The sequence below is a fragment of the Brachyistius frenatus genome, unplaced genomic scaffold (genome assembly GCF_029030835.1).
Source record: "Brachyistius frenatus isolate BFR_SWC_R1_liver_20210118 unplaced genomic scaffold, ASM2903083v1 Contig_22, whole genome shotgun sequence".
NCBI lineage: Eukaryota > Metazoa > Chordata > Actinopteri > Embiotocidae > Brachyistius > Brachyistius frenatus.
Window position 1 is genome coordinate 5,352,894 of NW_027210621.1, and position 70,866 is coordinate 5,423,759.

General features: G+C 44.0%; 4 protein-coding genes across 7 annotated transcripts in view; all 4 read right to left on the reverse strand.

Annotated features, from left to right (window-relative positions):
• Positions 1-6,533, reverse strand: part of reep2 (receptor accessory protein 2) — a 12,283-nt gene extending 5,750 nt beyond the window's left edge. The window contains exons 1-5 of the mRNA XM_069697090.1: positions 6,349-6,533; positions 4,087-4,159; positions 616-692; positions 240-360; positions 1-82 (exon numbers count right to left, since the gene is read on the reverse strand). The exon at positions 1-82 is cut by the window's left edge and continues 32 nt beyond it. Of these exons, the coding sequence (XP_069553191.1) occupies positions 1-82; positions 240-360; positions 616-692; positions 4,087-4,159; positions 6,349-6,380 (385 nt within the window). The 5' untranslated portion in view covers positions 6,381-6,533. The remainder of the gene's footprint in view (positions 83-239; positions 361-615; positions 693-4,086; positions 4,160-6,348) is intronic.
• Positions 6,534-8,418: 1,885 nt separating this feature from the next.
• kdm3b (lysine (K)-specific demethylase 3B) lies at positions 8,419-32,234 on the reverse strand. Of its 2 annotated transcripts, XM_069697091.1 has the most exons (25): positions 31,696-32,234; positions 26,252-26,416; positions 25,049-25,162; positions 24,780-24,885; positions 22,840-22,964; positions 22,693-22,752; positions 21,873-22,574; positions 20,575-21,772; positions 20,282-20,498; positions 19,960-20,174; positions 19,659-19,811; positions 19,354-19,461; positions 19,096-19,223; positions 18,701-19,007; positions 18,325-18,578; positions 17,589-17,861; positions 17,298-17,469; positions 17,070-17,160; positions 15,991-16,121; positions 15,765-15,884; positions 15,304-15,327; positions 12,444-12,583; positions 11,046-11,222; positions 10,801-10,935; positions 8,419-9,462 (listed from the first exon to the last, which is right to left on the reverse strand). In XM_069697091.1, exons 1-25 carry the CDS (start codon positions 31,900-31,902, stop codon positions 9,382-9,384), a joined length of 5,403 nt encoding a protein of 1,800 aa, XP_069553192.1. In that variant the 5' UTR covers positions 31,903-32,234; the 3' UTR covers positions 8,419-9,381. The 2 variants fall into 2 exon arrangements, with proteins under 2 accessions (XP_069553192.1, XP_069553193.1); XM_069697092.1 differs by lacking the exon at positions 15,304-15,327.
• A 1,997-nt stretch (positions 32,235-34,231) lies between these two features.
• Positions 34,232-49,143, reverse strand: spon2a (spondin 2a, extracellular matrix protein). The gene is made up of 6 exons (XM_069696729.1): positions 49,042-49,143; positions 44,349-44,577; positions 42,103-42,323; positions 35,583-35,774; positions 35,090-35,261; positions 34,232-34,716 (listed from the first exon to the last, which is right to left on the reverse strand). The coding sequence occupies exons 2-6, from the start codon at positions 44,575-44,577 to the stop codon at positions 34,529-34,531; spliced, it is 1,002 nt and encodes a 333-aa protein (XP_069552830.1). The 5' UTR covers positions 49,042-49,143; the 3' UTR covers positions 34,232-34,528.
• Positions 49,144-57,422: 8,279 nt separating this feature from the next.
• Positions 57,423-70,866, reverse strand: part of ctbp1 (C-terminal binding protein 1) — a 13,742-nt gene continuing 298 nt past the window's right edge. Inside the window, exons 1-11 of one of the 3 annotated variants that reach the window (XM_069697095.1) lie at positions 70,567-70,636; positions 69,203-69,251; positions 68,425-68,568; positions 64,916-65,070; positions 64,622-64,766; positions 64,297-64,503; positions 63,875-64,089; positions 60,214-60,344; positions 59,979-60,106; positions 59,223-59,340; positions 57,423-59,105 (exon numbers count right to left, since the gene is read on the reverse strand). In XM_069697095.1, coding sequence (XP_069553196.1) covers positions 58,919-59,105; positions 59,223-59,340; positions 59,979-60,106; positions 60,214-60,344; positions 63,875-64,089; positions 64,297-64,503; positions 64,622-64,766; positions 64,916-65,070; positions 68,425-68,485 — 1,347 coding nt within the window. In that variant the 5' untranslated portion in view covers positions 68,486-68,568; positions 69,203-69,251; positions 70,567-70,636 and the 3' untranslated portion in view covers positions 57,423-58,918. Of the gene's footprint in view, positions 59,106-59,222; positions 59,341-59,978; positions 60,107-60,213; positions 60,345-63,874; positions 64,090-64,296; positions 64,504-64,621; positions 64,767-64,915; positions 65,071-67,353; positions 67,967-68,424; positions 68,569-69,202; positions 69,252-70,566; positions 70,637-70,866 lie in introns of those variants that run through there. The other 2 variants (XM_069697094.1, XM_069697093.1) reach the window with 2 other exon arrangements.

Here is a 70,866-nt window from a genome sequence, read left to right on the forward strand (position 1 = left end):
CCAGGTTAAGACCCCGTTTTCCGAACCTCATCATGGTGTCATAGCTCCTGTCTTTGGCCTGTGCGATGTACTCGTCTATCTCCTACAGCACACAAGGTCAGGTCGCAGGAGGAAGAGTGACAGACAACAATGTAGGTCATCAGAACAAGGAACAAAAATGAGCACAGGAGGATAAGGAACTTTGACTTAATGACCTAAAAAAAATTAAAACAATTTTTTTTAAAAAGTCCTATTGTTACCTTCTCTTTGTTGGACAGGGTTGGGTGGACAAACTTGCGGTAGAGGACACTGGAGCCCTTGGTGTACGGGGACAGGAGCCAGATCACAAACGCGATCTTTAACTCAAAGTAAAATGGAAACCTGGAGAACGAAATAGAAAGGAAAAGGAAACATAAACGCTTTAAGAAAGGCGTGAACACCGGGAGTTCTGAAGAGAAAGACACCATGACAGAAGATGCAACTGTGCGAGGAGCCTTCATCGTGCATAAAGCGAACACAAGATACTTGAAGAGATTAGTGTACTAAAAATATTAAGAGCACAAGATGCCCACATGACTGTGTCTATTGATTTGAAGTCAAATGCTTATTTCTTTTTTACAGCAGCTCCCGACTCACCATGATAGCAGCAGGTCTGTGACTGTCTCTGCTGTAGTGAACAATGCAAATACTATCCAGTACATCATCCACTTTACCTGGGGACACACACATAAACACAGAGGTGAGGAGAGAGGACATCGTACAAGATGGCACATGAGAACCCACAGCGTCCCGTGCACACGTGCTGAGCCACGTGGAGCTACACGCACACGCACACATGTGCGCGCGCAACATATGTCTCAGTCCGCTCACATCATGTCAGCGTGCACGGGTAACCTCGGAGACAAAAGGAAATTGTGGGGGATCACCCAATGTTACCACCAAGTCGGGCCCGTGTAGGCAATTTCGCTCGGGAGCTTATGTTAAGCAGCAAAGATGTGGAAACATCATCTATAATCAAACATATTGGCACATAACACGTAAGCGCTGAATGGTAATGTTTGTTTAAAGGCATTAACAGGCCACAGGCACGCAGCTGTGTGAGGACACTGAATAGAAAACATCAGCTCCAAAAATGCCCCCCCCCCCTCCTCCACCACCAACACCACCACACTCTCTCTCTCCCCTCCCTTCATTAGCTCCCTCTGTGGCCGTCTGCTTCAGCAGCAACTGAGAGGGTGGGTTGCCATAGTAACTTGCCAGAAGGAGGCTGTTCTCAAGTGCAAAACTAGGCTGAGGGCCAGCGTGCTGCTGATGCCTCCTTCTCTTTCTCCTTCTCCTTCTCTTTCTCCTTCTCCTCCTCTTTTTATATTGGTCTTACTGGCAACACTGGCGAACCCATCTTGAACTACTCACCACTTTATTTGAAGACATTCAAGGTTTATATTCAACAACCGCTCCTCGCTTTGTGTGGACTGTGTTGGCTTTTAAGTTTTATAAATGCTGCTGGACATTAAGATAGGAGTGTACATTGGAACTATGAATCCTTACGGTATCAAGGGATTGGGTAGTTTCATGCAATTAACATGTTTGGATGTTAGTCTCGGACCAAACGCCACATGAGACTGGTTGATTGGGTCCCAACCTTTTTGGCTCGATTCCCTTTAAAACAAAGCAATGCCTCGTCGCATATTTAATATGTTTGAGTCGTTAGCAGTTCCAATAAAAGAGGTTTCCCCTTTGAAATTGTTCATGTGAATATTTTTAGAGACCTGAACAGGTAAACCATTTACAATTTCTAAAGTATGAAAAAATTACCAACATTTTGAATTAAAGGAATACAGTGGGGTCCAAAAGTCTGAGAACACAGTGAAAATCTATCATATTTTCACACAAACCTGGTAATAATCAGAAAGTTTAATGATTTATAGACATTTAAAATAAACACCATCACCTCAGTAGATTCAATCAAAAATATGAACGCAACACTTTTGTGATCTCAGATTTTTTTTTTTTTTAATCAGTTTAAGTGAAAGATCAAAGTTGTTTTTTTTAATGCACACAAAAGGTTTATTTCTGTCAAATTTTGTTCACAACTTTGTTCAAATCTGTGTTACTGAGCACTTCACCTTTTGCCAAAATAATCCATTCACATGACAGGTGTGACATTAAAATTAAACAGCAGGCTTATTGCACATTATCGCCTTGGACTGGTCACAATAAAAGGCCACTCTAAAATGTGCAGTTTTATCACGCAACACAATGCCACAGACATTTCCACCCACCAAGAAAAAAAATGCATATCTGTTGTCCCGTGAAATAGTGCCAAGAAAGTTTTCGTTACGATAACCACACCTGTCAGGACGCCATCAGAACTAAGTGTTAAAAGATTGTTATTCTAAGCTGAGGATGGTTTTCCTGGCGTCAAATCAAGGCCAGACTGAAGGTTTCTAAGGGGGCATTGCATATTGGAAACTGGATCAGTTGTATCCAAAGACTAAACTGATCACACCATTAGAAGATCAATACATCAAGCTTTGCACACTCAAAGACAGGAAGCGAGCTGCATCACAGATGCAGAATTTATTAAATTATTTGCAAGACTCCAAAGAGTGAAAGTCCTGTCAAAATAAGGCTGTGTAGCAGGTTAGGTTAGGTTATACCAGCATTTCACAATGGATGATGGAAAGAAAAAAAAAAGTTAAATTTACTGATGAATCCTAGTCTGAGATTTGTGGCAGTAACAGAAAGGTGATGAACAAAGGAGAGAAAGATACCGCAGTGGATCAAACCCACAGCGAACCGAGTCGACCTGCAACAAATACACTCCACCCTGACCGAGGAGACGTGGAACGCCACTCCAGCCTCTGGTTTGATCTTTGAGGGAGATAGGAGTCATTCTGCAGCAGAATAATGAGCCCAAACAAACCTCAAAGCTTTCAAGAACTACTTGAAGACCAAAGACGAACAAGCAGCGCTGACTGACTTGTACTTCCCTCCACTGTCACCTGACCTCAACCTCATTAAACATTTAGGTGCCCCACCTTAAGAGAGACAAAGACAAACATTCCCGACATCACAGGAAAAGAGATTTTTCAGCAGTTCAACTTTTCACTCATATTGTTTAGTTAATATTATCATTTGTAATGATTTTATTTTATTTTATTTTTTTCATTCAATTCAAAATAAATGCAAGTATCTTTACTAATGGTCTCAGACTTTTGGACACCACTGTATGGTCTCATTTTTTTTTATTATTCTCTACTGACCAGCTAATCCTCTAGTGACCGATCACACTGATGTTGCAACGACTCACGAGAAGACGCAGACGGGTTTTCTGAGTGTTCAGTCGTCACGAGGTGCATGCAAACTCATATTTTCTTTGCAGACGCTGGATGAAATTCATCTGCTCAAACAAATGAAGGGGATGCGCGCACACTCGTGTCCTGTTTCAGGTCAACGTTTGGATCTTAAGGTTACAACACTCTCCCGTCCACGTAGAATGAGATAATGTGCTGGAGCTTTTTCATCTTTTAGTCATCGTGACGCCTTACTGGCCTTCATACATGAAAAATTGTGTTGCCTGCCCTGCTAACGCTTCTGACCCGTCCCGGAAACCCCGATCATTTAAAGAGTGAAGAATGAGACCAAAAATGTCTGCACATCTGAATGTTGCAACGGACAGACCAAAGAAATATTAGGACAAATATTTCAGCAGAAAGCGAGACGGTGTGCGGGACTTCTTTTCATTGCATCATGTGATCGTCAAATATGCTTCACATTTTTAGTCATCAGTCTTAAAGTGACAGTATTCAAAGAAACAGAAGAGTCGATTTGGCCGATGTTACAACAGAAATTTCTCCCAAGTAATTAATGTCTCCTTTGATATAAAAAACAATGTCATGCGCTTCTCTGACCTAAATTCAATCAATGGGCTTCGTATTACCCTCCATCTCAGGGCGTACATTTAAAACCTGGTACATTAGAGTATAAATAGCTGACACCAGCCCAGGGCGAAACATCCCCAAAAAGTCACACAAAAAAAAAAAAGAACACGCAGGCGTTCAAAAACGGTCTGCTGAGATTTAAGTAACCAGAGGTGATACTCACATATTCCTTCACATTCTTCGTTTTGACAGCCTTGTATGAGGAGTACGCTGGGTAGAGTGTCCCGAAGGCTAGGCTGCAAAAAGCAGAGGAACAGAGGAGTTGGGGTCAGAGGAAGGGGATCCAGCGAGAGAGAACATGGCCTCCGGGCGATCGCCCAGACACCCAACAAACTGCAGATTAGCCATGCTTGATCTGAGCTTATGTAAACATGTTATCGGGCTACGTATGCTTGAACAAAGTCGGTTTCTACGTGGTTTTGATCCGAGAGGTGATGAGAACTGACGGGCGGCGACCTGTCAAAACATACCGGCTTGATAATCAGTGCGCACAACATAATGGAAATCACATGGAGTCACTTCCTGACTGCAGCGAGATAAAGTGGAACAACACACAAAGGGCTGCCAAGGGGGGGGCGGGTCACCATGTGTCGGTCTACGTGCACGTTGGGGTACTGCGCACACAGCGGCGTGTCTTTGATGTGCGTTTGGTTGCCTCCTCTGCCACGGCGGCGATTTGTGCCGACGCGACAGGATGCCGAGTGAGATCGACAGCAGTTCAGAAAGTCACCATCATCCCGTAATGCTTACAGTATTTGGGACTTTATTGGGACACCCGATCTAAACTGAGGTCTGAATGTGTGTCACACCGAGACGTTCCAAGAGGCTCGCGCAGCTCTCGGTACCCCGAGCATATCTATTTTTATTTCTCAGCATTTAAGTGGGTCCTCCGTCCCAGCGAGTGCCCGGGGTGCTCAGTCGTGTGCGCAGCGCCTCTCAGCTCTGTACAGTCAGATGAGACGACTCGCAGCAGCGGGCCTGTAGGCCGGTCGGCTCCCGCAGCAGACGCCTCGTGCCTCCCCGTGCTCAAATCTCAGCTTCACTTTCTGAGTTTAACAGCAGCCAGTCCTCTCGCCCAGACTCGGGAGATACTGAAAATACAGCGATCCGAGTGCTTATTTGACTGTGCGTTGTTTTAGATTAGGTAAAACAGTCTGATTAGCATTTCAGAAAAAAAAAAGAAGCAGCTGCGTGTTCAAAGCGTTCGAGCTGGGAAATGACGGATCTTGCGTTGGATATGCAGCGGCCATTATGATGCACATCCTGTCATATTGTTTGTCTCCAATGGGCCCATGATTACCTGAGGTGCGGTGAAGTGAAAGAGCCAGCTGGAGGCTGCTAAAAGTATCAAGTTTTCCAACGTTACCCTCTGCTTATGTAATCCAGGCAAGCAAGAGTATTTACAGGGATGAAACACCAACGACATTTCTGCACCTGGGCCCTTCAGTAGTCGTAGTCGTGTTTGAGGATTATACTATAGTCTGTTTACGTCCATTAGAAATTGACTGCGTCACTGACAGACAGGTGCATCCAGTGGTCATCCAGTGACACAATATCCTGTTTAAATTTTTTTTTTTTTAAACTCAGAGCTGCCACTAGCCGGGGGACAACACTGACGCAGCAATGTAAAAGTGTCCGTGTTGGGGACGAGGGGGACGATGACGGCTGCTGGCTTTAGTCGAGTCATCCACACGGTCAGGATATGTACAGGTGGAAGATGAGGCCTTGAGCTGCTGATACATGCTCGTCTAATCACAGCAGGAAATCCATCTGCAGAGTCACTGCAACGTGTTTGGAAATATACCACATGAATCAGTCCAGTAGGAAGGATGGAAGGAAGGAAGGAAGGAAGGATGGATGGATGGATGGATGGATGGATGGATGGACATACATCTCAGGCTGGGTGATCACATTTTAACCACACACGTTACAATGTGGTGCAGAAATACTCAGCAGCAGCATTAAGGCTGTGATATCTTTAAAAAAAAAATTAAAGGCCACGGCAGGCAGTGCGGAATCCGTGTACTCGTCTGCAGCGAGGTTTGCATATTAAGCAGGTTGCACTTGAATAACGGGGCCAGCTAGCTGCTCCGCCTGCCAACACATTATCCGTCAGGTGGTTACTAGTTCCTGGCTAGCCAGCGTATGTTAGCCACCAGCGGCTAACCAGCGCCTGGACGCAGAGAGAGCTGCATCGCTGCGTTGAACAGAGAAACAGACAGGCGGGTTCACGGAGTCGCTTAACTCGGTGTCTTAAACGCCGCTTCATCCACGGCGCCTTTCTACTCCACCGACGCGTAATTATTTTTGCAGATAAGAAAATGGATGACGGGCGCACGCCGCCAGACAGCTGATGAACGGAGGAAGCCTCTCATCAGGGTCAGGGGTTTGAAACAACAACAGATGCAGCCCATCCCGTACTCACACCACCATCCTCGAAATGATCCAGGACACCATCTTTGCTGGACCGCCGGCCGGGAGCCTTTCCACCGCTTCTGCGAAATTCTAGTTGACCGGTGAGCGGGCTAGGTGCTGCCCCCCATCCCCCCACTTCTTCTTTTTCTTTTGCAGGACACGCGTGTGTGTGTGTGTGTGTGACCCGGGCGGCTGTCCCGCTGCTGCTGTCCCGCTGCTGTCCTGTCCGGCTGTCAGATGGAGGCTAAAGGCAGCTGGATGTGATGCTGCAGTCTGCGGCTCCGAGCCGCTCCGCTCTCCACCGCTGCTGAACACACTGCTTCTTAAAGGGCCAGGGTCCCGCTGCGAAATGTGTCATTTTACCTCGGAAAAAATACGTGACTCGCGTTGCTCTTCCTTGGTTCGCCGACAGGGACACGCACGGTCCAATGAGCTCGGTTAACTGGGGCAATAATGGGAGTAGCCAGGGACACCGGGCTTAAACAACCGCACAAGACGATCAACACTGCGACTGCATTAAAAGACGGTTGACGTGAATATCCTTGACCCTTGTTTCATGAGGATGAACTGGATTTATGCTTTTATTCTCCTCTTTTGTTGGGTGATCTTATTCAAATCTCCCTGCCTCTTTTCTGTAATCTACTAATTTAGACAAGAGCAATGGAAGTCAGGCCTCACGGGACAGATACCAGAGTTTGTTGCATCACTAAAACACATCTTAAATGCTGTGTTAACATTGACGAGAAAATCTGCAATGTGTTTGTGAAGGTGCTCGGTCATCCAGGTCGTGGTTCTACGTTTCAGCCGAAGGTGTCTGGACTTCTTTTTAGTTTCTAGACGACATGTTGCCTCTCATCCGAAAGCTCTCTTCAGTTCTGATCAACTGGAGGAAGAAAAAAAAAAGCTTTTCAGACAAGAGGCAGAGCATCTTCAAGAAACTAAGACGTCCAGTTGTCTTTGGATGAAACGTAAATTAAACAAATCTGCAACAGCAACCACTAGATATATTTACAACTGTGGCGATGTAACAATTGTACTGTTGTCCCCTCTGGAACCGGTGTTATTGAGTTCTCCACAATAGTGGACCGGCCTGGTGGCACATTGCAGGGCTGCCTGATCATCAAAAAAACCATCAAGTGTTTACCAGCCCTCTCTGGTGCAGGCGAGAATGTGCCTGTGTTTTTGTCACTATTGAATTTTACTGCCACCGACTGGATTTTGAGATGTCTGGTATTTAGTAGGCCGCGTGCCCTTTTCTCAGTGACAATAAAAGTGGAAAATATTGTGAGGATTTCCCCCTGGTGATTTTGGATCCATTTCCACCAAGGATCATGGAAAATTGGCCCATAGTTTTTCCATAATACTGGTGACAAAGAGCACCAAAAAAACACAACCTCCTTGACAAAGTAAGAAACTCTTTGAGACACATCGGATGAGAAGACACGCGGTACTCGTCGGGTGGCCTGTAATTTTAAAATGGTCATTTGTCACTTCTTTCATGCCGTTTAGGAGTATTGCAATGAAAATGAGAACATTTGTCAGAATAAATAGTTTAATAGTGGGACTTTAACTGTTTGTTTGTTTTAAATACTTAAAAGATTTTACACAATGTATTTGTCAATCGGCAAAAAACTGTCAACTACTTCAATAATCAAGTGACGGTTGACGTCATATATCAAGAGGCTCAGGGAAGTTGATGAAATAAAAATGGATTAGCCCTAATATTTTTGATTTTGATTTTATACACTTTATTAATCCCCGAGGGGAAATTTCTTCACTACAGCAGGGGGGCTCTCAGGGGGGAGATGCTGCAGCAGGCTGCCACTAGCGCGGCGCCAGGTAACCTGACCTGAGGTGCATGTTTTTGGATGATGGGAGGAAGCCGGAGAACCCGGAGAGAACCCACGCAAGCACAGGGAGAACATGCAAACTCCGCACAGAAAGGCCCAGGACCGGATTCAAACCCGGAACCTTTTTTGCTGTGAGGTGACATGCATTTTAATACATTTCTCTATCTTAAAGACTTTGTTTGTGCTCGCGTGGAGGTTTTTGTTGGTAAAAAAAAATAAACAGTGAACAGTAGTTTTTGTAAACTTTATTGTGAAAAATCAAACAGACTGCTAAGATCAATATATATATTGATACAATGTTAATGGCCAGTAGTTCTGTTCAGCTGCAATTGTGATTCTTGAACAATGTTGTCGGAAGTCTGCAGTTCATTCAGCCCACAGGACAAAGACAGGTGAAAAAGGACTGCTCTCTCTGAAGCCCTCCTGATCCTTATCTTGAGGTGTATAAAAAGAAAAGACTTCTTACTCTAAAAGTGAAATAAGAAAACTAAAAATACAAAACTTTGGTCTGCTTCCCTTGACTGGCTGCTTCGCAAATTCATTTCAGCCACAGAGGGCAGAAACAATCAGATGTTTAAAAACTTCAACAACAAAAATCTACAAAAACAGGTTAACCTTGCTCCTATTGAAGAAAAATAATATCAATGTCATCAAAATAGGAAAGTTAGCCCAGTACTCACATTTTGTCAGTTGCTTATATTGTAGCTGAACCTCTGCTCCAAAGGCACGGCAGCTTTCACCTCCCTTACGCTCACATCTTACATGTACAATGAAAAACAACAGAACGAACACACTGACCTTAAATACAGAGTTAATCAAAAAAAAAAAAAAAAAAAAAATTAAAAAAAATTGGAAAACAACTAGACAAGTTTGAGCTTACTGTGTAACAGTGATAAAGGACTTCCTTCATCAAGCGCTGATTAGCCCCTCCCCCATCTAATACCCTCCCCCAAATCAAATGTTCACTTTCCCCAAAGCTAAACCTTCAACTGCCCCAAAAACCTAGACTATCTTTGTACTCTGCACTCTGCAGCTTGTACTCGTGTGTGTGTGTGTGTGTGTATGTCATGTATGCTCTGTGTGTGTGTGTGTGTGTGTGTGTGTGTGTGTGTGCGTGTGTACACGTGCGTGTGTGTGTGTGTGTGTGTACGTAGTGCAGTGGGCTTCAGAGGCTGGTAGTTTGGGAACAGGAACTAGGGGCGTGCTAGTTTAGGTTCATGGGCCTTCAGTGTCCCGACAGCATCCTTCACTGCGTGATAGATGATGTTCTTCACCTGAGGAAAAGCAACAGGGCGCATTTGTTACGACAATGACGAGACACGGAAACTATATCCTGCCACGTAACGCTACCTCACACTGACTAGGGTCGGGTATTGTTTGAAATGTCTCAACACTGGTGTAAACATGATGCCCCAACAGACAAACAATACTTTTTGAATATCATCTTTTTTTTAAATTATTATTTAATTAAAAAAAAAAAAAAAACTCTCAAATGTTGATTTGACAGAAGCAGTTGTTGCTTTGTCTATAAAACTGAGACACAAGTGGAAAATTATATTATAGATCACAAACAGCCTGATCAAAGAAAATAGTAGAAATCTCAGTATCAATAAGCTTTCCCAGTGAAAACTCGCTGACATACTGCTGCATCATACTGGAGTACATGTGGGGATTGTGATTAACTTTGTCACTAAAAACATCTTCCTTTTTTTTAATCTTTTTAATAAGATATCCAAAGAAACCTGTTCTGCTTTTTTTTTTTTTTTTGTGAATTAACATTTATAATACAGCTGGACAATATATTGATATTACATCAATATTGTGACCTATTGAGACCAGATATTATCTTTTGATCTGATTTTTAATATAGTGATGAGAATTATTTCCTGATTTAAAACGCTGCATTACAGCAGTGTGATGACGTTTATTTTATCAGACTGTTCTAGCTGTTCTATTATTAATAATTTGTACTTTGATGTTTTATTATCAACAATTTCATTGTGTAAATAAGACCAAGAGTTATCTTTAACATATTGTCGCAATATCAAGATATTTGGTCAAAAATATTATGATGTTTGATTTTGCCCCAACTAATACTAATACTACAAATAATTTAGCAGAAGTCTTCCACCAGTGTGCACACATTTGAGACACATACACTTGCAGCATCATGGCAGTTGAAAAACTAGTGCTCTTAATGACACCTCCAACTGCTGTAGTGTCGTAGAAATACTTTAAATAAAAGGAAAGATTAATCCTGAACACCTGAATTCAAATTGTTAAAGAAAACCGATTTTTAAATAATAAAAAAAAACACAAGATAACATCCGATAATGAGTTGTATTGTACTGCCATTTTATTTTACCGACGATGAGTATTATATAACTTAAGACAATCCTTGCAATTGAACTAGATTTTGTAGATTTCAATTACTCTAAGCAACCACTAAACCTCCTCTGAACTGTAATAATGAGCAGATTATAAAAGGTGTGAACACAGTTGCATCAACTCTGGAATCCTACTTTGAAACAACACGAAACAAAGATCATTCTGTCGATGAAGGTGTTCAAATGTGACATGAAAACTACATGTAGAGAGAAAAGCACGCCGACCTGTAGCTTGTCTTCGTGGTTGGTGTGAGTGGTGGACAGGTGCCTGAACTCCTGGGTCAGTCTGAAGCAGTGCCTCACATGCTCAGGAGACACAAAGTCCTCTGCCACCTTGATGCAGCTGTACAGGTTGTGCACCTGAGAGGGGGAAACATGTAACGTGTGCAGACATGCGTGTTGAATCGCGGGGCGCTCATAAGTGGCACATAAAGAAAAAGATTCTCTTCTGCGAACACAACTAGTCTGACCTGGTGTGGAGCTCCAGCGGGGATGAATACAGCATCTCCTAAGAACTGTACAATGGCCCAGCCCTGGACGCCATATTCTTCATAGAGCCTGCGGCGGAGCACCTGGTCCAGGTACCAGCTCTGGTCGTGAATGGGGTCGTGATCTGGAGGGTTCTCTTGACCTTGCTCTTCTCCCACCTGACACGGGGACGAATAAACGAAGGCTTAGAAAGGTTAAAGTGCTACGACGATTCTCCGCTGGATTCAAACTGGGGACAAAGCTGACTTTTATTCGTGCTTCACAATGACCTGCTGTTGACATCGAGATGTAGCTTCTCCCCCTTTTCTACTTACTCAATGACAATTTTGCCATCTGTACAAGTGAGGCTGTTTTCCATTTGGCCATTTCAGCCCAGACATCTGGCCTGGCCGTGAGGCGGATCAAATAGTGGCCAGCTTTAGGCTGAGAGTTTCCACCTCGCATCAACATGCTCCCTGGCTGACCACCTGAGGTTGCATTTCAACCCCCTCCGCTGTTTATGCAAAGCGACACGTGGGCTACGTGATGAAAAATAACAAGTGAATAAGCACAAGAACAGGAACCTGAGGGCCATGACGTATTTCACGTTTGTAAATGTCTGAACACTGGAGTTTATAAGTAATCACAGCCTGAAATGTTCGGCTCCTTCGATGAATTCATTATTCATTAATAATTGATTCACAGCGCGTCTCCGCCGCGTCTCTCCCACTGTTACGAATGATGCGGGTCGAAAATAACACGAGATTAACGAAAAGGAAAAAAGCTTAACCCAGAGGAGGCTTTGGTGAAACAAGCGTCACGTGTTTTAATTCACTAATCAGCTGATTCATGACGTCAGCTTGCAGTAAGTTTCTCCTGCTGTCGGTCGGCTACAGTTCAGCTGATCAGCCGAATCACACAAGACATTAATTAAGAATAAAAGAAGAGCAGAAAGAGATCGGATCGGGTGAAAGACTGAATGGAGAAAAAAATAAAATAATGAAAAACGAATGGACCTGCTATAACGTGACGGTAACACACCGGAGCTCCGGGTCAGATACCGACACAGGAACGCAGAGCTGCAATTATTTTAATTGATATTCAGGGGACGTCATGCTGAGTAGGCGGTCTTACAATGCGTCCTCGGGATGGACTGTGTTTCCGCTACTAAACCAATGTGGACACATGCGTGCCAGACCACCTCCGGACACGTGTTTCCACCTGTACTTTTGCGGCCCACTTGTGGTCAACATCGCACATGTCCGGATTGAAATAGCCAAATGGAAACGGGGCCAGTGACCCTCACAACATGTGGTTGAATATGTCACAATCACAGCTAACGACCGAACAGATTGTGGAATCTTTTGCTCGAGACACAAATCTACTGCTTGATTGCTGACCTTGCGGAGCAACTCTCTGATCTTCTCGGCGTCCTTGGCAGCATAGATGTGCCAGAGAGCTCCGGGTTTCTCCTTCCCCTCGTACACCCTCCTCTTCGTCATTTCATCCACGTCGCCCTCCTCAATGGTGGTCATGACCTCTGGAGACCGAACACAAGCAACGACACACACACACATGCAGGGCACCAAAGAAGTCATCAGCAGTGTCTCCATGACGACAAGAAGTTACAGTTGACATTCTTCAAGCGGCCTCGTATAAACAGGTTTTGAGCTGTGATCGTTGATGAGTCAACATCACTCGAACACTACCGTCTCTTCTTTTCTTAATTCCTATTTCGTGAATGACTAAACATATAATGCCTCAGATTTGGGACGGCAATTAGGATCTGTTAAATGTAAACTTCCTGTCTATCAGAGCATAAATGTTAAACAATGTACAGCCATCACACCGTTTGACAATAATACTACAAAGCTGTAGTTCTCAACTGGTAGCTCGTGACCTAGTTGTGAGGACGGCGGGATTTTGCGACGTAACAAGATTTATTCTGACGTGCACTAATTTTCTTGAGCTGCTCTTAAAATTACTATTTGCAAGTGCATGATGTGATATGCCACAAGCCTCCCAAACAGCAGTCCTTTGTGCTCATCGTTTTCTCCCAAACAACTGTGACTAATTAATGCAGCCTTTGGCAAAGCATGAAAATGCCAGAGCAGGACTAGTACATAAAAGCCTCGTAGGTAACAGAACTGTTAATTCTAACAAATCATGAAAATTGTTTACATCTTAAATGTTTGGGCTGTGACTGAGGACAAATGTGGATCTGTAGCCAGACCAGTTGAGAACCACTGGGGCAAAGAGGAGGACAAGTTACAGACTACACAATCACATTTACTGACACAACGTCCACATCCACAGCGTACTAATGATTTATAGAGCAGCTAAAACTACGACCTTCGAGTCCGCTGACCTCTCATTTTAGTGCTGATTGATCAGTGATTCACAAAGAGAAGTGGAAAGAAACACACGTTCAGGACTACTACGGAGGCTTTTAGTGGATCTTTGTCTTCCACCAACCCGAAGCTATTTTCTGCCCGTTTTCTCTTCGCAACCTAACCTGTGTGACCAGCGAGTTAACTCATTAACAGTGTGTGTGTGTGTGTGTGTGTGTGTGTGTGTGTGTGTGTGTGTGTGTGTGTGTGTGTGTGTGTGTGTGTGTGTGTGTGTGTGTGTGTGTGTGTGTAAACTGGCACAGTCATTCTTTTTTGGTCACTCATCCATGAATCCTTCACAGCTCTAAGTTTATTTGCCTACCGTTAGATACATTTTCTCCCTACATCCAACCAACCACAAATGGTGAAACACTCTTTTAGGGTCATCATGTTTACATGTAGTCACACTGAACATGTTAAAATGAAAAGGAGGTTAAAGGCAACAGAGAAAAGAAACCCCGAAGTTGGGGCGATCCGATAGTCGAGAGGTTAAAGCAGCAGTCATTCTGCTCTATGTGTATCGACCGCTCCAATAAAGACAAAATGCAAAAAGAATCCCGAGTGGTCAAGTGGCCCCTACTGGCCGGATTCGTAGCCACTTCAGTAAAGTCAAGCTAAACTTATATCAGGTGAGGCAACTCGACAGTATTAAGAGAGTTACAGCACCAGTTCTAGTTGCCGGTTTTAGAAAGAGATCCCGCAATACTGCTGTAAAGAAGATCGCAACATACGCTGACTTTTCTTTTTTTTACAGTGAACCAAACAAAGTTGGTATTAATACGGCTCCGGTGTCTGGTTTTCGGTAGCACGTCGGCGCCCCGTAATGAAAGGTGTGACATGTCGGCATCTAGTCCTGCGCCATGCCCGACTCCCTTTCACACAAACGTCAGTCCGGCTCTGTGACTACCTCCGGTGGCGGCTTAATTGCAGAATAATAACATCCCCCCCGTTCTGTGTTTGTACCTTTTGTGCTAAACGGCGAGGCGGAATAATGGTGCACCATTCCTGCCTTGAACAGGCTGTTTCAAAGGGGCTACTATAAACTTCAGCACAGATGGCTGTGGTGGTGCCGTTCTCTTCCCGCTGTCAACATTTGTCAGCTCTCTGCTCTGAAATGTAACCCGTGTGTTTCCTCTACCGACCAACGGACAGGCCGTCTTCACTACATCGCGTACACCAAAAAAACCCGACAACAACCATAAATCAGCCCGAGGATGAAGGGCACAGTGAGCTCTGGTGCCCGTAGACCATTTCAATTTGAATACCATTAAATTACAGAAGAATATTAGATAAGGGGTATTTGTCTCGATGAAATCCTGACGATACCCATCCCTAGTTGTGTGTGCATGCGTGCGTGCGTGCGTGCGTGCGTGCGTGCGTGCGTGTGTGTGTGTGTGTGTGTGTGTGTGTGTGTGTGCGTGTGCGTGTGCGTGTGTGCGTGCTACAGTGATGAGTGAAAAGAAGCCAGCAGGGGAGTAGGGGTGTCTGTTCTAGATGTCCCTCATTCAAACTTTTCTCCACAGTTTAAGGACCAGAGCACTACACACCCACAACTAGCAGGAACTGAACTCCCAGTGTAGGAACTACAGAACCCAACAGCCCAACAGAACACATTTTCCAACACAACCCCGAACACCACATAGGAGGAGGACAGCGGATTTACAATACCATCTGTCAGTCAGTAAATTAAAGCTTTCGTTCGCATGGAGGGTTAAAAGAACATGCAACAACAGCAACCAAGGGATGCGTCTCAGTGCTCGGGCCCCTACTGCACAGATAATAACAAGAATGGAGTGGAGGAGTGAAGAAGGGGAGTTAGTCAGTAAGAGGAAGGACATGCTATTCGAGTGATACAACAAAGTCTACAGACCTGTGCGTCCAGACATAGCTGCCTCTGTGAATGAGAAATTTGACCACAATGTAAATGAGTGAGACCGACTAAAGGGTCTTTTCAGGGTCCTGTCTAAGCCAATCAAACCTGTAACTACTAAAACAGTCTTACCATGATGTTTGGGATTAAGTTGGGAGATATTGATTAGATTGTTCCGAGAGGCATCAGATAAACGAGGGGAGTGACATCAAGTGTCTAAAACTCTTCCCTTCATGTAGAACTTAGATTTTATACAGTGTCTCGGATTTGGTCGATCAACTTGGAAGTAAAATTGCAAATAAAATATTTTTACATTATGAAATTGTGTCTTTTGGGAAGCAATTATTTCAACTACATTTAGTTGCTCAATTAATGGTGAGACGCATTGTAATAAACGTATTTTCAATGTGTGAGAGAGAGAGAAAGCAAGACAGAAAGAGAGCGTGTTTTAGTCTACCGACCTTGCTCCTGGTTTCCGTCTCCACGAGGGATGCCGACATACACCATGACGTTGACAGCATCAGACACATCCAGATGGAGGTTAGTGGTTCCCACCTTCCTGTCTTCAGACGAGATTAAGCCTAAAGATAAAAGAGTACGCGTGGAAGGGAGAGAGAGAAAGAAAATGAAGGCCAATATATATATATTAGAAAAGAAATGAAGTCAGACCCAAACAATCCTTCTTACCATAGGCATTGTACATCTTGGGTCCAAGGTCAGGACGTACAAAAAAGTTGGGCAGGCGGGCTGCAAGGTTCAGACGACCATCTCTTTTTGTGTACTCAGGCAAAGGGAGGTTTTCCATTAAATCATCAAATCTGGAAAAAATATGAGACCATCAATTAAATGACTGACCTTACTCAAGTATGAATGAAAAATGTGTTTATACCTTGCAAATAATTCATTGTTTTGCAAAAAAATAAATCCTAAAGCTAAAATAAAATGGAAACAAAACAAAAAAAAATGTATATAGTTTACAAGGAAAATAACTGGTTCAAAAAATGGTTTGGCATTTACGGTATGTGTGGGATTTCTGAAACCTTGAAGTCAAAATACTCAAAAATATGGTGTTATACCACAGGTGCTTTCCCTGCATGCCTCTACAAAGTGCAAACGTTACACAGCCAATGACCAACTTTAAACGATCCTGGTCCAAACATGCTGCATGCTTATTACAGTGTTACTCGCAGGTTGAAAATTGACTTGTAGTGGTGGAGGGTGTGTGCATTCAGAGACTAATGCAGTTTAAAGTGGTGAGTGTAAGCCAGGTGATTTTCTGTACCAACAATTTACAGATGTCTCTTAACGCCTCACAGGTAGGCTATTGGTTGATGCTAGCGAGCTGGCCGCGTAAAGACACGCCTCTCGTCCCTGACTCAGACAGGTGTGTAGCCAAAAGTCTGTTTGGAGGGAGAAAATTGACCCACGCTGAAGCGAAGTGAGTTTATCTAGCTCGACTGGTCGCCCAAGTAAAACCAAAATTGGAAACGCAGTACTGGCTCACACTGCTGATGATGAGATTTACTCCTGAGGTATCGCAATTGGGTTCAGAAGGAGTTTCTGATAATCGAGACAACTCCTTCGGTGCCATAAAAGTACCAAAGTTCAGTACCCAGTCCTATGTGAGGTATGTTTACAGATATATGGTGTGAATACAATGATTGATGCACATGAGACGGCACAACTGAAAAACGTGGCTGAAACACTTTCTGTATAGATACAGCTTGGGACACACAAAAAAAGCAACACAATTTTGTGTTCCTCACCGTGTGGGCATCATGTCCCTGAAGTCTTCACCTGGCGGCCAATCCTTTAATTTTAATACCATGGGATTGCCATCACTGTCTTGCAGTCGCTCTGTGCATTCACAGGAAATAAGTTAATGACATTTGACTTGCATCAGAAAAACACATGCTCGAAATAATACAGTTGGGGTGCACATGAATGTAAAAACACTAGTAGATGGATTTAGGGAAACCGGGTTGGGTACTCACTGGAGATGACCTGAAAGCCGTCCCAGAAGTCTCGCACCTTCACATCAGAGATGATAGCGCAATTTCTGCAGTTGACCAGGTCGACGTCCTGGTCTCCAAACTCCTCACTGAAGGCCTCAGGCAGCCACAATTCACCTTTCAGACGTTTATGTATCCCCGACACCAACACAGGCTGGGCACAAAAGAGAGCAGATTAAATAAATCACAGCATAACATAATTCAGTGCAGTCAAATTTCAACCCATTCTTTCGTTCATGTGAAGAATTGAATTTTACTCATTGTGATTCTTACTTGTCCCTGCTTCCAGCACTCTCTGAAGATCTTCCAGTTGTTGCCGTTGCTGGGATCCTGTAGGCAAAGGAGTCGCCCATCACACAGCCAGGAGTGTGAGGTATGCGGTTCCAAAACACTAAGGCCCATTACTCCATCTTTGCGACCCCCCAACACACCGAGTTCGCCACCTTCAGAGGCCCCAGTGCGACGGCCCTCTGCCTTCTTGGTCTCAACAACCGAGGCGATGATGTGATCCAGGAAGTTCGGCAGGCTGCTCTTCAGCTTGTCACCCTGACAGACCAAAGAGGAGTTTTGAGTTACCACTTATGTACTTGTACAGTAAAAGCTTAATCTTTCATTTTGTGGAAGAGGTCCTTTTTTTTTTTTTAGCAGTTTACGCACTGGCATTTACAAAATATAACAAAATACAATTTTGGATCAGTTCGGTTACCCCTAATCTTTGTATTCTTAATATTCAAATTAAAAGAACTGTGGATTTGCAGGGGAAATGTGATTTGACTTTATATTCTTATTCTTGCTGAAATGCAGCAGAATTAATTAGGTCTTTAGCGTTACACTTTTCATGTGTGAAAAGACTGCATTGAAGTGCGAGTTGAACTAATAATATTTCGGCACAATAACTTGGCAAGTTCAGAAACTGATCTATGCTGATAAAATGTTTAGTCTAGTATATCTATCGACATTTTAAAAGACTTCGTAAAACTACATGGAATAATGAAAACTTAATACTTACGCCTGATGAGGTAAAAACAGAGGGGAATGGTACCCCACTGTCTCCAGGGCCCTGGGGCAGTTTGCCCGGTCCGGAGTTGAGCAGGTCCCGCAGACTGGACCCCTCAGGTTTAGACTGGACTATGCTGGAACCCAGTAACAGGCTGTTAAATAGCTTAGGGCTGGAAGCAGAAGGCTTTGACAGGGCACTGAGTGAGTCCAGGCCAAAGGGAGGCCGACTGTCTCGACTCATCATAGAGCGAAGTGAACCGGATTCTGGAAGATGGTAACAAGAGCATGGTGAGTGACTAAAAATCTCATACTGATTTAGACTTCTTCTTCTTTTTTTTTTATGCACCGAGATTATTCTGGCTCAACGTTTTCTATTTCTTTCTTACCTTTTGTTTCATCCTTGGCTTTTTGTGTGGCCAAGTCTGCCAGCCAGTGCAGAGCAGAGCTGTTGCCCTCTCCTGATGAGCGTGACTCCTTGGCAGAGGACTGAGTGAGGTTACAGGGGGAGGACGTACCACTGGTGGAGTTACTGGTACTACCTACACTTTCCCCACCCCCACTGTCTGCCGGTGCAGCTGTTTGTGTAGGTTCCGTTTTGATCGTTGACGTCTCTGCCTCAGATTTCTCTGATTTTGGGGCGGTGCCAATACCAGAGGCTGCGGCTATAAGGCCGCCCCCACTGCTTGTTGTAGACTGCCAAGACGAGCAAAAAGCAGAACATTAAAGTTAAACCGTTTTCAAAATGCACAAATATAAAAAGACTGATGTGACACAACTGTACCTGTGAAATCCCATTGGGGGCAGTAGGGCGCACCAGAGGCTTGGTGTGTCGACTTGCACAAGGACAATTGGCTTTAATACCCCACTTGCCTCTTGCAGAGTGCACCATGTCACCTATGTTATAAAGAGCTAAAGGAGAAAGGCAATAAAAGTCAATCATTACACCTCTTATTCTACCGACACAAGAACATATTGAATACTTGAAGTTCATAAGGTGGAGATTCATGAGTTTATTTTAAAATCATAATGTATACGTTACCTGTTCCAGGTATAATCTGTGTCGGCATGAGATTCTGTGGCTCATGAGGTTGCCCTTTGGCACACTTCAACCAGGAGAAAACATCATCCTCCGGAGATTCATCCACATCTGAAGGAAAGAATACACTGACCTGTGTGTCTTCAACACACTCAACACCTCTGGAAGTATTAACCTCACATACATGTATTTCTATTAATATATATATATATATATATAAATGCAATCAAATTAAACAAATTAGGTTACCACAATAACGCTGTATAAAGATGATAACTAGCTCCTTAAATGTGACTGTAATGACTCACCCTCCCTTGGCCTGTTCCTGCGGAGCCGATAGCAGTCCAGACACACTCCAAAGCCACACTTGCGACAAACCCAATGGATGTTGAACAGGGTGGTCTCACACACGTCACACATTTCTCTGACACCTCGCACAGCGCGTTTCCACGCCACTTTCTCTGAGGGGCGGCACCAAAAATAACAGGTTATAAGCATGGTGGACGCTTCGGAGTGTTGATTAAAATGTAGAACAAATAAACACAGGACACGACTAAATGTGAAAAAACATGGACTCCGTTGAAATCTGTGAAATGTCTCTCTACTCACGGTGAGGTTCCACCATCATCATGGCCTCCTTCTCAGACATGACCAACTGACAGAACTGGTCTCCCACGTTGGCCAGGATGTACTTGGAGGTATCGAGGTCGAGGCCCTCTTGGACAGCAGGTGCAGGCAGCCAAAGACCCATGGCCATGGAATCACTCTGCTGAGGACTCAGGAAGCCTTCCACACGCAGTACACCCTTACGAGTGAAAGCCAACCTGGTCGCCGGCAAAAATGAGGTTAGTTTGATAACAAAGCATGATTCTGATAATTGCACAGCAAGACACTGTTGCACCCATTAGACAGAACGACATTTAATCTGCACCTTCTGAAGTGGAAGAAACGACAGGCCACGTTTGGGTCGTCGTCGTCATCGCTGTCGTCGTCTGTATTTCGATATTTACGGTAACGCTCCAGACGGCACTCGCGGCACTTGTGCAAGTGAGGGGCCACGTTGATGCAGGAACCATCTTGGAGGAAGGACTCACCAGACTGCTTCAGACGGCGCACTTTGCTCTGATCTTTTAGAACAGACTGGCCCACTGGAAGAGACAAGCTAGTGTTAATGCTGTTGTTGAACTAGTTTAAAATTCAGAGTTTGAAGTGGACAAGACTTACCTTTGAAAGGCTTGTTCCGTGGACGGCTCTTGGCAGCCCCTTGGACTTTTGTTTTCTGCAGAATGGCCCCATCTTTGGCAGGATGAGATGGCCCTCCTAGGACTTGGCCTTTCTCCAGACCCTCCTCATTCTCGCTCAGGTCCGACAGGTCACTGTTGCTGCTGGAGTCAGAGTCACGTTTAGACGATTGGCCTCTTTCTTCGAGGCTAAACTTTTGAGACTGGCTCTGGTCAAAGGACACGGGCACTTCCTCCATTTCACCCGGGCCAATGCTTCCAAACATGGGGCAGCCTGAGGTGGAAGTAGGCATCTCTCCAACTTCTTGTTCCTCCTTTGTCACAGTCCCTTCACTCTGTAACCTCTGAGAGGAGGCTGGTGCCGGAGAAGAAGAAGGGCTGCCTGAAGCAGCTGCTGAGAGTGCTGGGAAAGAGGAAGACAGAATCCCCTTAGGTGGTTCTGCCATAGTGAACAGGTTTGGCTTGCTGTCCAAGGTTGGACCAGAGGTCTGCGTCTCAGTCCCACTGAGGCCAGCAAAAGATCTGTGAGAGGTTTTATCCCCATATGCCAGAAATGGATTAGCAGGCTCATTGGAGGCCTGTAGAAAAAGGTTCTTGTGGCTATCGGAAGAATTAAACCCAGACTGTAGCCCCAATCCCCCGACAGAAGTTCCATTATTACCGTTCTTCTTAGAAGCACTTTGGGCTCCAGAGGCTACAGCAAGACCACCAACGCCTAAGCCAGAGCTCTGTCCTCCTGCAGAGACCCCCATGGTCTGGAAGGCCGATGATGATTTGTTGAACACACCATTTCCCGTTGGATGGGCCTCAGGCACTTTGGGCTGCTCAGGCTTTTTCAGCCCTTCAGTGGAGGCTGCTGGCTTGAAAAGGCTTGGGGGCTCTTTACTCAGGCTCTCAGACACTGCAGTAAAGTAATTGGTGTCCTTGGACTGGGTCTGACCAGCAGTTAGGCTTGAGCTGGAGCCAGAATTCTGGGTCATGCACTGGAAAAACAGGTTTTGGTCTTGCTGAGACTGATTCTCATTCTTGGCTCCTCCAAAGCCGAAGCCAAAAGGCCTGGGAGTGTCCTGGGAGGCTGTGGTAGTGGTCGGAGCTCCATTGGTCTGAGAGGTAACATCTCCAAATACGGGAGCAGAGGGCACAGCTTGGGACAAACGAAAACCTGATGCTGTTTTGGAGCCCTGGGAAACAAAAGAATTTGGTAAAGTAAAATGATATTAAATACAGACTGCGATTAGTTTCAAAGGCATCATGTAAGGTTCGAGATATGTATCGTCTTACCTCGGTCTGGCTTCCCCAGGTAGGAGCTTTAGGACTAAAACCCACAGAGGCAGAGAGTGCCACACTGGGACCGCTGTCTTGCGACCAAGAAATGGTGACAGGCCCCGGGGAAACAAGAGCAGCTGTTTTAGAATAAGCTGACTGACAAGCCTCCTCTCGGTCTGGCTGGGGGGATGGGGAGGCCTTGGGGGCTGGAGCTCCAGGGACCAGGATTGGCATCTGGCCTAGTGAGGGAAAAGATGTGGTGGAGAAGGGGGAAGGGGCTGGTTTGAGGGGAGGAGGGGTGGGTGTGTGAGCGATGGTGGTGGTGGAGTCTGCTGCTCCCTGTGTGGGGAGGGAGCGACCATTTTCTTTGACGTTTGCAGGGTAGCGAGGAGGAGTAGCATTTGATTGATCCATCTGGAGTGAGGAGTTGGTGTTGGGGGACGACACTCTGCCCTGAGGAAAGGTTCCTTCTGAGGAGCTTCCGTTTTTGGTAGTGCTGCTTACTCTTTCACCAGCGTCTCCAGCCCAGATCCCCATCCCTTCCACTGGAGTTTTGTTGGAGTCACCACAGCTTTGTCCATCCGCTCCCACATCTCCTGCTCCTTTAAAACGTTTTAGGTTCAAGTCATCCTCACTTTCTGAAGCAGTCCTACGTCTGCGTCCACTATCTCCCTTCATTGTTTCACTGTCCTTCCTTCGCCGCCCATTCTTGCCAAGCTAAAAGGTGGAAAATATGAGAGAATAATCGGATTAGCACGTTTAAAAAAAATTTAACCAGTTCAACAAAATGTACAATTATTTAAATAGTATAGTTAGATTTATATGACAAGCCTACCTCCTCCTCTGTCAGCATGACATGTATCACACGGGGATCTACGATCTGATTTTCTTCTCCCTGCAGCAACAAAGTCTCATCGTGAAGCAGAACTCTTCCACACCATGACCACCAGAATATAATTATTAAAAACTAAATGTTATTTACCTTATCCAAGGTAATCTCCATGATGTGTGAGATAGGGTCGTGCTGTGAGACGAGCCCTGAGGCCCAGCACTCTTCAAACTCTGGCTGGTACACACGAACCCGGCGTCCTTGAATCGTGTATGAACCTAAGAACAGGAACAACGAAGAAAGGACCCGTTAGATTTTCACAGATTTAAGTGACAGTCAGGGGATGTAGAATAAATTGCCTAATTATTTTCAAAACACATTTTCCTCCTTGGTTACATCAAACGCAGGCACTTCTCATTGTGAAGTGGATACTACGGAGACGTCCCCCCCCCCCCCCCCCCCCCCATACAGCCCAACAACTCCTCTGATCTCTTCTGTCTGGATAAGTGTTTAACTGACAAGAAGCTAACTGGATGTCTGAAACATTTCTTCACTTAAATTCTGACAAAACAAAGATTCTTGTCAGTGGCTCAGAAAGCCTGCATACACAGACTAAGTCATTTCTCTGTGCCATCACAAAAAAATATTTTGCCAGTTCATTGCTTTAAAGATGCAGAAGCTGTACTTGTATGCCTTTGTCTAATTGTATCCGATTGTGTGATTGTCTCCACAGGCTCCAGCTAGCGCAGAATGTGGCTGCTGGACTCTTGACTAAAACCAGGAAAGGAAATCACTTTGTGCTTTTAGCGTCAATACACTGGCCACCATTTTCTTTTAGAATTGATTTTAAAGCTCTTTAGGTGCTTTGGCCTTATGTTTAGGATTCTTTACCAGCTGAATGATAAATGATTGCCTATGTGAACAGCAATTCTCCACTGGCAGCCACACATGCTGAAGCTAAACCACCTCCATGTTTAAACAGATGAGGCGGTTTGCTTTGGGTCATAAGCTGATCCTTTTTTCTCCATACTTTGCTCTTTCCATCATTTTAATAGAGGTTGATATACAGTATCTCTGGTAGCTTGTTGCTTCATAGATGGTCTGTATCTATTATTTTTATTCGAAGTGAACCAAAGCATATATAACTGGGGTCTGGACTGTATGAAACTCAGAAGTTATAAAAGTACACTTGATTTGTGGATGCATGTGTTGCAAAAGTAGACCTGCAAATGATACTACAGAGGATGAACGTCTACCATGCAGTTCAAATAGGCGGTGGACATCAAATCTGTCTTTAATCCAGTTCACAGAACAAGTCTACAAGAATGCAACAAATCTGTCAGTGAATTGTTACTTCAGCATTAAATGACCTTCATGGTATCTGATTATCAGTCAGCGTAGGAAACTTAATGGGGTAAAGGGCAAAAATGCCTCAAGAAATCTCAGAATGCCTCTAAAAACTGTGATGAACAGACAAAAATTATTATATTTACAAGTTTAGACCAGTATCCTCATACTACATTAAGTCATCTTTTTATTGTCATTTAAGTTTGATTTCCGTCTCTAACCCACACTCACTCAGACAGCGCTATTGTTCACACTACATACGATCATAACTGTTTGATATTGGGCCGAGATCAGGCAGGCCTGCACCAGCAGTGATAACGTTTTATGACACATAAATTCATAACACATAATAATAACACTCATAATACAAAAATTAAACAGTAATTTCTCGTTTCATAATTTGAACTAGCCTGGTGTTTCCCAGCGTGAAAATACGGCACTAGGCACGCTCCATAGAGAATTGTTTCCAGTCGTTGCATCCAGCTGGACGCAGACTTCTGGTTAATTTCAAAACTATTGGAGCAGCCTTTAACTAATCGGCTTTTACCACCATTTGCAGCAAAACTCGACCACCGCCGCAATTACATTCACAAAAAAAAACGCTCGACTTCAACGTCATCACACTTAGCCACCAACACTGGTCGCTGATTGGTCCGCCCTTCAAAATGGCTCCAAACTCCTTTCAACGTTACGCAGGAAACAGTGTTAAGCCAAAACACCCCGGAGAAAACATGGTTGAGTCGTACCCTTCCTGAAGATCTCCTGCAGTTCAAAGTCAGTACGCCAGCTGGAGATGGCAGCCTGAAGAGAGGGTTGCTCCAAAAGCAAAGGATGTCTTGCATCTTTATCGACCTGCATAAGGATACAAACAAAACTGTCCTGAAATTGTTCCGAGAAATACCCTCAACAATTTGACCTTTATAAAAAAAATATTTTTATTAGTTTTCTGTCAATTAACTGGTTAACTTAACCACAGTATTAAATCAACAAACACTGCAAAAATAAACTAACATACCTCAAACTTCTGAATAGTTTTATTATCAGGCAGGAACTCAAAATTCTTGTTTCCAAAATACTCAACAGGAACCAATGATCCCAAACCCACTCTGTCCACTAGTGAGCGGAAGACCTGCAGAAAAACACACCACCATGTTGTTATTTGAATTTAGGCATAGATGTTTATAAAGACTTCATTCAGCTGAACAACAAAGGAGTAACAGGAAAACATAAATTTAAAAGCTCAAAAATATGCATGTATTTGGATTGGAAAAATCTATTTTCCTACAAATTTGGCTTTTTTTTTTTTTTTTTTTTGCACTTGATGATAGCTGGATGTATTGCAAGCCTCGAGTCATGATATTCCCGTAAACTGTCACATGGAAAGTTAACAGTCCGCAGACCTCAGGATGGTTAGCTGACTGATTATATAGAAATTCCCTCCACGAGTGGGATAGGCTGAAAAAAAAAAAAAAGACTCACTGCACATTTGATCTGACCGCCATCATTTCTGCCTACACGGTATGAAACCGTGGAACTTGAGTGAACAATGTGTGGACCCTATATTCAGACTGTACTTGCCATCGCTGTAAGGGAGGGGCATTTCTTTTTTTAAGAAGACATCATTATGATGCCTTGCAAATACTATATATATATTAAAAACATAGTTATGTCTTGTTTGATGTAACTGAACCATCAAGAACTTAACTGAACACAGTAAAAATTGAACTGATTTTTATTAATGAAATTGAATCAATCTTGAAATCAGAAGATCAGTGCCAATATTTAGCCCTCAGTGTTCACCATTTTAAGTAAGTCATAAGTGATTGTTCACAGCATCTACAAGGTCATCTTAACTGACTTCAGACATGAGCCTTACCTACAAGCCCTCACAAATCACTATCAAAAAGGCCACAGACAAGACTGAAATAATTATAGCTCGAAGTTTAGCTGGGGTTGTGACTATGGTTTTGAGAGATGAAGTGTTGCAGGCCATACAAATATTTTTCCAATTTATCTCAATAACTCCGAAATAATGTTCATTTAGATACAAGTCAGATAAGATATTCACATATCAATTTGACCCAAAGTATGTGCACCACATTGTAAAGCCAAATGGGCACCCTATTTCCCATATACGGAGGTAGCCCGGACCATTTCAATGGTTAATTTGTGTGCATAATTTAATAATTTTACTCCTGCTGTGCAGCTGGGCACTCACCAGAGCAGGCCAAGGCGTGGCTGATCCTGCAGCTCCCGTTGTCCCGGTACCCTCGCTACGACTGGCCCAAACGATAGAGTCTTCTATCAGCACAGCTTTCACCCCGTCATCGTACACCTGCACCCAAGAACACCTCTGCGAAGCATTCTCAAACTCCACAAATACCTGCAGTCGGTGAACACAAAGAAACACGAGATAAGCAAGAGGACTGGAAATAGATAAAAGACGACACAACTTCCACTTTTCCAACTCATGCTACAGCTCTACTGTAACTGGTTAAGTTGCGGACGGTAGCCAGTAGTTTTTACAATATCACCTCCAAAAGGTGTCGTGAAAACCCTGCAGAACTCTGATTGGTCAGAGAGAACGGTCACAAGTCGTCTCTCCCTGTTTAGCAGCCAAGCTAAAATAGTGGCTGCATTTTGTGTTATGCTGAAGGTGATAAATTTGCTCGCCAAAATCCACAAAAGTACCAAAGTACCAGAAGCGAAAGAAGTCAAGTTGCGTAGAGCCAACATCATGTTAAAGCAAATATAGCAAATCAAATAGATCAAACAGGCAGACCAACATGGAAAAAATATATTATTGTATATTACCATCACTGTTTATTCTACAGTCTATACATAACACATAGTATAGTCAATTTATTGTTCCAATATTAGTCTTCTCAGCTTTATTTCATTTAGCCTTTTTAGTTACTGTACCCTCCACGTGTATTTGGTTTCTACCTCATTGTTTTTGTGATTTTTGTGAAGTGGGTGGTGTAACACTGTAATCGCTCTTAGCTAACATTTTAAGGTTAAAATAACACAACACTAAAAAAGAAGACCAGATTGCTGCTGTTGTTGGACAGGCAAACTATTCTCTGCCAGTGCAGACAGTAACACCGATCCTCCTCAGCGGCCAAGAGGTCAGTAGACGCGTCCCTCAAATGTAGTCAACGTGCAAAGCAATGCCTGAGAGCACCAGAAACCCCCTCTGAAAGAGCATTTCGTAACTATAATAATATTTAGTCTCATTGCAGTACTACCAGATAAGGAAACTTTCCAGTCTGCGCTGTTTATGTCATCGTTTTGCTTGTAAACCTTTCACCCCGTTATCGTACCATTTATAACATTGTGACAGAATCTGTCTACAAATACAGTAAAGTTTGTGTTGCTGGCGCGATCATAAATCATACAAAAATTTGCATTGTGCACATTAAATGCAACCCAAGCTTTAGAGTGGCCCAGGACTGCTAGAGGATAAAACTTTGAACTGGGATGAGTGACTGACTTACATTAAACTATCTTAAGAAGAGTGCCCGTTAATCATTTGTCACCAAGCTTGTTTGGTTTCAAGGAAAAAGTTGATGATTAGTTTAGTCAAAATAATACAACACTCTAAAAGAACATTTGGCTGATGGCATCAAACACGAGTCTATTGTTGCTGACTTTAGGCAAATTATATCAATTTAATACAGTATGCATACAGCTCAGACGTGTTTAAACTCGGGGTGGGAATTTCATGGCATGTTATTGATTAACACCATCCATGAAAGTGGGCAACAAATAACCCTCCTGCTTCACTTAATAAGGACAAAAAAAATAGCTCGCGAGGAAATGAGAAATACATGAAATCAAAGTAAAAACGTACATTTCGTTGTTAGTTATCTTACTACGGTTACTCGCTTAGGCAAACAAGCAAACTATTCTACGGGGAACAAACTTGCTGAGGTAAGATCAAGGAGGATGCTCAGACTTCAGGTGCTGATGTACTCCCACAGTTCAGGAGGATTCCCTAAACTTTGCAGTCAAAACGTGTTCGAGATGCACCGACAGTTAGATGTGGTGGTATCTGATCATTACCTCCCCAAAAAAAAAGGGCCCTTAAGATTTAGATTTTATACACTTTATTAATCCCCGAGGGGAAATTTCTTCACTACAGCAGGGAGGCTCTCAGGGGGGAGATGCTGCAGCAGGCTGCCACGACCGCGGCGCCAGGTAACCTGACCTGAAGTGCATGTTTGTGGATGATGGGAGGAAGCCGGAGAACCCTGAGAGAACCCACGCAAGCACAGGGAGAACATGCAAACTCCGCACAGAAAGGCCCAGGACCATACTCGATAATCCACAGATCTCCATGTGCATAGTTCTAATAGGGACTATATCTTCAGCAAAATACTTACAAGGAAAACTGTGCAAGTGGATCATTACTTACAGACAATTTGTCGCCCATGTCTTTTTTCAGGGTTGTGGGAGCCACAACTGACTGCATGAGTAGACTGCATTTGGATCTCAAGCGTATAAAACACAAAATATCTGCTGGGCTAAACAACTTTGCAGGTAAATGAAAATATACATTCTTCTTTTTCTTCTTTTTCTTCAGGGGAAGACTACGCAAAGCACCCGTTTCAAGCAAGTAGTGTTTGGCGAGCTGGCTTTAAATGATTAATCAATTAAAAAGCCCTCTCCCTGGTCCAAAGTAAAGCGTTTTGTGAACTGATATGATATTTCCATTTTCCACAATTCATATTTCCCAAGGCAACAGTAAAAGTTAACCAATGAACAGTCATTTCAATTCTCTTCATATCTCCATCAGGTATTACTGCATTTTGCTGTATATGTTTACAGAGTTAAGTACCATAAGGTGGTTGCATAGTGTTAAGTCGGGGTTGGGTAAAATTGACAGAATTATTCTTACCCCATAATTCAATAATATTTAAGGGTTCATCACAACATGTCACGTTAAAAATTGTTATGATTCACTCTGAAAACTGAAAAACTCTTAACACCATTCAATTTTAATCAACAAAGTCACAAACAGGAAGTGTTAGTGGTGCAGAGATAAATCAAAACAGTGTTATTTTGCCCGAAACGTAAACCGATTTTTTTTTTTTTGGAAAGCCATTGAGTCCACGTCCTTATTGATCCACAGTGGTGCTCGGTCCCACAACAAAACTGTTATCAGATGCCGCGTGCAGGGAATTCTCCTTTTGATTGGAGCATTTTGCCCTGATTTGTTTCGGGCCAAACCAGCAAAGAGATGGGATTCCCCCACCTGACATAACATTTCCTGTAAAAGCAGTCAGCGGCTGTTCGTGACAGCTTTATATCCATGCAAAGGAATTAAATAAAAGAATCTTAATATTAAAAGGTGCTGCAATTAGTCAATGTATCGATTAGTTGATTTATGTTTATACAAAAGCACCAGATATTAAGACTGAACTGGAAACGGTCTAAAGAGCAGAAAATGTTTCTACTTTCTTTAAAATGGTATAATACGGTGTGAATGCACTAAGGACACGTTGAGATGTGATCAGAGCACATTCAGAGGAGCTCCTGGATGCATATGGCAGCATTCTCGTAGCAGTGTGTACGCAAATGTGTCCTCTGCCACACAATTGATGCACTCGACGTAAACAGAAGTACGTACTTAAGACCAAAAGTGTCATATCTAGCTAGAAGAAGCCAATTGTTTTGATTACTTCTTCTAATTTTCAGCAGAAGCCGCACGCAAACGCATTTCTGCCTATTGTCGCTTAAAAAAACAACAACAAAAATACACATTTGGTTTTCGCAAACAGAAATGACGTGAGTGGGTTTTTTTGCATACAGAATGGCGAAGGGGGATCCAATCCAAAGCGACCACTTGAAACACATGTGGAGAACGATTTTTATGTCCACTTGTGATCGCATCACCCAAGACGCATGTTCGTGACCGGTGTGAAGACAGCCAAAGACGCTGGGAAGCAAGAATCGAGATGATACCTACAAACGCATTATTTTATTGATATAACTGGATTATGACCCGGCAGTATTCAATACACGCGTACAATCTTCCAACCACAAATATCCACCGCCTTCCTCTTTATTAACCACTGAGTCGAGCCTCCTTGCAAAGTTTCTTTAAAAGTTTTAGCACATAAGGATTTTTTTTTTTTAATTTTTCTTAATGCAGCCAGTTGTCACAAATTATTTTTCAAGCTCTTTAAAGTGTGAAAATTGCCATTTGTCCCAATAGTTTGAGATCAGTCAGTCAGTTATGTAGGGTGGTGGGAATCACAAGAGTAAACACAGACCCAACTGAATGACCCCTGGTGGCCCATGACATGCTGTATACATTGAACAAATGAAATGATTGACAAATGAACTGGTGTGTAGTCATGCATGTCCTTTGGTTGTATTGTTTGTTATTGTGAGTATAGGCTGGGAGAGAAGCCGTTTCTGACTCTCTACCTTTGTCAAAGTAAACCTAAAACCTAACTATGATCACACTGATCATGTTGTCAATCGAAAACGAGGGCAGGGCAGAACAATAATCTGTTGCACAGATAAGAGTTTCTTAAGCCCTATTCCCACATTCATATTCATGTTTATCGCACCTGGCAAATATCAGTTTTGAAGGGTGAACACCTTCTTAACTATATAAAAGGTGAATCATTTCTGTTTGACTTTTGCTATTTCCAACAAATAAAAAGTGCAATTCTGCAACAACACTCAACGGTTTGACTCATTGTTTTCCTAAAATTATACAAAAGCAAAGTGGACATTTACAATTATTGTATTTATCACTTTAGATTATTTTCCAAAAAAGGGCACGTTTAGTTCAATTCAGCAAAATGCTGTAAATCACTGTTTAATCATTTGTATATTTAAGCCCTATACAACTTTTGAAAAGTGCTGGACAAATAAAGCGTTTTTTGTTAGTTTAAATAAATATTTGTTGAACTTTCCAGCTGTCTGCTGTTCTAATAGTACCCTGCTGTTCGGCTATTGAGTGTAACTGTCATGTAGGTCAACCACCACCCCATTTTTTTTGTGTGTTTTTTTTTTTACAAATCTCGCTCAATTGTCTCCGCAATGGAGCAGCCCTGCACAGTGCGGACTCGACATGCATTGCATATTACTTTCACTCATTCAAAGTTTTATTTAGATTACCACCTCGTCCGATAGTCTGAACATTAAAGATGTGGACCCTATATTAAAGTCGAAGGGATTCCCGGTTCGCCCTCATATGAACTTATAAGCCTTTAACTGGTCTAACTGCGATGGTTCCCATCACCGAGCACCTATTTCTGTTATTCACTAGTTGCCGGCGATTTGTTACAATATCGTGAAAGCTTAGTTAGCTCTGACACAGCTGTGCTTCTCAAATGATTGATACAGCTCAAGGTAGATGTCATGAAGCTACAAAAAAAAAAAAAAAAAAAAAAAAAAAAAAGGCGAACAAAGCGAAGGCCGGAAAAATCCCCGGCCTCGAGTTTAGCTTCGACCTCACCGCCTGGCGACTTGCGGCGCTGCGTGAGCTTAGCGTTGACTAACGGCAAATGTACCAACGCTGACGGTTAAAAACGAGTTAAGTGGGGTAGAAAGCACACGGAGCAGCAAGTACACGTTGATTATAGATTAACTGGCGGGTTATTTAACGACGCAGTACGACACCAGCTGTATGTAAACACTGACCGTCAGCCCTGCAGCAGCGGTTGTTGTTGTCGACTCCCCTCCGCTAACCTCCGGGGCGGCCAGGCCGATGACGCTCACTGCCCGCACAGTTCCGCGTAGCCAGTCCCGGGCCCAGGCAGCCTGCTCCGGCTCGGATCCGTTCGCGGACCTGCCATCGTCTAGAAGCAAAAGCAGACGCTTACCTATCAATTCGAGAGAGTCCCCCATGGTTTGCTCACAAGGCTAGCCGCTGTGGTGAGAGCAGCCACCATGAACGGCGTGAACTTCTCCGCTCGGGATGGGGACTCGAGCGGCCGCTAACGTCAGCGGACGAGCCGCGGACACACGCAAAACCGCCTCGGATTCAACGTCGGTGCTCGAGGGAGTTCGTTTGGGCCGCTTTTGCACGCGGCGGACACACGGCGGCGGACCCGAGTCCACGCCAGGAATTCACCCCCGTCGAAATGTTATTGTCCTCGGCGTTAACGCGACTATCCTGCTCCGTCCGCCATTGAGCGCTGCAACAATCAAACGCACTCCTCGTAGACAAGCAGCACTGCGGAGACGCGGAGAAAGAGTGCGGAAACAGCGACCTCTGTTGGCCGAGTGGCGGAGCCGCGCGGTGAGCGCGGCTTTATCTCTGGGTTTTCCGCAGTGTTCACCAGAGGTGGACCACTACGCCTGAAATAAAGACATATGGTGAAGTCAATTCAATGGAATAATGTATTTCCGTTCAAGTCGATCCAGGAGCCTACTGGGCTTTTGAGACGGATCCACATGTTGATATTTACTAATTACAGAGATCAGTATGAAACAACATATCGATTTTTTTTTTTTTTTTTTTTTTTTTAATTAATTCTAGGGATAAACGTATAACTTATATCTAACCACGTAAAAAAAACAAAAAAAAAACAGTTTGGATCAAATCTCTTTTTCAATGCTGACCTTGATAAGAAGGCAGCAAAGTTACATATCAAAGGCACGCCAATTACGTACTTACATTAAAATACAAATCAGGACATTATACGAGGAACTAAGCAATAGCTCGCGTTTACACATCACAGAAGAGGATAAATTCATACTAAAAGTGTGGCAAAATAAATTTGATTTTAAAGCAAGATCATTTTGTGGTAAAAAAAAACAAAAACAATGGTTAGCTTTGGTCTAATACTGGTTAAAGAGGTGATAGTTTATCCTGCGGGTTATTCATTCCAAGATCAGTCTCAGTTCCCAGAAGTGGCCCCTTTTTGTTAATGATTCTTTGAAATTACCTGAGTATCTATTATTAATTTAATAATTTGATCTAGTAATGTGTGGGAAGCCACAGGTTTGCAGTCACATTAAACAACGCCAAAGAAAAGAAAACAATAAACGTATCATTTGTTTGCCTTTTCTATGTCCTCTAAGATTTTGTGTCATTATTATCATTTATATCATTACTATTAGTTGTAGTAGTAATAGCAGTACTAGTACCGCTTGCTGCAGCAGCATGATGGTATTAATATTGTTGTTGTTGATTGTGACCACTAGGAGGTGCTACAGCGCCACAAACTCTTCGTTGAAGTGCAGTGGGCAGTCAGTATTTCAAGGGTTCTTGTGCCATAGCAAATACCAGAAGCTTAGGGCCAAAAGGCACCGAGTTATCACAGTTTTAAGAGGGAATATATATACATATATATTTATTTCATCATTTTCATCTATAAACATGTCAATTTGTGACCTCTTTTTTAGAAAATGTAAGGCACTGTAACCTTTTCACCTGTGATATTAATGGCTGTATATTTTTGCATTTTGGCTGCGAGTTCTTTGGATATAAATAAAGAAGTGTCAATACTGATCAAATTAAGCTCTGGCATACATAAAGAAGTTGACATTGTCACGTATTACGGGAACAGTGCAAATTAAGAATGGCCTTTGGTCTCAAGAGGTTTAAATGTAGACGTTGCTTTTACAAAGTAACACCAGCCAACTGGAAAACCATACAAAGTACCAAATGTTTTCTATTTGAAAAACACACCTCCAAATTTATTCAAGTTATACAAGATAAGATACATCAAACAGTATATACAAAATCTCAACAGTGAAATATCAAAAGTGATAATAATACAAATATTTAGACTTTCTTTCTATAAAAACCTGCATCTTTGTATTAAAATTGGCCATCTTCTTCTTTGGACTGGCTCGAAGCATCAAGTCAGCAATACGGTTTTTTTTTTTTATGAAAGGTGATATTTATAAATTGGGGTGTGAGGTTATTTCGAAAGAGCCTCATGTGCCGAGCATATATAGGTTATCTATGTAAACTAATGCCCCGACCGTCGGGGTATGCAGTATGTGCAAGGACCTTTGTGTATGTGTGCATACATGTAAGAGTGTGAGCGTGTGTTGGAGATGTGACTCTGGTGTGACTCTGGTGTGACACTGTCAGCATACACTTTAAATGCAAATCTTGCTGAACAATCTGTAAAAAGGCTTGTATGGGTGTTCGAGGGGACACGGTTGTCATGGATCTTTTTCTAATCTGCAACTACAGTTTTTTTTTTTTTTTAAACACTTTTTAACCCAAAACATTTACGCTATCGCTCCAAACATTAATACCTCGTTCAGTCCATTAAAAAACTAGGCATCAAGTTTTCCTTTCTTGACATTAAAATACACCCAAAGGAGCATTTACTTTAAAACTAATGGCCTTCACCATCTTAACTTTGCTCTATTTGGCTGTAAAGGAGACAAAGCGATCCTTGGCATTATCAAAGAGATGTTTAAGATGCAGCAACATTTCTCAGTCCATCACTAAATAACACGAGTCCCAGTGTTGAATACTGGCAGCATTTGAGTTTGTGCACTCTGCGGGCTACTGGAGTTTCATACAGCTGTGTGGTATACATTCGGCCTGTTCCTCCATCTCGGGGCACGGGGTGCCAGCATTGGCCGGCCGCAGGAGGATGTAGCGTGTGCGGTGGCGAACACCACCCCTGGAGCAGGGACCCAGACACAAACCCCAAGATGACCAGAGGGACACTTCGCAGTCCAGTGGTGTCTCTGTATTGAGTTGAGAAAGAGAGATGAGAAAAGGATGTGAGTGAAAGGCAAAGAATGTAGACGTACTGAAATTCACTGCAGACCTGAAGCAAAGTCAGTTTATCCACTAAAACCTTTGATTTACCCTGCTAAATGATGTTTGTCATTTCAGAATAAAAGTACTTTCTCTTATCCAATAAAAGGAGTGTAAATCGGTAGATTTGATCACCACAGGAAGTAGAAACTCATAAATTTAAAGTAGTATAAGACACCATGTTACTGTATGTGTTTGTCTTTTCCTTTGCGCTCCTCCATCCATTCTAAATCATCTACTTTCATTCCTCCGAGGTGAAATGTTTGGGTGCCACTGATGAAGGGAGCACTGCGATCTTACCTGAGAAGCGCTGGGGACTGATAGAGTTGGGCAGAATATGATTAGACATCAGGGTTTGACGCCCGGATGATCTGCTCTGCTGAGTCAGCTTTATGCTGGCAATCGGTGGAAGCTCCTTTAAGCGTGGATAGTAGAAGGAATTGGCCGGGTGGTTCGGCATCTGAGACATGATCTGAACGAGTCAGCAAGAACAGCATAATTCATCAGGGGAGCAAGCAGATTCTCTACAGAACTTCAAATACCCAATAGCCCACTTGAAAACCCATTCTGGGAAAGGATAGATGGCCTATTATGTAAGGGGGGCCCTTTTTACTCAAATCACCTCAGGTCAGGCATGAGAGCTGCCGAGCAATCATTTAAGTGGAGACAGCTAAGAACGATGACTCATGCTGCTAACTTATTTTAAGAATAAGACTAGGGCCATCCACCTTGTTGTGTCCCACCCACAACTAAATCTAGGTGTCAGTGTATGAACACATGATAGGTTTTGTACCTTTGTGATGCCTTCTGGGGGGTTGGTGGGAAAGTTGGGAGAGGAGAAGGTGAATCCACTGTCTGTTCCTGAGTCATAAGGATGGAGGTCAAGGGTCACTTCTTGTTTCCACTGGTTGCCCTCGCAAAGATTTAGGCTATCCACACCAACGAACCAGTCGGGGCTGGGGATAATTTTTACCATCAGAGACAACTGTTGATCCAAGAGAGACAATACATTGGGGTTTACAATTTACTAACATGTATACTCATCGGCCTAAAGGCCGTGATAAGATCAGTTATTTATTAAGCACCAAAGTCGCATAAACAAACTGGTGTTTGAAAGTTTGTTTATTTTCTATATTTCTGCCAAAATATGACCTAAAACATCATCAGATGTTCACACAGGCCTTTAAAATAGATTTTTTTTAAAAGAAAAAAAAGAAGCCAATTAAACAAGGGGGCACACCAAATACTGACCGCATTTAGGTTTACAGCTTCACACACACCTTTGTCACTCACAGGAATCAATTTTCTCAACCAATTAATAAAGTGTAATATTTTGGCCTTCTTTGTTTATTTGGGTTCCCTTTGTCTACTTTAAGGACATGAATAAAAATGTGATGATGTTTCAGGTCATATTTTTGCAAAAATTTTGGAAATTCCTCAAACTTTCAAGCACGACTGTTGCAAGCAAGACTAAATTAAACCGAGAAGCAATTGAGAAGCTTTAAGTTCTTTAGAACTGAGAGGGTGGAGGTCCTTGTAGTCGGGCTAACAGTCTGGCCGTAGGTTCGGTAATGTTGATCTGTCTGTTAGTCAGTCCACTTTGGTCTCGACTTTTTGTTCTCTTTGCCAACCATGTGGTTGACATTTTTAGCGCTGAGTAGAAAATCTCAACAACTGTTTGATGGATTGTCTTGATATTTGCTACACACAGTATGTATTACATTAACTTTGATGATCCACTAACTTTAAAAAAAAAATTACAATATTATACATAAAGCTACATTTATTTGTATGGCATCTTTCATACCTCCAGCCAACACAAATTGCTTTACAGAATTTAAGGAAAACCACTTATAAAAACTATAAAAGCCAGACACATTTACAAGCACACAATGAAAACAATTACAATAAAAAAAAAAAATTAAAAAAAAAGTATATTAAAAGCAATGGTAAACAGATAGGTCTTTAGTTTAGATTTCAAAGTGGTCAACATCGTCTCAACTCCTCTGGTAGTTTGTTTTCTAGCAGCGCAGAAGGTAAAAGCAGCTTCACCATTTTTAGATTTCACTCTGAGAACAACCAGTGATCCGGAGCCAAATGACCTCAGTGGTCCGGAGGGTTCGTACTGGATTAGGAGAGCTGACAAAAATGTTGGACCTAAACCTTTCAGGGATTTCTCAGAAAGCAGTAGGATTTTGAAGAAGAGAAATTGTTATCATTTTCACTTGCATTGTGTTCTCATTTTTACTTCACAATACAAGTTAAAATGATAACAGTTGGGTACAGTAAGTTAATTTTGTTCATATTTTGGTTTATGGAAAAATACACGTCTCACGAACTTCACAAAAGCCTCCACTGAACTTTGTGTTGACTAAAAATCTGTATGCTATTCTGCTGAGCTGATGGAGAACATGGAAAACCTGTAAGTGCAACAAAACTACAAACAAAATGCAATTACATACATCACTAACCACACAACAGGAAGAAGTTACAATTAATCGTTTGTGATTATGTTTGTGTTGTTACTGCAGCTGCAGTGCTGGGTGAGAACAGACTGACCAACCGGTCTTTAGGGAAGAAAAAAATATATATATATAGTCCAGACTGTAAGTATGTGGACAGTTGCACTTTTTTTGTTGTTCTTCCAGCTCTGTGCTTCAGCACATTCGGACTGGTATAAAATAATGGATACTACATTTAAGTGCAAAGTCCCAGCATTAATTTGAGAAGGTTTCCATCACAACTGAAAGAAATGTGACTATCAAACACACGGTGACAAAACTGCAAGAATTCAAAACTAATTGGACACTTGCTTGCTGTGTTTCATGAGCAGCATTATTTAATGCATAAAAGAGTTAAAAGTTTAGATTGAGGTGAAGTGTCTGTCAATACAAGGAGACACAAGTGAGTATGATAAGAATGGGGGGGGGGGAATCTACCAGAGAAATTTCAAAGTTGGTTTGCTTAAATCAAGTGTTGCTTGTTTACATGTAAAACACAAGCAGGTATGCAGAGGAAAACTAGAAAATGGCAAATGCCCTGGTACACCAAGAACAAATCCTGTGGATGAGCAAAAAATAATTTACACGCTGAAGAAAAACCTGACAAAGTAAGTAATGGTCTCAAGGATGTAGGTGAACATGTTATCTTGTCAACAATCAGAGTAAACTTCATGCAGAGAACCTCAGGACTCACAACAAGATGCAAACCCCTAATAAGCCTCAAAACAGAAAGGTCAGGCCGTAATTCACGAAATCAATGAAAAACTAACGAGTTGCAGAAATCAGGCTGATGGAGGGAGGACGGTGCAGAGAGAAAAGAAACAGCTCACAACCCAAAGCAAATCACCTCCTTATGGTACAGATTCTGTTATTGCGTGTGCATGTGTGGCTTATTAATTAAACTTCCAGACTTGATGATTTCACTGCTTACGGCATCAACAGATTCAGGCACACAAATCTAAACTCAACAGATGAAATTACATCATTCAGGAGGGCAAAGTAATCAAAGAGCCATCAAAGAAATGAGGTATATCCTCAAATGGCCAAGTCAGTCACCTGATCTCTATCAAGTGAGCTGTATTCTTGCAGAAGACTTCACTAAATGCACAGAGGGCTCACAATAAAAGAAGGTTTCTGCAGTGAGGGTGAGAGAACATCACCTAGTTTTCTGCAAACTATTAAATATGATTTTGTTTGACTTTACGTGTATCTGTGAAATAACTTTTGAACTCTTAAATTTTGTGCACTATGTGTTAAAATGGCCACAACACAGTTGTTCCTACACTGATGCACACCCACTCAAACTACAGCTGAGACTTGGCTTTTGAAGGTAGTATTCATTATTTTATTTCAAACTTAATGTGCGGAAGCAAAAAGTCTGAAGAACAAAAAAAAAAGTAACTGTCCAAATACTAATAGTGCAGACTGTGTGTAGAATAAATTAAGTTACAGGAATCATAGGTAGATAGCCAGGGCAATAAATGGAGAAAGCATGACATCACATACACAAACACAGTGGATGTCAAGATTCATAAATCAATAACTTGTAAATGTGGAGACTGGGATCTGGTGTGTGTGCACATGCATGCACCTACTCAGTTTCCTGTGCAGGGTTACACTGTGTCTCCTGTGTGATGGATGTTTCCTGAGAGCTCGTGACCTCATACAGGAAGTGGCCTGGGGGTCAGAAGACACTGAGGTGGCAGCTGACCAGAAACAGCACATTTGAACACGCCTCCTCACTTACAGAGTGATATTTGAGGATGTAGGCCCGGCTGCTAAGTCTCAGGGTGGGATGGGTGGGCTTAGAGCGCTTTGGTTGGATTCGAAAGGGTGGTCGTTGGATAGAGCAGTAAATGGAAGAGTGGTGGAACAGAGATCGAACCAGGCAGAGGACACCACCTGGGACGGGGGGCAGGTGGTGTCAGCATGACACACGAGGCCTTGCCTGTGACGCACGGCACAGAATCTGTCCTGTGCCCTGAGAAAGCAAATCAGAAGTCACTGTGTTGCTTTGCAGAATCTTCCACTGATCCCCTCCTTCCTTCCTCCCTTTTCTGCAAACAATCCTCCTCCTCTTATCCTTTTCAGCCTCCTCTGAAACAGCGGTTATAACCATTGGTTGTCTTCTCAGGGGTATTCCTCGCCACTAGCTTCATCAGTCCACGGTGGTTTGCAATATATGAGCCGGGAAGTATCTCAAGAGCACAGACGTTTATGATCCCTTTCCTTTTTTCTCCATCACTGGGGAATGCAAGTCATCCCAGAAAGCATGTAGCCCGGCCCATGCAGGAGCACTTTAATGCTCGATCGCTGTTGTCACATTTTCTGCTCTGGTTTGTCTGCTCTGACAAAATACAGAATCTCTATATGGTGTCACCTGTCTTTTTTGAATTACACATGTAACAACAATAACAAAAGGCATGTGGATACGCAGATAGGAACAATACGTGTTTGGGATATTTGGAGCATTGCATATGGATTTTTTTTGGATGTGTGGAAGAGAGAAAAGGGGGATGGCATTTCTAAACAAGCATGCAAGATAGAAACAGACAGCGAAAGGAGCTGAATAACAGATTGAACGCTGTCAACAGATTCACATCATCCAGTCACATTCAAGACAAACACACAATAGTCGTGCTTTTGTCGCCGTTCTGCCCGCTGATCTAAAAACAGACAGGCCCATTTAAAAGCAGCCACAGACATCACGTACCTAGATGACAAGCTGTTAAGCTGCTGTCCATGACTAGTACTTACCAACGATGCCCTTCGACAGGGTTGTTTATGATTTTTAAGGGCCCACGGGTTCATGCAGTGGAACAACTAATAAACAAATGTAGGTCACCAGACTTCCAGGCAGACACACACCTTTTTCTTAAAAACGCCACTAAATATCCGCCCTTCCTCTTCACCTTTTTTCCCCTCTCATTCATCAGCCTCATATGCTTGACACATAAAGGGATACTTTATTTCTGGTTATAACTCTGTGAATAGTATGACACATTTTTCCACTGTGCCATACCTCAAATCCTTCGCCTTTGTCTAAGCCCTATCCCCAAATTTAGCCTAAGCCTCAGAAACGAGTCCGACCATGACCTTTGCCCTCAGACTCACTCACCATCCAGCAGCAGAGCTGTCCTCTGGGCCAAGCACTGAGCAATGCCATAACCTTACATACTGTATGGCTTAACATGGGGCTTTAGCAAGAACGCTTTCTTTCCTGAGCTGTAGAGGGAGAGTGACACAAAGAGTAAACTTTACAATAAAATAATATATAATGGAAAATATTCACGTGATTTGACCACCTCAGACTACAGAAGCCTCATATTAGCGCATATTAACTTTGTTACAGTACTTAACTATTTTTTTTGGGAGTCTCTGTACTTTACTTGAGCTTTTATGTTTTGCCAGCTTTCACTTTTACTACATTACATTCCCCCCCCCAAAAAAGGAAAAAAAAAAAAAAGTAATAACCGGATGATACGGACCGCATGCAAACAGATCTGGTGAATCATTTGTCTTAACTTGCAAGCTACATCATTGGTAACTCTCTTTAATGTACATGTGCAAACAAGAAGTGCTCCTAAAGCCCTGGTTTAGTTTTTATTTCCACTCGAGCCCAGGCATGGCGGTTACCAGTAAGTTGCGACAACATCAAAATAACTTAATACCATTACTTGTACCTACAGGGGCCCCAATTCAGCAAGAGCTAGTTTTGCTTTAAAAGAATAAACTTCATAATTATCAAATCTATCAGGATTCTTTCAGCTTTTATAACAACATCCACTTTTACTTTCAATGCTTGAGTATATTTCAATTTAAAATTTAAAGTTACTTTTGATACCCAAGTACAGTAAATATTAGATAGGCTACTCTAATGACTCAAGTCATATTCTAATAGGTGACTTCACCTTTTACCATAGCCATTTTTTTTTTTAAAGATATCTGTACTTTTATTTAAATGTGTCTTTCAGGTACTTTATACAGCACTGCATGGATCTACTTACTGCTGGTTAGCTTCGGATAACCGCTTGAGACGGTTAAACAGCTAGCCAGAAAAGCTGTTAAACTCTGTGTGCTGTGAGTGAAGAGTAAAAACAATAAAGTGCTGTTTATGTTAGGGATGACAGCAACATGTCGGTTTTTCTTTTTACAAGGCAGATTTCATTTCCATCAGACAGAGCCAGGCTCGTTGTTTCCTGTCCTTATGCTAAGCCAAGAAAAAAAACAGCACTGGCTGTAGTTTCATATTCACCATTCAAATGTTGGTTACGTACTGTAACCATAGATTCTATGAGTGAAGGCGTAGCCCTCGGAGCTACTGGGTTTATCCATCGCGCTCAAGGGATAAACCCAGTAGCGACAGCTCTTAGAGGGCAAAGCCCATTCGAAATACAACATGAGAGAGTTATGAATCTTCTTATCGCCCTCTTGGTAAGAAAACAAATAAATACATTTCCCAAATTGTAAAATGGCTCCCTCTGCCACACGTCATCCTGGGCCCCTCTATAGGGCCCTCGCAGAGTTCAGTGGAACAGGCAGCAGACAGAGTGCAGACCGCGCAGGATGGATGTGGGCGTTTGTGGCTGCAGAGCTGAAGCACTCGGTCTAAACATAGTCTGATTGGATAGTGGAAAGAAGTGGTGAAGTATTTGGTCAGAGCGGATGGACGACGTTATGGGGAGGCCCGGGTCACCAGATGACTGAATAGGTTTTAGTCAAACAGATGGTTTGTGTGACTTACTGTGTCTGAGCATGTTATGTGCTTTCAGGAATGAGTATTGCTTAAAATTAAATTTTATTTGTGCTTACCAGAGAGTTCCTTGGCTGCATGAGCATCTCTGTGGAGCTGTGCCCGATGCCGTTGGGGATGCCAGCTGTTCGGTACATGGCGCCAACCAAACGTTTCTTCCTGGTCTCCTTGGCTGCCTTCATGAGCTCCACCGTCACCCCGAGTTCAGCAAAGTTCTGCACCCCTGCACTGGCTGGAGCACCCTCCTCCCAGAGCCGAAAATGGCGATTATGGCTGACCGCTAAAGAGAGAAAAGAAATTCAAGAAGGAGGAGATGACAGGAGTAAGATGCTTATTTGCTGGAATGCATATCAATGTCAATGAAGCACCACAGAGCTTAAGCCAGACGGTGAGATCATTTCCACCATGGAGCCTGTATGTATTTCTACGGCTGCCTCCTACTTCCTGCACTTTAACAGATAATTCTGAAGGAATTGTCCACATGCATGTCTTTGGCGTTATTGCAAGGTTATAGTTACATCTTTTCTCCATCTATCACTGATGAAACCACAACAGTCTGAAGTTGCCAGGAGGTAGGTCAGGTTCTTAGAGTTGGCAGCCAGATGGTTGACAAAAAAAATAAAAAAAATTGTTTAAACCATTTTGTAAACCCTTATTGATACTTTTTATTACATTTTGGGCCAGCTGAGCCATTTGTTTCACATTATTATATTTAGTCCTGGTTATCTATGAAATCTTTTGAGAATCAAGCCACTGATTCAGGCTAAACTGTTTGTACCACAGGTTCTGGCCCGGGCCAGTGGTTTTAAGGGCAGACTAAGGTTAGCCAGAAACACGCTGACAAATGCTCTGATGGTTCTGCCTTACCTCACTTTTCAGAGCCGCGTACAGACACACGTACACAACCATGCATTTATACTTAAATACTCTTGACACATGCATTAACACAGAACCCAGCCACACACACAAGCTGCCCAGCACACTTCGCACACTATCTTGTTTCTCCCCAAACTGCTATTACTTATGTACCTAATTACATTTCCATCCTAACAAATTTCCCACAAGCGTCAAGACCTTGAAACCTGATAACGCATCACGTTTAAGCCCCACCAACACTTTAAAGCCCACTTCCCACCCTTCCTAAATTGCTTGTATGTTTTTTGGCCGGGACAAAAACCATTCCTTCTTCCCTCTGGCAGTGTCCTCGCTCCCCTGCACCCCCCCGGTCTTCACAATGAAGCAACACAAAACCATGAAAGGCCCCCAAAACCCTCGACAGGTTTTTTTTTTTTCATACTGTGACAAACTCCATCTCCAAACTTCTTTTTGTCCCCCACAGGAGACTGTCAGCCCATTGAGGCCCTGTGTTTTTCTTCCCTTGTGACAAAGCCCATTCCTTGCCTCCTTCCCAGTCCACCGGTGCCCATTACCCCAGGACATTAAAAGCCATTATGTGTGTGTCAGAATCTCCGGTGCCTGTCTCTATATGGAGTAAGTAGGGCATCCTCCTCTTGCAGGTCAGCAGGGCACCGCGGGTAGAGCTGGAAACCAGACAAAGCCGCAGCCACCATGGAGTAGTCCGAGACACACACACATACATGTATGCACATGGGCAAACATCTGCCATCCATCCCACTGAAGTAAAAAAAATTTTTAAAAAAAAGAATAAGGAGAATAGAGGGGTCTGAATCACCTCTTCTTCTCCTCCTCCTGGATCTGAGTTAAGTGGTCTGACCCCACCACGCCCCAACTATCATCACCCACCTTCACCAGGCCCGAAACCACCACTCCAGTCTTTACCGCCAACACTGTGGTAAACCAGCGGAAATGTGGGAAGGGGTGAAGGATTGAGTTGAAGAAACAGAGAAATATTAACGAAATGGCTGGACAGAAGAAACAAAGAGAAACACCATCTGGTAGCGTTTAGACTGTCTTTCTTATTGCGTTCTGCTTCTTGCTGCTTTGCTCATTAACATTATGCTGACAATGAGGCTGTAAGCCTCTGACACATAACTGGGAAGAAAAACAAAAAAATCTGTCTTTAGGTGAAGCAGGGGCTGAATTGGTGTCCCTGCGTGTCCAACATGTTCCTTTATCAAACCCTGATTTTTGATTGCCCTTTTACACAAAACCTTAGCATCTGTGAACTTTGATGGCTGTAGGTCAAATAATATCTGCTGACCCCTTGCTGCTGTTGCAAGTCTAAAACAACAGTTCACAGTCAATGAACCAGGAAAGATTTTCCATTAAAAGTATCTGACTCTCTAATAATCCATGGCTTTTCGTCCCTGGCAGGCTCTCTCACCTATGAGTTTGGACCACTGTGCAGGGGGCCGGAACAGGGGATACTGCTTGGGGAAGGCCTGCGGGCTCCAGTGACCTGTAAAGACCAGGATGTAAGAAGCAGGGGTCTTGGCTGTGCATTCGGTCCCATTGAGCGGTCGCAAAGGCCCAGCAAAAGTGAGGCAGAGGTTCACGAGTACGACGAGGAGCTGCTGCAGCCAACCACAGGTCAGGTGCTCTGATGACATCATCTGAAAGAAATGGAGACATGAAAAATTGGCTGTTACAAGTATTCCTCATTGCGGTAGAAATATATCAAGTCTGCACATGGTTTAAAAAAAATTAATTAAAAAAAAAAAAAATTCTGCTCCTACCACTGAGTTGTCTTGAATACCACAAAATGTATGGCGTAATTTAAAACCAAAAGATGCCGCAGCGGTCTCTCAGAAGTTCATCTTTGCAAATCGGCAAGCAAATGAAAGGATCTTCACATGAACACGTATAATGAAGTCAAATCCAGGCGTTCCTGGAAAATCTGTGTAATGGCGGAAATTCCACATCCCTGCCCTCATATCACAACATAACCATTTTATCTAAGAACAAAGGTCATCGAACCCACTGACCGTTAAGCCTTCAATTAAAGAAATCCTCCTATTCCTTTGGGCTGGGTTGAGTGCGCGTTGACTCAGAGCCAGTCTCAGGGTTAAAACGGTTTACATTCATCTCGTTCACGGTAATGTCTGTTACAGTAGCCGCCCTAAAATAAAACGACGTGGATGACATCTCTGAGGTTGGATGCAAATTCTGTCTGCTGTGCTGCTCTACTGATCTCACTGACTGACCATCCGCTGACCACCAGCTGCTGACTCAGACTCACACTCTATTAAGAGGCAGTGAGGGGAAGAGGGGCACGTGCGTGATTATTGTTCTCAAACACATTTTTCAGCTTTGAATGTCACTGTTGTAGGCCGGAACAAAGCAACACAAAAACCACTTGTGTTTTTGTACAAGAGCTTTTTCTTAAAGTGCTCCAGAAGATGACTGTGTACTAGAGTCATGCTCTTTGTAAACAACACAAATAGCCGCCCACTCTCTGCTCATTACCTCTTAACACACATCCTTCCATCTCATCCTCCCCTCTGCTTCAGCTCGGATGTTTATTCATCCCATCTCTGCTATCCAGCACAAATGTCTGATTCTGAGAGTGGCAGGAATTGAAACGATAGCGCAGACAGGTAAACTCACAGCAGTGGTGTGTGTGATAATGTGCACATGCAAAATCTCCATCTGAACACACCTCAGCTTTCAGAGGCAGCATTCAAAATATGAAACATTTACACCAGGATGTCACAATAATGTGGCTGTGTTCCAAATGACGTACTTCCCTTCGTACACTTACCTATACTCTTACATGTTGGTACGCTTAGTTTTGTAGGACTTGAATTTCGACAGGGTGGTGCCATCTCAAACCCGCACACTGCCGCTCTGCACTTATGGGACAGAACCGTAACATTTGAATGCATCACCTGCCAACATAGCTGAAGCTTTAGGTTTTTCCCCAAAAAGTAAAGTGTTTTCATGCCCTCCGTTTAACTCGCACATACTGATGGCTTTTTTTTCTCTTTTTTTTCCCCCCAACAGCACTGTAGTGGTACAAGCGGCAAAAAATACATGAGGTCTGTGGTGGCTCTCTTTCCGCTACGTCGCCAAGAAGGCAACCGTTGAGGGTGAAAAGTGTCCAGCGTTTCACACTCAATTTTAGACCGTTTTGAGTGCACTATGTGGACACTCGAAGTGCACTGGATGTTTCCATATGAGACAGTGTGGATGCACTTATGTACTCAAAATAGTGAGTGTCGGTACGTAAATATGCCATTTGGAACACAGCATTTGATTTTAAATAGTTTCTTAAAATAAATACCAATATGCTCTTTAGAGACAAGTATTTTGGTCAAAAATGAACTGCGATAAAGTGATAATATTTCACTTCTTTCCTGTTTTATATGGCTGATGTTTTAAGTCTGAGATGATGAGTTATAACTTGATGTCACATGAATTTTTCTGTGCTTGTGTGCTACAGAACGGGAGAGTGTCATTTCCATGGGCTACTACACTATGACTAAAACTCCAAGCAGCTGCAGAATGCAGACGGTTAAATTTGGGCAAGTCCACCATTGCACAAACACACACACGTGCACGCAAACACGCACACTCACACCATCAACACGCATAACACTCATGTCCTGCTGCACATTGTCCCTGAAGTCTATTTCCAGAGGTCAGATAGTATTACTCTGCCAATATAGCTGCAAAACTCCAACTCTGACACTTTTCTGACCGCAGCCTTATATGTCGCCGAGTGTTTTATCCATTCCGTCTCCATTAAATGAATATTAGCCAATGTAAAGTTTAACTGCAAGCCATAAAAATACCTCGGGTACGGCGTTCAGTTTTGATCTTACCGCTCAGTCATCTGATTACCTCACTGGCTGCAACTCTGCAGCTCTGCAGGAGGCAGATGGAGCTCTGGGTTCAGGGGCTTAACTTGATCTAAAAAGAGTAGTAAGTAAAAAGTAGCAGTAAAAACAGTAACTTTCTTGTTTTCCCCAACATACCAATATCATTATTGTGATCGAACGCTTTGTGCTTGTGTCGATGGAAATTCACTGCCTTAGATCCGGAGGCTTTTCGCATCGGTATGTGAACTTAACTGGTACTGTCCTATCTGCTGTCTCCACTGTGTGTAGTATGGAAAAGGAGGTCACTCCTATCACAGGCTGTTACAAAGTTTTACCTGTTTTCTGTCTCTTTCACACACACACACACACACACACACACACACACACACACACACACACACACACACACACACACACACACACACACACACACACACACCTGACAAAGAACTTCAGCATTTTCAACTGGAAAATTACAGCAAGCACTTTGGCTGAATGTGATCTTTTATTGCATAATAATGATAAATAAAGCCGGTATGTCAGGCTCAGTGACTGTCGTGTGATAGCCATCAATCAGATGACCCTACTTGACACTGAGACTTTGCTTCAGCAGACCCTTTGACCTTCCCACTGAACTTGTTACACTGACACTATAACCCACTAGAGAGGCATTTCTTGAATGCCCACCCAGACACACTGAACTTTATCAGTCAACATGCAGACTCCCAAACAGCCGGTGTCTGCTGCTGCTGAAAAGACATACAATAATAAAAGTGGTCCATGTGGTATTATTTTTTTTTTTTTTTTTTATGCATACAAAGGAACACACCTATTTCCCATCAACATAAAGTTTACACTCTTACGCAGACATGGACTCACACCACAGACCTTCTCTCATCAGTCAACATGGACAGACAGCAGTTTTTCTGTCAGGCACAAGACACAATAAAACAAGGGGAGGTGGCACAGGACCAAATGTAGCGGCTGCTGCCCCATGGGTACCTTTGGTGTGCAATTAGGGCAGCTTCATGCAGAGATAATGCACACATTCACCTCAGCTCATATACACAGGCATTCAGGTATGCGCGCACACACAAGCACAGCCGAGGTATGTTCATTTTTAACAAGGAGATGGCGAGGAGGTAATTTGCATTTTTCCCCAAGATTTCTCTCAAAACTCTTTTATTGGATTCGGGAGGTTGTGCTGAGGAGAGATGCACCAGACTGTCTTGAATTAGCCTTTTTAAACACTCGTGCCACTTTTCTGCTGCTCCTAGCATTTCATTAATTTGTGCATGCACACAGAAATACAGACAGTCACTCAGGTCAGGTATGCATCACAACAGGAGGTCAGAAACCGGACTGTTTCTCATGCAGTCGGAGGGAAAATCATGACAGTGTAGGCAACAGTTCAGACACAAAGAAAAGCGAGGAGAGCGCAGAGTTAGATTTTTCCAAAGTATTTAACTGAAGCCACATTTTAAACCGGTGAGGATGGAAAGTGCATGCATATACCTGGACGTTGTGTCTAAATTACCCTGACGGAGGTGAAACAGCGTCCGGTTCAAATATGAAAACAAATGCAAAAATCAACGATGAATTTGGGTGAATTCAGTGGCAACACATTTGTGCTCAGGAAAGTGGAAAAAAAAACAACAACATCTGTGCAGGTTATTGTTGCATGAGAAGAAACATGGCTAAATTCAGTAGTGGAAAATATATTAATCTCCTTGAGAAAAGAACAAGCTTTACTTGAATATTCTCATTGAATTATATTTTCAATTCTATCTCTAATCTACAACATGCCAGTGTGAAATATGATGCTTCTTAAATAATACTACTACCAGTACTAATAGTAACAGCTATACCATACTTACTAGCCATTTAGTAACCAGTATGTAGAATAAGATCACATTCAAATCCACTTACAATATATATCAGGGATAATATAACACCCTGAAAGTTGCCAATTTTCTGTCTATTTTCCTTGCAATAAATTAAACTTACTTCTCTATAATAACACTTAAGCAACATTTTACTTATAACTGGGTATTTTTAGATTGTGGCATCGACATTTTTACCTAGAAGTCAAAGATCTGAACACTTTTGTGCATGCAATTACTCCAAAAGTCCACGTCTTGCCAAAATGAAGAAACAAGCTGAGTGGACCTCATCTGACCGAAAAAGCCAAAGTCAACCAGACTTTGTGTGCAGAGAATCAATGAAGCCTCGGTGAGCTCAGTGTGTGTTCCCTACCTGTGTTGGATCAGTCAGTCAGTGACAGAGAGAAGCTGCAGCACAATCACAGAGAGGATACAGCTCCACTCACTCGCTCACTCTTCTCCTCTCTTTACTGTAACCGCTTGCTTGTGTGTTGCAGCCTTATCAGCCTTTATGCCTCTATTGCCTCTCTTTATCTCTTTCCAACTTTTTCTCCTCCTCTTTTCTCTCTCTCTCTTTCTTTCTCTCTCTCTCTCTCTCATTGTATCTCCTCCTATTACCCTCCTCTTTCTTTCTCTCTTCCTCTTGCTTTCTCCTCCCCCTCCTCCTCTTTTCTCCCCCTACCTCTCCTTGTATGGAAAGGCAGTTAACAGCCTCTCTCCTCTCCTTCTATCTTTCTCTCTCTGGTCTTTCAGTGTAAACTCAGCAACCTCATTGCTGACAACGTAATCAACACCACATTTGCCTCTCTCAACATGCGCCGCTCAGCGTTGTGTATTTTCTTGCCCCTGTTGTTCAGCGCACGCTTTCAGACTTGAGAGGTGTAGAGTTGCTGAATAATGGCAGTAAAACAGAGAGAAATGAGGAATGGGGCTTTAAACACAGACATGCAACCTGGATAACAGACAAGTTCAGTCTGGATAGAAGTATGGGGTTTTATTTCTGCAGTTCATTTACTGATTGGACAGTGTAGACAATCAAGGGGTTTACAATGGGTGCTTCTTTTCCCTTTTTTTTTTTTTTTAAATAGCTCCTCCAACTGGGATCTCAGCCAAGGAACCCCAGTTGCCTCGGGTCAGAGTGTGTGTGTGTGTGTGTGTGTGTGTGTGTGTGTGTGTGTGTGTGTGTGTGTGTGTGTGTGTGTGTGTGTGTGTGTGTGTGTGTGTGTGTGTGTGTGTGTGTGTGTGCCTGTGTGCCTGTGTGCACGCGAGAGAGAGTGATGTGTGGTCACCAGTTCCCACAGCTGGTACACACATGGACGGCCAGGGAGGTTTCTGTTACCAGTCGCCACTCACTTATCAATGTGTCAAGGCTCAAAATAAATAAGGCTGTTTGTTCATGTGTGTGTGTGTGTGTGTGTGTGCACGTGTGTGTGTGTGTGTGTGTGTGTGCACGTGTGTGTGTGTGTGGGTGTGTGTGTGTGTGTGTAAAACCTCCAGGAACTTATGTTACTTTCCCGATTATGACGCAACAAAGCAGCCTATACTTTATCAATCCACCTCGTACACACACCCTGGTCAGGGTTGTGATCCAGTTTAGACTCCATCACTTTAACATGGCAGACATCAGCCAGACCCAGAAGACAACTCCACAAGTGAAGACCTTCCAACCTTCCAGGAACGAGGAGTGAAGAGGAGCAGGCAAAAGGAGAAGAGATCGATCCATCTATCCGTCCATCCATCATGTCTGTTGTTCTGTTGAAAGTAGGTTATGGGAAAAACCCGACTCCCCTGCTGCCGCCCGCTGATTAATGACAATGAGCTCAGCCTCCAGACTGACTCACGTTAATGTGAAACATCACTGACACTCCGTCAACTACACAGGTGTGCGTATGTGTGAGCACGTACCGCACACACAAAACATCCTTGGACGTGAGCTTCCATTGGCAGGTATGCCAGTGGACATTAAAACCCGCACATGTGCCTGCAAGACTGAGCGGGAATTGATGATCACTTTGATTACTGTAACACACACACACACACACACACACACACACACACACACACACACACACACACACACACACACACACACACACACACACACAGGTTAGCATTAGGATGCCAGATACAGCCGCAGATTTGCCTGACTGACGCAAATCTCTAAGATGGCTGAATATTTTGTTCAGGTCAATCACGTGCTCACATCAATGTGACTGGAGCCAGTCGAGTGAGGCACTGAAAGGAAAACCATGAGCTAATCACAGAGTGTTGTGCAGGGGCCATACGAGCTCCAGAGTCTCAGCCTCACTGCCACAAACACTCAAGACCCCTACAGCAGACACACAGGAGCAAAGAGCAGCATTACAAACAGATGGATAATACCGACATGCAAGAGCGAATGACCGAAGCCAACGATGTTAGTCCTTTTCTCAACACTTCCACACCTCTCTATCTCGTCTGCAACACTCTGCTCAAAGCTCTTTTGTTCCTACTAAAAGTAAAGCTTTAAAACAAGTCTAAAAAAGGCATAACTATTTTCTAAAACAGCTGGGCACAATGGCTTTTAGCAAACATTACTCAAACATGACTAAACAGGGCTATTTTGGGGACTATTTTCAGCTGCAGATTAGTACCCATTCTGTGTTTAACATAATTATGGCACAGTACAAGGGCGGATAAAAATGCTCTGCTTCTGTTTGCAGCACCATGATGTACACGTAGCAGGGGGAAGATATAACTTCAGTGAGTAAGCGTTCCAGATTGCATCACTTGATCAACATTAAGCACCAGAGTTACACATGTTTTTATGGCCTGTGCACATTTGTGATTTCATCATGGACTTGAGCAGAAAGCACACATCGGATTTTGTGGCAAACTCAGGAAATTGGCAACGGAGACCCTTCAAACGCTTCAGAAAGCCAACGGCAGTGAAGCAATGAGCCCGGCTAAGTGTTTGGGAGTCACAGGCGCATTTTAAAGAGGGGCAGAACGTCATTAAAAACTGAAGAAAATGCATCGGGTCAGGGGCACAATCAGGCGGGCATTGTTTTGTCATTCATTCGCAGGGTTGTGCAGCATGAATTCGTCCCCCCAGCGTCAAGACCTTCATTCAACACCCAGCTCTGCCGAGATGTTCCGAAACGTCTGAGGGGAAAACAACACAATTATTAGACCAAACACCGGTCAGGTAAAAATCAGGAGGCAGTCAAGGAAGGCAAGGCCAAACTCTAATCCAGGAACAAACGGGAACAGAAACACAAGAAAACTCACTTGGGGATCACAAGATGGTACGAAGAGCCCAAGGACTGCAAAAAAAAAAAAACAACAAAAAAAAACAACTTGCATAACAGGTAAGGAGCACGCAGAGTAAAAACACAGGAGGGAGGGGACATACCAGAACACAGGTGCATACAATCAGCAGGGAGGAAGACAAAGGACACAGGCAGGAAGTCTCAAGGGACACGGTGAGTAACTAAATAAAACAGGAAATGAACATCAAAGAGAAAGGAAAAAAAAACAAATTACGTGACCAGTCGGGAAAAAAAGCACAAGTCAGAAACAGAAACGCTTACACGTGAAGGTTACGGCTTCCCTCTGCTCCACATCACGAAGCTGCGCTCCGTTCGCACGCAACAGAAACCCCACCCGCCCTATGTGGCACGGAGAGTCGACAGCAAACAATCCACATAAACGAGTGATACATTGATATGTCGTCTAAACACGTCAAAAAGAAATCAGCACGAATCACGTCGTGCACGCGATACCGAACATCGAATCAATTTGCAGTGAACTCGTTTCATGGGACTTGTTGACAGTAGAAACGTGTGCCACAACACAAGAAGCATCCTTTAAATCCAAATCAGGACTGTTGATCAAATGAGCAACGCACCGCAGTATCTTTTCAAATGGAAAAGCAAGCTGCTGCAGTGTGACTGGGATGAAGCGTCATTTAGTGGCTGCTGGAATATTTTATCATTCCAAAGGCAAATATTTATTCCAGAGTTTTGTTGTTGGTAGTACTATCCCTCCAAGTGGAATAGGTCATCTGTCTAGAGACTAATTTATCACACCGGCAAGTACGCACAGGCATGCACGCATACTAACACGCGCACACACACACACACACACACACGCGCACACACACACACCCTGACCTGTCAGTCTGCTCCTCTTATTCTGTTGAAGCTCTCCTTTCTGGACCTCGGCTGAATAATCGTACAAAACCTTTGACTAACTTTGAGAGGTTTTCTATTTCACCACCGAAACCCGTAGAAGTTACCGCAGCAGTGTGACCCTTTTTTTTTTTACACAGCATTTAACTGAAATGACTGACCCAGCAGCAGTATGAGAACCAGTACTGGCGTTTTTTACTAGTTCGACAGTGTGCTGCCAAACCTGAGGAGACCCATCTTCCTCCCCCTCCTCGTTCCTCCCCTTGAACTAAACAAACAAATAGAAAAAAATCTGGTGGCACAGCACGGGAGCTGACAGGAGTAACGGCGGTCTCAAGAAGCGACGGGCCAAAGAGTGTTTGAAGTGTGTGTGAATCCTGGGCCTCCTTCAGCTCCGCACACTGTTATGTAACATGCCTGTCTCTGACTTGGACAGAGACAGGCATGTATTATTGGTCTCCAGCTTCAGTAAGTAACAATAACATTAAGACATACATAACTAGTATGATTAAAGTCAAGAGTTCAGCTCCCGGTTCGAGATACTTTTGTTGCAGACTGAAATATCTGCGACGATTAGACCGATTTCCATTTTTTTTTTTTCCAAACATGCATTGTGTCCCCAGAGGGTGAAGTTTAATGACACGACTTTTTCCCATGCACCATAAGGAGGTTGACATCAGTGGTTTTAGCGGACGACATCGGCCTGTTGCATTTGTGTCAGCATATATGGGCGCTTTACTACCAAACCGTTGTAAGGACTGCCTGAGAGGAACTATGCACTGGGAAGCTACACTTAAAACTACAATCTACAGTGTGTGTGTGTGTGTGTGTGTGTGTGTGTGTCAGCTGATATATTATCAGAATTTTGTACTCAAAAAAATAAATAATCCAGTATCGCTCTAGTTTTGAGTGACTGTCTGAATAACTAAAGGAACTGCCATTAAATTCGGTACACACATGCATGTCATTGTTCGATTTACGTCTGAGGACAAATACCAGCAGATCTGGACATTCCCATCATCCTCAGCTGTACTTTGTGGCAGCATGCTGGCACAAAGTACAGGCCACCTTGGTTGCTGTAGACTTGTGGTTTTATCAGGTGAATGGATGATATATAAAAAAAAAAGCCCACTGACATTTCCTTTCCACCGCATCGATATAGATCTTCCTGAATTAAGAAGTCAGTGAAGTTGAAAGGGAGCTCCATCAGCTTTACACGCAGCTGCCTGCCGTTCTGCCTCAGTGTTGCTTCTTGAGCTTAGCCGCTCAAGGCTACCTTCTTATAGCATCACAGTTGCTTTGTGGGTAACGTAGGCACCAGATTTAGAAAAGTTGATGGAGCTTTTTTTTTTTTTTTTTAATTCTTCTCTATTTAATTCCGTTGCGTTGATTTTTGTTCCTTTCATATAAACTCTTGAGTGCTCTAATGTCACAGCAGGAGGGATACTCTTAACTCTGCCCGTTGCAGCGCTGAAAATAATCACACAACGAAAATTAAAATCCATCTCTCCCATTTCAAGAGAAGACTCCTGGTTACGCGCATGTGGAAGCAATTTTGGGTCTGATAACCCCCTCCTCCTCCCCTCCCTCCCTCCCTCCCTCCCCCCGCCGCCCTCCTCTGCCCTGTGGGTTTGCGCAGAAGCCGCCTTTCCCGAAATTTTCCCACCTCCTCTGCCCCACTCGTAAAGCTGTGGCCACTCTGGCACCGCACAACCCCTTGTTGTCGCATAAAAGAGCCTCGGCAGTAAACAAACTGTTGTTTTGCGGTCAAACTTTCGTAAACACAGTTCTCCCGAGAGCGTCATCAGCGGGACGACAATACTGGCAAATGAGAAATGACTTGATCATAAAGCACTTCTTTAAAAGGAACTGACCAAAAAAAAAAAAAGAGGAATTAAAAGGTTTCAGTCCGCAGCAGGGGTCACGGTACCAGCAGAGAAATACAGTTATTTAAAAAGTTTAGTTTTTGGTTTTTGTTTATTTAAAAAAAAAAGAAGGAGGAAGCGAGTGTTTAATTTTTCAGATTTTATTAAAATACGGTGTGGAGTTTACCATTGGAAGTTACCATCACAAACATGATTGTTTCTAATAAAAAAGTAAACAAAACAAAAAATAAAGCTTAAGAGCCTAGTTACAGGAGGTTGTTTTTTTTTTTCCATTTGTGTTTTTTTTTTTGTTTGTTTTTGCAGTCTGGTGAAAGAAAAAAAAAATCAATTCACAATGAGTGAGAGGAAAAAAAAAAAAAATGTTCACATGTTGTAAAAATACATTTCCCAATTTTAACGTTACACACTGTCGCTTCCAAACATTCATTCATTCGTTCATTCATTCCTTGTTAGATGGTTAGATGTCAGTGCCAAAAGAAAGCAAAACAGAAAACAAAAGTTCAGACCTGTGCACAAAGAGGAGAACGAGGGGGAAGCAGGTTTCTAAAGAGAAAACGCGCGGTGGGGGCTCGTCTACATTCTGGGGGCGGAAAAACTGGAGGTGGGGGGGACGAGGGACACGAGACGGAGGGACACGAGACGGAGGGCGACTGCTGGAGGATATGTGTGCATTTGAACCCTGAGAGAGAAAAAGTGACCAACTCTCACCGTATTTTTTTTTTTGTTTTTGTTTTTTTTTGTCGACAGACCACACCGGTGTCCGCTATGCCTCCCCATCTAACCCCAACACCCCCCTTTCCCTTCCCCCCTCCCCCGCCTTCTGCCAGCCACGCCGGGGCTCCGGCCGCGCCGGGGAAGACGCTTTAAGAGCCCCAGGTTGGTGGTGGTGATGGTGGTGGTGATGGTGGTGGTGATGGTGGTGGGTTTGCTCTCACACCCAAGAGTGAAATATCAGCTGCTGCTGCGCTGTGAGCGTCACACTGTGCTTATCCGTTAGCCTGCGCGCATACAGACACACCGCCGAGCTGACTTGGAACTTATTAAAAACAACAACAAAAAACAGAAAAGAAACGAAAAGAAAACAACACGGTTAATGCGCAGTAAGAATTCACACTGGGTTTATGGAGCTAAAACTGTTCACACAAGGCTAAATGTGGTTCATCACTGAAAGAAAAACATTTAAAACAAAAAGAAAGAAAGAAAGAAAAGAAAAATAAAATAAATGCAAGGTGCTGTGAGAGTTCAGGCCTGTCCGGGGGTGTGAGGAGCTTTTCGCGGAGCGGCCGTGACTAAGGCCCGATCTTTTTCGGCTCGGTGTGTCTCCTGACTTCACCTGCTGTGGTCAACTGTATTAAGGCAGTGAGTGGTTCCATGGCGACTTTCTATAACAGCTACTGTTACGGGGAGAGAATAAGTAAGGCCCACGGGATATCAGCTGGAGAGGACGAGCGGGAGAAGACGAATTAAAAATTTAAAAAATAAAAATAAAAAAAAAAAGAGTGGGGGGGGGGGGGAGGAAGGGGGAGAGGGAGGGAGAGGGGTCTCTTGTTTTTCGCTGAAATGTTTCAGTACAACATGTAGAACACAGACAGCATATTCATAAAAATGAAATCCTACAATAAAACAGAATGGTTTTCATAACAGTGCACTGCTGAACTGAAAAATATATATAATAATCATCATCATCATCAACAGCAAAAAATTTAAGATTACTATTATGCTCATAATCCGAACTATGGGGGTTATTTTATTTTTTAAAAATATATACTCATCACATGACAGAGGAGCCTATCATCTCAGGACACAGACATGCTCCATGTCTCTCATAGACTCTGAAGGGGGAAACTGTACATCACTGGAAACTGACCACGACAAAAATGGCAACTCGGGTTGAAAACACTTTTTTTTGGGGGGGGGGGGGGTGAGGAGGAGGGGAGGGGAGGGGAGGTTAAGGAAGGGGGGCAATAGTATTTCCCCTTCAAAATGACCTCACATGCACTGTAGCTGGAGCAGCTTGACAATAAAGGGGACAATTTTTTTTTTTTTTAAAAAGAAATCAGCACCTACGACTACTGTTCTAGTAAAAGAAACCGAGCAGACCACGACGACCGCCTTTTGTTGTGTTTTTTTTTTTTTTCTTCTCCAATTTTCATTAGCCGGGAAGCTTGAGGTCGAAAACGCATCGACTAGACTTTGAAGTCCAAGAAATGGGAAAGCTGAATTGTGCTGAATAATCCACAATGAAGAAATAAAAAGGGGTAAAGGCAAAAAAAAGATACGCTTCGAAGCCTGAGTATTCAGTGACCTTATCGAACCTAGAAAGATTTTGTCAAATTGTTTCATGGGGCATTTTCTTTTCTTTTTTTTTTCTTTTTGTTTTTCTTCTTTTTTTTTTATTATTGTGTCATTACTGCTACAATTACACAACCCTTCTAGTAAAGAATAGTAAAGACGTATCTAGAAAATCTGTACAAAAAATAAAAGGGTATGCACGGTACATTCAATATCTGTTACTGAGGTACTAGAAAGGTGTTCCCTTGACACCAGGGCAACAGCGTTTAAGAGTTACTCCGAGGGACTATTCCTTTGGAACGACAACAGCTTGTTATCATAACAGGGTGAGGGAACATATACACACACACACACACACACACACACACACACACACACACACACACACACACACACACACACACACACACACACACACACACACACACACACACACACACACACACCACTGTCATTAACAAAGCCAGCATGCAAGAACACTGTCCCCTTTTGCTCCTACAGGGAATCTAATCTCTACCGTCCCCTCACACGTGGAGGAATTGGTTGGATGCATACTGGTTCGTGAGCGGAAGTGGAGGGTGGGCCATGACAGTGGGAGAAGAGTGGAGGGTGGGTGCAGGGTGGTAGGGTGGTGGTGTGGCGAGATCTTATCAAATAATAAGGCGGTAGTCGATCCCTGGTCACCCCTGTGTTTTGAATGTCGGCAGTGTGTGTGTGTGTGTGTGTGTGTGTGATCAGGTTCTTCATCGCTAACCTGCAACTGTCCCGTGCGCAGCCAGACGGCGCCCCCTGCTGGCGAGCTCGCTGGCCTGCTGCTGTTTTTCTCCCGAGGAGAAAAAAAAAAAAAAAAAGAGCAAGAATTGGATTGTGTGTGGGCACTGTGAGCTCAGGACCTCACACACAGCACCTCTGGCTGCTGGCAGGAGATGGAGATTCATACCGAGGCGCCGAGGTTCTCTGATAAGCTACCGTCTCATGAAAGCGTTTGTAAAACCAGGGATGACTGTCCTAAAACTAGACAATCACAGCAGAAAAAAGGTTAAAAAAAACAACAAAAAAACCAATATTGGGTGTCCCTCTTTAAAGGATTAAGTATGAGCAGAGCAGCTAAAGCATACTTTGACGGTCGGGGAGCGCCACACTGACAGCACAATGGATCCCTCTGACCACAGTGTCAGGAGGGAGAAGGGCGAACGTGGGCTGAGTGGTAGCTAGAAGCTTGTTGGGGACAACAGGATGTAATGTACGTGACTCTGTCTGGTTTACTTCAGTACACATTTTCCCCTCCATCATAGGAGAGGTGGAGGGAGACAGAAGAAAAGAAAGAAAAAAAAGAAAGAAAGAAGAAGAAGAGGGCAGTAACATGAGCCATTAATGTACAAAGTGGGACTTGAACCTTTCTGTCTCTGTGCCTCTAGTGGTCAGAACCAGAGGGTGACTGCAGGAGGCGGTAGACTGTAAAGCCTCATGTCAGAAATGCAATTTTTTTTTCTTTTTTTTTTTACAAAACAAACATTAACACCTAGAACCACAACAGATCAACTTTCCATTAAAACAACAGCCAACTAAGGAAATTAACCAATCCAATCATTGAATCCTTGAGAACGCAGTTATTGCTGACGTAGTAGGGGAGTGAGGGGGGAGGGGGGGGAGATGGTGGGTGAGATGAGGAGGGACGGGGTGGTGGGTGGCATGGGGGCTAGCTGTGGATAGGTCACTCCTGGGCTGGTTATGTGATCTGAGAAAGGACTGTAGATCCACGTCAGGTCAAACTGGTGCTGCCGATGTACTGGAGGGTCGGGTTGTGTCTGATCCTGGGAGGTGTAGGGGGAGGTGTGTGGGGGGGGGGGCAGGTTGGTTTCCAGAGATGACGGAATGTGCTGGCGGCGGCGGGAGGGGGCTATTGGTCGGAGGGGATGTCTCTGTCGGCTTCGGCCTTAGTGGGCTGCCCTGGAGATGGGGCGTGAGGGGGGTGGGAGACGGGGGCGATGCCATGCGCCAGGGTTCCTGAAACCAGGCTCTCAACGCCTGCGCTGGCTCCTGGGAGACCCCCCGCTGCTGCAACATTGATCAGACCTGGAGGAAATCTTAAAAACGCAACAGCAAAAGAGTCACATGAGAGCCGCTCCATGTTCAGCCTCAGGACAAAGACTGATGATGTGTGATCTCTGTCATTTGTCATCCTCTACATCCCCTCCTCTCACCTGTAGGTGGCTCCGTTAAGTTCTGGGTGAACAGTAGCTGCCTCCATGCTGGGCCACTGAGAGGCTGCCATCAGATACTCCTTATTAACACAGTTCTTCAGACTGTCGGGGATACGCCCTGGAGCGAGGGAATCAGACCGTTACGACTCCGCGGAGGTTCAAAATCAAAAGACAAGTTCATGCTACTCGTGTTCGCCAGTGCAATACAAGGGCCACCGAGGATGTGTCACGCCGGTGTTGTTTTTACAGCCATGTTATCGCGGCCTCATCACCGCGTTTAATTAATGCCGTTTGGAGGCAACTTATGTAATCTTATCCTAGACATTGGCTTCAACAATTTGCAATAGCTATTTCAAGACTGGGAAAAGAAAGTTAAGAGAGTCAAAACATGAGCCAGACATGTCAAACACGAGTTGGGTGAATATCTCATAGTTTTGGTCAGATAAAACAAGCGAGTTCATGACGTGATGTCAGGCACCGAAGAAATTATAACGGTTGTTGTTCTCCGTTTTCAAACTTTCAATTGACTCATTTTATCCAAGAGCAGGTTAAATGATATAAACATAATATAATTTGGGTTGTGTTTTGTTAGCTCAGTGGGGTTTGTTGAGGAGCATCTATATGAAGTAATCAGTCAGATGTGACATCACGAGCTCCCTTTTTACATGCACTTAATTCTGCGATTGCTCTGGCCACAAAACTCAAAATCTACACTCGCGGGTTCGGTGAGACACGAGATCGACGTCACGGTCTTACCGGTGATGGCCCGGCGCACCTCCCTGGCTGCCTCCTCGCGAGCCTCGACGGAGGCCTGCTCGCTGTACCAGGATGTGTGCGGGGTACAGATCAGGTTGGGGGCGTCCTTCAGAGGACCTGTTGAAAAACTGTTCAGAAGGGATACGGTTGTTACGGAGGGGAGCGCGGTAAGGTCGTGCGTCGTGCTCGCGGACGTGCGAGGGCCAGCGCGGCGGCCCCGACGGGTCGCGGTTACCTGAAGGGTTCCGTCTCGTGGACGTCCAGGGCGGCCCCTCGTATCCGGCCCTCCTTCAGGGCCTGAGCCAGTGCTTTTTCGTCAACCAGGCCGCCTCTTGACGTGTTGACCAAAAAGGCTCCTTGACGCATCTGTATCACAGTGGGGGAGGTAACAATATGATTGAACCACGTGGAGCAGAGCCAGCAGCGGGCTGAGACTTTACACTTTTCAGCAAATTCCAACAGTACAGATCAACGTAATTTGGCAATTAAGAGAATCTGCGTCTGTTCTTCCGATCTCTGACACCGTCTGCCAAACAACATGGAGGCAACGTTTGGTTCGAGCAAAGTTACAACTGATTTAAGCTGCATATAAAAACGGAACGCTGATCTTTGCTGGCAGTGTTGGAGCCTCCTTATTTCACCAGCGCGAACAGACGCTTCGGGGGTTCGGCACATTAGACTTGACAGGCCGAGGGGCAATTTTTGTTTTCCTCCATTCCTCAATTCATTAAAACAAATCTGACGACGCTGCCAATGTGCCAAAGCGGCAATTTAATTAGCTGATGCCGGTGTTGAATTTATACTATTTCCACCGTAACCGCGAGAATTAACGCGACGACCCCATCGCAGCAACCGCACAGCTTTTTCTCTCCTCGCGCACGGGGGAGTGGGAGGGGGGTGAGGGACCGGGCGTCATTAAACCTGATTTTATAAGATGATCACGATGGTGTAGGCGCGATAAATATATCCGGATTTCGATACACTTTAATGCGACCAAACCCACCGACCAGAGACGTCTGACGGTAAAAGTTCTACGACGCAGCAGAAATGCAGGCCGCGTGATGGCAAGATAACACAAGTACATCTTAATTAAATCCTACTGGATGCTAATGAAACTATTCTGGCAGGCAGACAGAAACACAGGAGAACGGAGTGAAAATGGAAAACAGACTTAGCTTTAACTAAATAGCAGGATGCTGTTAAGGCTGCGAAGAACAAATACTATTCACACTTAGTTTCAAGCCACTGCCAAGAATCCTCGTCAACAACGTTTAACTCTGTCGGTGCTCCTGCCGCCCCCACCGCCCCCACCACGGGTGCATTTGTCTCCTGCGCTGTGACAATTTTCGGAGACGCTTTCGGGACACGGTTACTAAACGTAGGTCCCGGGTTACGTCTTATCACCGTGCTGCATCCATTTCGCCCACTTTGCCTCAGGTGTTGGATCAGTTTGAGCCCGTCTCCGTCTCCCTCCTCCACTAAAACTGTCGACCGACTGAAAACCACAAAAACCAAAAACCCGGACGTCATTCCTTCTGGTTTCTTTAAAAAAAAAAAAAAGAAGTTTTTTGGTGTAATTGGGCCGTGTTTCTCAACCGTTATAAATCATTGCCTGGCTACTAACTGCTGCTTCAGTCCCACGGTAGTTTGAACCGCGCAACAGAGCGTATTCTCATAAACAAGGCAACTTTGGACCCTACCGATCCATTTTGGACCAATTCCTACCGCGCCGTGGCCACAAAAGGCATCGTTTTCCAGCGTAAGTCTCTGTCTGATATTGTAAAATCTTGCTGCAAGGACTCGGACGTGTTAAGTGCCATGACAATAACCCGTGTTGTGACGTGGCGCTACATCAATAAAATCGCATTGAATTGAATAAGCAGCGATGGCATTTGCGAGATTTTTGTCAGTCCGGTTTTAGGTCACGTCACAGCACTGAATCCGCCCTTACAAAGATTTCCATGATCCGTTACTCATTCTGGTGATCCTGCTGTCCTTGTGTTACACGGGCCACGGAGACTCTCGTCGCCCGTCTCGAGCAGTTTGCCGGTACCCGAGGCTCTGCTGTCAACTGGTTTACATTCTCAGAGAAAGAAAAGGCCCGGGGTGCTCTTGGGACTTCAAACTAGTGGCGAAGGTGCTGTTTAAAAAAGTGGTGAAAAGTTCGAGGCTCTCTTCTGGCAAAAACTAAAAAGCCTTCACTGCGTGTACTAGAGGGGGATTGTGTGCTGGGCCTTCCACCCCGACGACGGCTACGTCCGCCGCCACGCGTCGGTTGTAACCCTGTTCGCTTTTAACGGTTTTGGCATTTGTTCTTCTGTTTATAATTTCACCATGAACTTGCCATCTGGATGAAGGCTTTTTATTTTTCGCGACAGAAGAGTGCCTCGGACCTTTTCCTCTTATGGGTTGAAATCACATCTGACTTGATGGATGCTTCTGTTAGCTGTGGGGACTACACTTCTCAGCCGCCGCCTCCGACCTGAGGGGCGCCTCAAAAGGTCCATTTTGGGTCCGGTATTGTTTTTATAGTGCTGCCTCTCGAGTCTCTTTTTCAACACACAATATTTCTGATCCCGTTTATGCCGATAATACGTCGATGTGCTGCTCAAACCTGACTCTACCTCTTCTGTAAGTTCTTTAATAAGTCGCTAAACTGAAGTTAAAGCTTAGCTCTCGCAAAATGTTTTCAATCTCAATAAAGATCAAACAAATATTTTGCTGCTCGATCCCTCTCGTCTAACAGAAGTGTCACTTGATAATATTTCACCTCATCTCTATGGCCCACTACTGGGTGTTATTTTTAATTCCTCTTTTAAATCAGTTTCCGACAGATAAGAGCTCTTCCTAAAGTCCCGTCCGTCCTTTTCTTTTAAGGACTTTGAGATGGTCACTCGTGCTTCTCCTACTACGACTACTACTTCAAGGGTGGACTATTATTAATTCTTTGTATGGTGGAACGGGCCAGACGTCAATGTCCTGTGCTCGTAAGCACGAGCACATTTCACCTAATCTGGCCTCCTTACTTTGGCTGCCTGTTCAGCACAGGATAATATGTATTGCTGTGTATCGGCGCCTAAATGGAGAAAATGTCCCGTCACGTCTGGTGCGTAACGCAGCAAACATTTCAGAAGCTTCACGTTTTGTCTGCTTGGTTTTATTGACCTCCTGATTTGGTCAATTTTCCTTGATTTTAGTTCATCTCGGCAAGCCACGTTGTTAAATGTTTTGTAAAACTTGTGTTTGTCGTTGCCATTTCTTACAATGCGCTGCAACCCACAGACAACGTCAATGCAGTTTTCTGTGTTGTAGTTGTTGAAAATATATTCATCCCATTATCCATTTCTTAACTATTTCACATACAGAGCCTGCGACAGGAGAAGAATGCATTTCTTGTCCTACTCCGAAGACTGGGGGCATTGACGGCGGCGGTGGGTGCTTCATTTGTGAAAATGGACCCGTTTCTCGATAGCCTTCCCGTGTCTGACTTCATGCCGACGATCCGCTCTGTGCAGCTACACAATATCTCTGGCCGTCTCTCGTCAAAAATAAACTACGAGCGTAGTTTTAGTGTCGCGAAGCGCCGAGCGGCTTCTGGGCTGCTGCTGAGATGCAACGCGGCACATCGCAAGCTTGGTCTCGACGCAGCCGGTTCCGGCTGAATCCAGCTTTTGCCGGTTCTTAGATCCAGACTGACTCTTCTTCGTGCGACGTAACTTTGTTTTCTTGGCCTAATGTGTTTTTACGTCCGCGTGCAGCAAATTAGTCAACCTGCGTTGTGTTTAAATGTACCGACAAATGAACTGACTTGACTATTTCTTGCAAAAACAAAGCTACCGATGAGGCGCACGTGAAAGAAACAACTCCGTTTGAACGTTCAAAGTGCGTCCACACACCTGTTTGATGGTGAAGTCATTAATGAGGTGGTGGTTGTGCTCGTTGAGGCTGCAGTGCAGGGATACGCAGTCAGAGTGGATGAGGAGGTCCTGCAGGGTGGCCATTCGCTGCAGGCCCAGTGAGCGCTCCACGCCATCGGGCAGGTAGGGGTCATAAAAGATCACGCCAAAGCCGAAGGCCTTGGCCCGCAGAGCCACCGCTTGACCGACGCGTCCTGCAAAAACCAAGGAGATCGGTTATAAACTGCCGTTGAGGTGCGCTGGCTGATCCTAAAACAGAAATCTTGTTGCAACTTGTTGACTAAGCGGATCAAGCACTGAAGCACTTCATCAAATCGATCCTTGTTAAATTACAAATCAATAAGACAAATACAATCTTTGATGAAACAAACTGTGACAACAAATGCACGCTCTTCACTCACCGAGGCCGATAATGCCCAGCGTCTCGCCCCTGATACGAGCGGCGCCGCCAGCCACCTCCCTGATCTGCTCCACGCTGGAGGCTCGGGTTCCCTCCCGTAGAGCTTGGTGCATCCAGGTGACTCGCCTGTACAGGTTGAGAATCAGACATAGCGAAGTGTCGGCCGTCTCCTCAACGGAGGACGCTGGCACGTTACAGACGGCGATGCCTGGATGACCGGTAGAAAAGGAGGGGAAGAAATATGAACCACTCTGCATGTTGCTCCACCGCGCGCTCACGGCCGACCGCGGGTCACTGGAAATAAGTTTAAAGTTTGATCCTCTCACCAAGCTCGGCAGCTGCTTTGACGTCAACGTTGTCGAAGCCGGAGCCAATCCGGACAATTACTCGTAGGCCTTTAAACTTTTCCAAGTCGTCTCTGGATAGAGTGATAGTGTGGTACAGCAGAGCAGCCACCGCCTCATTTAGCACCTAGAGCCGACAAATGAATTTGAAAAAAAGGCCGTATTGCGGAGACGGTCCGCTTTCATCTCGTACAGTGTCTGAAATACAATGTTTTTTTGGGAAAAGCATTCCCCTTTTGAACTGTGTTGTGTTGACGTGTGTTGTGTCGCCTCTACCTTCTCATGAATCTCTTGTGTGGACTGGGCATCGCAGAAAGCCACCGTGGCCACATCTTTGAGGATGGGCATTTCCACAGTGCAGTCGCGCCCGTCCAGCAGGGCCACCAGGGGCCGCGGGTGCATTGGCCCATTAAGGATGGGGGGTCGGATACCTGAGTACGCCGGAAAGAAAAACGCGTTAGCTACAAATGTCCATTCATTTTTTTTAATTTTTTTTTTTTTAAACACACACACACACAAATAAGAAGGGTACCAATGCACATCAGGGGCATTTGAGCTATTTTTTTTTCTCTAAATTCCGTCGTCACACAATCGTTTCCCGTCTCTCTGTCAGAGGAGTGACGCAGCTTGTTGACGACACGGCGACCAACCGCTCGCTTTGCAGAACCAGTTAAGTTAAGCTGGAGGTTAGTGACTCAACGGTCTGCTTTTCCCATGTCTGGACGTGATGCAAGGCATCGTACCCTCACGACAAAATCCCTCCGCACACATAGCTAAACTTAACGGGGCGAAGCGCCACACTCCTCAGACAATAATAACTCAAGACTTTAATGACTCGCTCTTTCCAACACGTCCACCAGCAGCCGAAGTGAACAACCACGACGATGTGCGCCTCTTCGCGAGCGGGGGATTTAAGGTGACGAAACATGTAAGTGTAACCAAATCTGTGATGGGGCACGGAGAGTGTCCGGCAGTCAGGCCTATTTGGTATTGAACGCCAGCTCTGTTTAGGAGCCAATATACAGCATCCAGTCTTCATGGAGTCATCTCTGTTCTCCTCAGCGTCTCAGACTCTGGGCTTAAAGGGGAAGATCAGACTCCGGTTTATGAAGCAGACCCCAAGTGTTAATTCAGGGAACTTGAACTGCCTACTGTATGAGCAGAGGACACACACAGAGGAGGGGGCTGAGACGGCAGGGGGAGAGGTGATGGGAGTATGGCGGCTGGGGGAGGGGTGGAGAAATCTGTGGGGTCTCTGGGAGGAGGCGGTGGGGGTTCATGAGGGGGTCTGAGTCATGACCTAAATTCTGCTGTCTGGCACAGTCCCTGCTTCCTATTTTTCTTGTTCACTGCCTTTCATCAGACACATACCAAAACACACTAACACACACACACACACACACACACACACACACACACACACACACACACACACACACACACACACACACACACACACACACACACACACACACACACACACACACTGGTGGCAAACAGCTGCACATTTGGCCATTTAGCATTCTGCCAACAAAAGAAATGTTGCTTGTCAAAAACCAAATCAATGCCACAAATAAAAACGCCACATCTCTGCCGAATCACTGCATATTGCTTTTTTTACACCTCTCCCTCTATTACTGGCTCCTCAGCAGTTTTAGGCTTGGGCTAACTCCACATAGGCACCAGTGCACGCTATCTTGTCTCCGCTGGGTGACAGGTGTGTGTGTGTGTGTGTGTGTGTGTGTGTGTGTGTGTGTGTGTGTGTGTGTGTGTGTGTGTGTGTGTGTGTGTGTGTGTGTGTGTGTGTGTGTGTGTGTTTCCCATGGTGGGGGAGTGTGTGTCTGGCTGGAACATTTACTTGGACAGAGGGCAGGACGTAATGGTGAGACTGCCGAGGAGGAAAAGGGAGCTGGTAGCGGAGGGTGGAAAACAAATATTTGTGAACGCTTCCTCTGACGTCTGAGCATTTCCCAATGCATGGATGAAATTCACACAGGGGGAAAAAAAAAAACCGATAGAAAAGACATATCCTGTATGTATAGCCTGCTGCCTTTACACAATGTACGATCGGATGCACTCCATTTTGCAGTGTGATTCACATTCATTGCAGATGGCTCAAGAATGCTATCATGCCTACTGCAACACACTGAAAGCACAAAGAGACTCTTACTATGTTGAAAAACCCGAAAAGCTTCATCACAAAGACCTCCTCTGAAAAAATATATATCCAAGTAGGTCTGCCTACACACAGAGTAATTTGAGTAAAGGACATTGGCATACCCAAGGCCTACGAAGAGCAAGCATGGCCGTGCACACAATACAATTCATTCAGTGATTCATTCATTCTCCCTCCCTCTCCCTTTCTTTGCCCTCGCTCCCTCCTCCTCTCCTCTCTCCCTCTGGCTGTAGTTTAGAGTAAGAGGTGAGGGGGGAGGGGCAGCAAAAAAAAAAAAACGATGATAATGCAGCAAGCAGCAGTACTCCACCCAGACGCAGCCAGACACACACACACACACACACACACACACACACACACACACACAATTCAGTAGTTCCTTCTTAACGGCTGCGACAACACCAATACACACCGAACATAAAAGGGAAACTGCACACGCATAGCTGCACCACACCCAAACCTTAGATCTCTCCACCCACAGTTCGCAAATTTCAAAAACACATGGCAAAATAGAAAACACATGAGCACCGGGCCTAACCTTGCATTATGAAGTCTGTCAGCCTGTCTTCCTCTCTCTCTCTCTCTCTCTCTCCCTCGCCTTGCTCTCCCTCTATAGCTCTCTTTTTTTTTTTTTTCCTCCCTCTCTCTCTCTCCGCCAGCCTGCTCTTGGCTGACTGGATCCCAGCTGTCATCCACGCCCAGCCCCTCCCCCACGGCCAGCCTCCAATCACAGGCGGCCCCATTGAGAGCTGGCCAACCAGCACTAACCTCATTAGCATAGCCGAAGCTGAGGGCGGTTTGGGCTGTTGTCGTTTTTTAAAGAGACAGCTGGCCCGTTTCCCTGTAGCTGCGGCCGCGACCCTTCACCTTGTCCTCTTGCTCTCACCCGTCTCCAGAGACTCTCCCAGACTCTTCCCTCCATTTTAGCGCACCGTTATGTCTGATCTCCTCCTTCACTCTCCAAACCACATCTCAAAGAAACCTGCTCTGGACCAACCCCCCCAAATGCACTGGCAAAGTCAAAAAGTTGACTTATTTGCAGTGATCTCCACAAAGTGCATTTCTCACATAGCAGTCTTACAGAGTATCCTCCTTCACTCTCAAATGCACTGAGAGGAAGCGAGAAATACTACCGAGGTCTCTGCATCAGGTAAAGACCACAGTAAAGTGTGTTCATCAATATGATCTCATTATTGTTACACAAAACAGACCACAATATTCCTAAAGCAACACCATAATATATTAAAGGCGACCGCCGAAGAGCAAAATCATACAAATATAGTGGGGACACCTTCAGCATCTGGTTTTTAAAAAAAAATGCAGAAACTTTGATCAATATTTGAAAATTTTTCAAATTTCAAGTGTTAACTGTACGACTCTGGGTATGATAGTTTTAATTCAGTACTTAACAAAAAAACACATATGGCCCATATACACAGGCTCCCACATATTTACTTTTACTTTATAGATATGCACTTGACTGATCCCCAAAGGAAAATATAATATACACGTGTGTGTGTGTGTGTGTGTGTGTGTGTGTGTGTGTGTGTGTGTGTGTGTGTGTGTGTGTGTGTGTATACAGTATGTATGAGTATTTATGAACTCTCACCCTCACAAATGCGGTCAAGTCTCTGCCGCTTGACCTGTTTGTGCTTGTCCATCAGAGCCATAGACCAAGTAGGCTTAACCTGGGACAGAGAAGAACAGATCCAAGTGCTGGCGGGGCCTCTTACTGATGTCCACTTAGTTTCACCTGCACACAAACGGGGAATCCAGTCAGCAAAGAAAAGAGAATAGTTCACGTTTCTATTTCCACATGTAACCGTCTGAATAACTTCATGTTCTGAAGGACTAATAATCCAAACTTTAGGGGGGCGGGGGGGGGAGCAAAAAATGGATCAGCACAATTAAAATTAGCAGTGCCCACACTTGCCTGAAGTATATCGGGGTATATGTATCAGGTTCCTTCATTTTCTGGAGGGGTGACGTGGTCGCAGTGGGTGGTTAAAAAGTGCCTTTTCACTTAATTTTGGACTATTATCGTTCCAAATTTTTATAAAAAGAAAAAACGCGCAGTGTGCCATAAACAAACGATAATCACCAAAACAAGGCTCATAGTGAATAATTTGAACTGCAATGTTCTCATCCTCCCATCGTCTGCACTCAAAAGTGTTTTTTTTCTGTTCACTTAAGTGCTGTGAAAAAAACAACACTTGGATGCGTAGTTCATGTGTTGTAACGAGAGGGAAAACCCTGAACATTTACAAGTGACTTTTAAAACAAGGACATGACGACAGTGAACTTGAAGTCTGACCAGTTGTTGTTGTTTTGTTTTTTTTGGGGGGGGGGGGTTATAAATGTGTAATAACGAGTCCAGTGACACTCACCTGGAGGACGATGTCTGTTGTGCAAGTCAGGTTGACAACTTCGTTTCAGCTGTGAAGAAACCAACAGGATATTGACTTTAGATTAGGATACTGTCACACGGCGGGTGTCACTGCAGGCGTCTTGATAAGAAGACGACGACGACACCACGATAACCGCATTTTGAAATTTCCACAATTACATACTCAGAAATTAACAAAATACGGTGTTGTGAGCGAGCGTCCCCCGCCCCCCCTCCAGTGACACGTTTTTTGTTTTTTCTTCTCAAGACTCCTTCGGGCCGGCTCACAGTCACTTCACTTTTATCTTTTTCGTAACTAAGCACATTTACTCAACCAATATATATATATATATGTATCGATAGATGTATAGAAGCAAAAATTCAAGGTAGTTGTATTCTGATTATTTTTCATTGCATGCAGCTTCGTTCATTTAGTTTCTTTTAAGAGTACAGTTTGTTCATACCCTTTTCTGAAAACCATGTATTTTCAAATGTGGTGGTTTTGAATTTGTCTGATAAACCGAAGGATTAAATGTCCCTTTAGTGTTTGAGGATATTCTTTCACTTCCTAAGATAAAATACATGATTTTAAAAACACACTCGGGTCAATAAATGACTATTTCTACGAGCTCGGTGACTTCTTCAGAGTTACTAGTCGTAACAGGACAGCAACACAAATATCATTTTACATAAACAAAGATGCATCACTGAAGATGAAACTAACCAACAGTGTTAAAAAAACAACAACAACTAAACTTTAAATAACTACGACATTAAAACAAAAAGTACACGACCCGAGTGTGTACTTTTACTTTTGAGAACTTTTCAGTACATTTTTGCCGATAATCCTTCAGAAAGCAGGAGTAACACGTGCAGCGGAGTGTATTTAAAACGCGGTACGAGGAGTTTATACTTCAATAAAAAATAATAAAAATAAAGGATTTAAATACTTTCTTTCTTCCAGCAACGAGTTCAGCCTGGAAACATCAACAACCGGGACCGTTAACCGACTTAGCTTTCTGGGCGCTAGCTAGCCCGATCCTAATCTACTTCCAATGAATGGCGGATCGTATTGAAGCGTTTCGTGGGAACATTACAAACATTTAAGTCACGTATGTGACGAAGACCTCGTCCTCAGTTCGTCCAGTCCGAGCGAGTTCAGCTAACAACAACTTCTGAACGGCGATCCGAGCTCAACTTAAAAAAAAAAAACACACACACACACACACACACATATAGCACACGCCAGCTAGCTGGCTAGCTTAACACCAACACAAACATCTCGAGAGGATCACGTTTTAAATTAAACACACAAAACGCGGATTATTGCCCACAAAACAACAACAACAACAACAAAACAACAACCTCGAAGCGGCGGCGCGCAGCGTTTGGTGTAATTCAGCAGCGAAACGTGTCGATACAAACTCCTTTCGACCCCAAAAAAAAAAAAAAAAAAAAAAACTACATCTGCGAGGCGGCGTTTTTTTTTTTTTTTTTTTTTTTTTTGTGTGTGTGTGTTGCTAACGCTAGCTAGCCAACCAGCGCCGTTAACTCAGCGTGCCGCTGCGTGTGTGAGAGCGCTGCGGGCGGAGAGGAGCTCCGGCCCGGCCGGCGTGTCGTCGGGAGAGCCGCTGAAAAACCTGAAATATATATCCGACCCGGAGA

Bases quoted from the DNA above. Each gene is read 5' to 3' on its own strand.
- spon2a (XM_069696729.1), bottom strand. From the start codon at position 44,577: ATGATGTCATCAGAGCACCTGACCTGTGGTTGGCTGCAGCAGCTCCTC. The intron at 35,775-42,102 runs GTAAGCACAAAT...TTGGATCAACAG, and splicing joins TGCAGCCAAGGAACTCTCTG to TTGTCTCTGATGGTAAAAAT. The intron at 35,262-35,582 runs GTACAAAACCTA...TGACTCGTTCAG, and splicing joins CCCCAGAAGGCATCACAAAG to ATCATGTCTCAGATGCCGAA.
- kdm3b (XM_069697091.1), bottom strand. From the start codon at position 31,902: ATGGGGGACTCTCTCGAATTGATAGGTAAGCGTCTGCTTTTGCTTCTA. The intron at 17,862-18,324 runs GTAAGTATTAAG...TTGGTCTGTCAG, and splicing joins CTGTTTTTACCTCATCAGGC to GGTGACAAGCTGAAGAGCAG. The intron at 17,470-17,588 runs GTAAGAATCACA...TTTTGTGCCCAG, and splicing joins AGTGCTGGAAGCAGGGACAA to CCTGTGTTGGTGTCGGGGAT.